Source organism: Zea mays, chromosome 1 (assembly GCF_902167145.1).
Source record: "Zea mays cultivar B73 chromosome 1, Zm-B73-REFERENCE-NAM-5.0, whole genome shotgun sequence".
Taxonomy (NCBI): domain Eukaryota; kingdom Viridiplantae; phylum Streptophyta; class Magnoliopsida; order Poales; family Poaceae; genus Zea; species Zea mays.
The window spans coordinates 267,438,976-267,510,214 of record NC_050096.1 but is presented as its reverse complement, the minus strand read 5'-3'; the positions used below and the strand labels follow the sequence as shown (position 1 = coordinate 267,510,214).

General features: G+C 47.5%; 2 protein-coding genes across 6 annotated transcripts; one reads left to right on the top strand and one right to left on the bottom strand.

Moving 5' to 3' along the window:
• Positions 1–36,245: 36,245 nt before the first annotated feature.
• On the bottom strand, positions 36,246–38,997 carry LOC100382562 (uncharacterized). Of its 4 annotated transcripts, none has more exons than XM_035959271.1 (4): positions 38,753–38,997; positions 38,549–38,678; positions 37,728–37,795; positions 36,246–36,547 (listed from the first exon to the last, which is right to left on the bottom strand). In XM_035959271.1, the coding sequence occupies exons 1-4, from the start codon at positions 38,882–38,884 to the stop codon at positions 36,419–36,421; spliced, it is 459 nt and encodes a 152-aa protein (XP_035815164.1). In that variant the 5' UTR covers positions 38,885–38,997; the 3' UTR covers positions 36,246–36,418. The 4 variants fall into 4 exon arrangements, with proteins under 4 accessions (XP_035815164.1, XP_020393712.1, XP_020393710.1 ...); XM_020538123.3 differs by having other exon boundaries at positions 36,266–36,550; positions 38,549–38,672; positions 38,753–38,981; XM_020538121.3 differs by having other exon boundaries at positions 36,266–36,550; positions 38,753–38,941.
• On the top strand, positions 38,530–46,561 carry LOC103643047 (uncharacterized). 2 transcript variants are annotated; one of them, XM_020546865.2, is made up of 11 exons: positions 38,530–39,461; positions 39,641–39,735; positions 39,803–39,944; positions 40,794–40,859; positions 40,959–41,098; positions 42,005–42,131; positions 44,165–44,313; positions 44,951–45,086; positions 45,514–45,598; positions 45,690–45,955; positions 46,130–46,561. In XM_020546865.2, the coding sequence occupies exons 1-11, from the start codon at positions 39,282–39,284 to the stop codon at positions 46,271–46,273; spliced, it is 1,530 nt and encodes a 509-aa protein (XP_020402454.1). In that variant the 5' UTR covers positions 38,530–39,281; the 3' UTR covers positions 46,274–46,561. The 2 variants fall into 2 exon arrangements, 1 of the variants encoding a protein (XP_020402454.1); XR_002266506.2 differs by having other exon boundaries at positions 39,061–39,461; positions 45,465–45,598.
• Positions 46,562–71,239: the final 24,678 nt, after the last annotated feature.

The window sequence follows — 71,239 nt, the reverse complement described above, 5'->3', positions numbered from 1 at the left end:
AGCTGTGGGTCATGGCCCCCCGCCTGAACGGGGACCACAGCTAGCTCCCGTGGGATATCAACGCGAGGCACCGGCCTAGGGAGATCACCGTCCTCCGGCATGCCGAGACGGTTGCCTTCGGAGGGACCCCCTAGATCGACGTGGAAACATTCGCGGCTTGAGCCGCAGTCCTCGTCGCCGAGGCTACGGCTACCGTCGGAACAGTCGGAAAGGCAGTAGTCACATGCGGTCATGAAATCCCGCATGGCACTGAGGTTGCCAAGTCCAGAGAAATCCCAACAGAAGATGGGCTCGTCGTCTTCCTCGGACCCAGAGGGCCCGTAGGTCGAGACGTCCGTCAGTCGGTCCCAAGGTGACCGCATACGAAACCCTAGAGGGTTTGGACTCGCCTCTACGAGAGCACCCGCCAAAGCAAAGCCGCTAGGCGGGTCGAGGCTGAATCCGAAAGACGCGGGATGGGAATCGGTCGGTACCTCTTGGTCGACGGGCGGTGATGAAGTCACGTCGGGGACTGACTGCACCGTCGTCTCAGGTACAAGGGTGACGTCCAGCAAGCCCTTCGCGAGCGCGCTGGCGTCGTCCGTTTGCTCGGGATTGGCATGTTGCGGGGAGACGGCGCTCGTCTTCGTCTCAAGCGCGAGGTCGATGCCCGGTGCGCCCCCCGTTGGGGTGCTGGTGCTATCGACTCGCTCGACAGCCGACGAGGCGCTGCCTCCTGCTTGGCCTTGGTTGCCCCGCCTCCCCCTCCGTCGGCGGGGAAGAGGGCGGGGTGAGCTCGAAGGTTGTTCTTCCACCACGCGGGGAAGACGTCGTCGATTCCGCCGCCGGCGGGCGGGCTGTCGGCCGCCATTGTCGTTGTCGCCCGACGGTGGAATGAGTATCATGTCGTAGCTGCCGTCGAGGGACACGAACTCAAGACTCCCAAAACGGAGCACCGTCCCGGGTTGGAGAGGTTGCTGGAGACTGCCCATCTGGAGCTTGACGGGAAGCTGTTCGTCAACACGCAGCAGGCCCCTACCTGGCGCGCCAACTGTCGGCGTTTCGAGACCGGGGGGTCCCTAAGCCGACGAGTGAATGTCGCCGCGTGCCCCAGCCCAGATGGGTCGACGCGAGGCCGAGCGCGAAGGGGGGAAGTGAGGTGGCCGGAGACCGGCGTGAGAGAGGTGGGAATCCCGCGGCCTTCGTGTTCGTCCCGCGCCCAGGTCGGGTGCGCTTGCAGTAGGGGGTTACAAGCGTCCACGCGGGAGAGGGAGCGAGCGGCTTCAAGCGAGCGCCTGTCTCGTCCTCATCCCCGCGCGGCCAACCCTCTCTAAGAGGGCACTGGTCCTTCCTTTTATAGGCGTAAGGAGAGGATCCAGGTGTACAATGGGGGGTGTAGCAGAGTGCTACGTGTCTAGCGGAGGAGAGCTAGCGCCCTAAGTACATGTCGTTGTGGCAGCCAGAGAGATTTTGGCACCCAGCTGGTGTGATGTCGTGGCCGTCGGAGGAGTGTCGGAGCCTGGTGGAGGGACAGCTGTCGGAGCCGTTGAGTCCTTGCTGACGTCCTCTTGCTTCCGTAAGGGGGCTGAGAGCCGCTGTCGTCACAGAGTATGCGAGGCGCCATCATTGCCTATCTGGCGGAGCGAGCCAGATGGGACGCCGGTCTTGTTCCCGTGGCCCGAGTCAGCTCGGGGTAGGGTGATGACGGCGCCTCCTGTTGACGTGGCTGGTCTGCGCCCTAGGTTGGGTGATGTGTAAGCTCCTCCGAAGCCGAGGTCGAGTCTGTCTTCTGTGGCCGAGGTCGAGTCCGAGCCCCTGGGTCGGGCGAGGCGGAGACCGACGGCTGAGGCCAGGGCGGAGTCCGAGCCCCGGGGGTCGGGCGGAGCGGAGTTCGCCGTCTTCCGGGGCTTAGCCCGAGTCCGAGCCCTGGGTCGGGCGGAGCGGAGTTCGCCGTCTTCCGAGGCTTAGCCCGAGACCGAGCCCTGGGTCGGGCGGAGCGGAGTTCGCCGTCTTCCGGGGCTTAGCCCGAGTCCGAGCCCTGGGTCGGGTGGAGCGGAGTTCGCCGTCTTCCAGGGCTTAGCCCGAGTCCGAGCCCTGGGTCGGGCGGAGCGGAGCTTCCTATGGTGCCTGCGGCCGGGCCTGACTGCCTGTCAGCCTCACTCTGTCAAGTGGCACCGCAGTCGGAGCGGCGCAGGCGGCGCTGTCTTTCTGTCAGGCCGGTCAGTGGAGCGGCGAAGTGACGGCGGTGACTTCGGCTCTGTCGACTGAGGGGCGCGCGTCAGGATAAAGGTGTCAGGCCACCTTTGCACTAAATGCTCCTGCGATTTGGTCGGTCGGTGCGGCGATTTGGTTAGGGTTGCTTCTTGGCGAAGACAGGGCCTCGGGCGAGCCAGAAATATGTTCGCCGCTGGAGGGGGGCCTCGGGCGAGACGGAGATCCTCCGGGGTCGGCTGCCCTTGTCCGAGGCTAGGCTCGGGCGAGGCGTGATCGAGTCCCTCGAATGGACTGATCCCTGACCTAATCGCACCCATCAGGCCTTTGCAGCTTTATGCTGATGGGGGTTACCAGCTGAGAATTAGGAGCCTTGAGGGTACCCCTAATTATGGTCCCCGACACCTTTATTCATCAAAGTACAACGAAACAAGGACATCCATCCACAGGAAGATGACCGGGGGTATCACTAGACTAGCATCCATGGAGTTCAGCATCATATCTTCATCTGCAACTTCTGATCAAAATTAAGCAAGGGTGAGCTCACTTATGGTCGGGGCTCAGCAAGTGGGGGAAAAACTAATGCAGGTATAACAAGGTGAGGCTAAGGCTGAGCAGTAAGTATTTTAGTTGGTCAATATTTTATTAACAACACCTGTCTTACTAATAAAGTGTGAATCCCAAGTATTCCCATTAAACAAAGGTATAAGAGTATATAAAAAACAATTAAGTGAAACCACTTAAGCAAAACCATTGGCAGATCATCGGATCTCGATTTATTTTCATCTTCAAGTTCAATTATCATGTGAGGAGTCCAGGCTGCTCATAACCGTGAGCACGGCTGATATATAAGTTTTACACTCTGCAGAGGTGGTACAACTTTACCCACAAGCCGTGTATCCCCTCTAGCCTGGGTCGGCCAAAAACCGTAAACACTTCCGAGGTGAGTGGCTAGGGATCCACTATGAGGCTTTCACAAAATACACTTAATACGAAGCAACCCGCTAAGGTTTCTAAAGACGATGATGGTGGCCCCCTGGGTGAGGTACCTTAGCCAAGAATACGTCCCCATGTTAACGTGGGCTGCCAACACATACCGCTCCCCCTCTTGCCCATATTTCAGGTAAGGTTGCCAGACACTAAGCATATAAAGCTAATTACCAAAGCCAGAGCCATGGTAGCACTCGTGGTTGCACTGTTTTCCCGGGTGGTCACTCCATGTTCCAATTAATATGCAATAATCTTGTTTAACCATCGGGTTAACAACAATATTGTAAACTTACCATTTGGAACATTGATATCATCAGCGGGAGTGACTGCATAAAGTTAAGTTGTAGCAATAGCATAGCTACTAATGTAAAGTATAATTCCCAGGTTTGATCAAGGAATAAGGTTGGAAAGGTTATCTAAATAGGTAACCCGTAAAATTATGCATATATATCCAAAAGAATAAACTTTATTAAATGTATTGTTTGGGATCAAACAGAATATGCAGAGGGAGAAGTCCACTTGCCTTGCTTATTGAAAACTTGAGGTCCTTCCACGGATAGGAATAGATCTTGATTCTTAACTACTAGGTCAACCACTGAATATCACACAAACAAACAAGAAGAACAAACACCACTCAATAACGTACAACATTCACCATACGTAAAGCTAAAAGAAAGCCTAACGAAAAGAGCGTTCGCTTTTCAAAAACGTCGTAAGTAATGGTTATAATAAGAAGGTATTCTTTTCAAAAATGTGTGATCTATACTTTATAAAACAAGACATGAGCTTAAAATATCTTAACTAAAATATACAAATATTAAGTTCACCAAATTAATCTTTTATAAAACGTCTTATGTGATATGTCTAAGATTAAGGGTTTATAAGATGATAAAACATGTTATTAAACATTACTTTTATAACAAGCTCATAAATAGCTTAAACAACTTTTTATGTGAAAAGATCATAATTATATTATTAATCACCTATTTAAGACGAGTTATGTTATGAGCATTAAGTTGATTTTCATGCAAAAGATAATAAACAAATAACTATCTTTCAATTTCATTAGAAACACATAGCCTATATTATTATATTCGAAGTCAATATATAAAGTAACCTTTTAAGTTATAAAAGAACTTAACCTCTTATTACTTTATTTTATCATTTAGGAAAAGCTAAGTGATTCGTATATAATGTGGACTCAATTCTATGAACTCATTCATCATGCCATAAATCTAGTTAAGAACAAATTGACTATAGATTTGATTAATAAATTATGATAAAGGATAATTAATCTATTAATTATCTTTAATTCTATTGTAGGAACAAATAATCTAATTCATTAGAAAGAAAATTGTATAAACTATCATTTATAAAACTCTAGGCAATGTACTTATATATATCTAACTTGAACATGAAACTATTTTATGAACAAAGATATCTAACTAAATAAATGACTATATTCTATTTTCCTGATAAAAACATATGTGCTACCTTTTAAATTTCTTGTTAACAAAAACATAACTCCAAATTGAAACTGTTAATCACATAATTATGAAATTAATCGAACTGTTTCTAAATTGTTTAGATTCCAAATAATCAAAATTACGTAATTAAATCCGGTGTAGGGCTAGCTTCTATTTATCTATAACCAGCTAGGGATAGCTGATACATTTACATTTTTGTGAATAGATAACACTATAAATAACAATCTCTTATTTTTGTTATAAGAAGTATAAAGGTATAATTCTTTTTAATTTCTTATTTAGAAAACTACACGTTACAATAAACATAATACAAATTAATTTACAAAAACAAGTAGATCGTTGCAACTATCAATTCAAACTGATCAGCACACTAACACATAGTTATATAAATACTATTTAATTTATTTGGATATTGAATACACATAAATCGATTACATCAAACGTAATTCAAATTTATTTGCGAAAATATGGAAATTATTGGAAACACTGATTTTAAATGTTTGACATAAATTTACAAAGTTAACAAATTAATATTTAATTTATTTGAGTCTCGCATGCGCATTTAAAAATGGAAAAAATTTGTCGCAGCAGTTAGCTTAAAATTAAACGTAGACGATAGGGGTAACATATAAAAATTAGACCTTTCTTTTACCTTCGGATTATGGATAGAAAACAGATCAACGCGACGCGGAACAGAGAATGATAACGATGTTCGACGCGACAAGTTGGGCGTAGAAGCTCTGGTGACATCGCGGTGCCGAACTCCGACGATGTGCAGGCGCCGGTGAATGTAACAGCAACAAGGCAACGGCAAGGCCGCGACAATGGGCGACGTAGGGGGCTCCAGCGAGGTTGCAGTAGGACAATGCCGAGTCACGGTGCGCTGGCGAGTGGCGCTTGGTGAGGGCTCTGCCGTGGCGACACGACGTTGCAGCGAGGGTGCTAGGATCTTCGACGTCGGGCATGAATGTCGACCGATATATGGAAGCAGAGAGCGAAGCGGAGTTGCTGCTCACCGACGAGCAAGGACTATGGTCCTCGGCACGGCTCAACGAGAAGACGGGGGCGTCACGGCTCCAGATGATGGCATGACACACTGGCGAGATGTCGGCAAGCAGCAGTGCGTGGCAAGGGAGCAACAGCGAGCCGAGCAGCAGAGGGGAGGAGGAGAGAGCTCGTTCGAGGGCGAGGAACGAGGATGGCGAGGTGCAGTCAGCATGTTATATAGGTCGGGGAGGTGAGTAACGGCGTCGGGGAGAGGAGTTACTGCGTCGTCGTTACTATTCCACGGAAAAACGTTGCAGCCATTAATGGCAATAGAAACTGCTGACACTTAAGGGGCATCAACGCTCGCGCGGGCATCGCTTTTATAGGCTGGGAAGAGAAAATCAAACGGTGAGAGGGAGACGAAGGGCCTTGTCACCATTAATGGCAGAGATAACAGTCAGTGATTATTGGGGAATGGAGAAGGACGGATGTCGCAGTTAGTGCGCGGGAGGAGAACAGGCGCGCCGCGCGCGATGTCCGCTCACAAAGAACACGAGCAGGCGGAGCGAGGGGAGCTAGGTCGGCATCGCTTCCGGATCAGGGATGGCGGCGGCAGACGCAATTTCCTGAGAACGAATGGTTGTAGCGTCTAGAATTTGGGCACCGTCAGAGAGCAATGGGTGAGGGAAATGGAAAAGAAGAGCTGAGTCTAGTGGACCCATTCGTCATACACATAAGCGAGAGATGGCACTTAAGTTATATGCTGGCAAATGGTTGAATAGTCTGGTGGGCTGAGCGAGCCGTACGTGAGTTTTTTAATGAATTTGTGTGTGTGGGTGCGTTGAGTTAAGTTTTCTATTTCTTTTTATTAATTTCGAAATCCATTTTCTTTTATTTTTTTAGAATAGTTATTCATTAATAAATATATTTTAGATATTCCAAAATATAATAAATCTAATAATAATATTCTATAAATAATATTTACACAACTTTTATTATTTAAATAAACTAAGTCACATAAAAGAGAATAAATTAAAATAAAGTTGTTGTAATTCACTGAGAAACAAAGAAATCATGCACCGATAATGAACGCATCAATTACTTGGTAGATTTTATCTAATAAAAAATTATTTAATTTATTTATATCACCATTTCATTATTTGAAAACATAAATATGTTCTTTTTATTGAAAATTAATAATATAAACTAAGTTATTTTTAATTGACGGATTTAGGGTGTTACAAAATCTACCCCCTTAAAAAGAATCTCGTCCTCGAGATTAGGGAAGGCTAGCAAGAAAAAATGGTGATATATGGTTACTCATAAGTTCTTGGTTCACATTGAACTCTTCTAAACTTAAGGAACTTATTGTTTCTTCGCTCCGCAATGACTACAAATCAAGCGATCTTCATCATCGTTCTTATAACTGGTTGGTCTTCCGGGTTATTGTTTGGGTCTTGCTTCACCGTCTTCTTCTTTAATTGGTCTAGACGCTTCTTGGGGCATTCATGAATAAGATGTTCTTCATTCTTGCAGTTGAAACAAGCACCTCTTGCTTTGAGTTCTTTGCGAGTCAACTTTGCTTGACCAACCGGGGGTGAGGGTTGATTGGGTGTATGTATCTCATATAGCTGAGTCTGGCTTGTTTCTTCTGTTTGGGTATCCATGTGTTTCGGGGCTTTTGCTTGTGGTTGAGGTGGACTACTCATATATCCGAATATTTTCCTATTCCTTTTGTTGTTCTTCACGATGTTGGTAGAAGTTTCTATGCATTTTGGTTCATATCCCATGTCTGGAGACTGAGATAGCTTTATCTCGGAGGTATCCGGTAGTGAACTCTTCTCAGGACAGTTACGGAAGTAATGACCTTCACGTCCACATTGATAGCAAGCTTTTCTTGAAGTTATTTCTTGACTTTTTCCATGTTTCCCTTTTTGTTTCTTGGAACTGATGCGACGACGGGGCTGAAACTGTGTGCAGGTGATAGTCCATCCATCAATGTAACACTCATGTGCTTCCTTTTGGAGCTGGGCATCCTTGTGATGTTTCTTTTTTTGGAAAACCCGACAATTCATCGTCTGACAGTGCATCTGCTACTAGTTGTTTTTGGGAAGACCATTGACTTTTTATACCAGAAAATAAAATCTGGTTCTTCTGTTTTGTAGTTTCACTTTCGTTTGTACTGATCTGGTGACAAGGAATTCCATAGTACTCACAACAACAACATGTTCCAAGATCATTTGTCTGTTGGTGTGCATCCTTTTGTGTCTGTTCATTAGTTGTTTCATTTCTAGTGACGTTTCGACTTGCCAACACTTGCTGGTATGAGGAGGTGAGTTGAGATGCTTTCTGTATTATCAGAGCTTGTGCATGTAACAGCTTTTCTAAGTCAACTATCGAGAGTGATGTTGTGGTTGAGGTCATATGGTTATTGGTAGTTTGCTCATGTGCTATAAATTCTGCTAAATCAACTTGTTGGAGTCTAGCTACCACTTGAGAAGTTGCTTGCAGAAACTGTGCATGCGCCTTCTTGAACTGTTCCATCTGATCCTTAGCTAGAGGAGTTGCCAACATAATGTATTCTTTGCACTTAGTGACCTCACTTGTAGTTGACATTCCAAGGATTGACATCTGTATGGGTATGGAAGAATGGAAGGGACGAAAGGGTTGAGCAAAGATAGATTATAGAGAGCAGAGAAAACCCATCTATCTAAGGTTTTACCTAGCTAACTGATGCCATTGTGGACAAAAGTCACACAATACACCAACAATCATTTCAAAGAAGCAAATCAAACATGAACACAAAGGACAATGAACTCAAGCATACCAGCACAACACAATCCAATTATACTCATTCAACCAAAACAAAAAGGTGAGACGAGGTTTGGAATAAGAAAGATATTATGACATCAAGGAGTTGGGTAAGAATTATCAAGGAGTTAGACAAGACATATTTGTTGGTGGCCAAGAGTGAAATAAGATAACCATGAACTATTAAAGTGAGGATAAATTGTACAACCAAGGATATGATTTTTTTAAAAGGATACCAAATACAAGGCCATTATCAAGGAGAGAAGTGGAGAGACAAAGGGTTCAATATATCAAGGTAGCTATTGTCCAAGGATGACAATACAATGACAAGAAAACAAGAGTAGAAGAAATCAAGGGTTATATAGCAATATTATGAGTTAGAAAAACAACCACAATATAACGTCGTCTTTACCGATCTAGTCGAAAACTTAACACTATAGAATTATCCTATCAACCTAACCAAGAGGTCAAATAATAGATCTAGGGGATCCATAACAAAACTTCTTGTGGAGTGGGGATAAGACAGAGAATAGGGCATCGTGGATAGCTTCGAAAAGGTTTCTTCTGGCAAACTTCGCTTCAAGTTCCGCAATCCTAGCTTGATCATCTTGCAATGCTTCTCATTAGAACCTTCTGATAGACGAAGAATTAGACAAGAAGAATTGAAGATAAAAGAGACGAGTTTTGATATAAAGTAAGTTTTTATGGAGACAATTAAGTCAAGTTTTGAACGACTGACTGGGCCTAAGGTGTTGTAGGATGATCAGGGACTCCCTGGTTTAGGGGAGGGCCTAAGGTGTTGCTCAGCTGGTTTAGGCATGAGCAGAAGGATTATCCTCTCGTATAAGGACCGGTTTGTCATCTTTCATTACCTGTACTCATAAAAAGTACAACCACTCGAGGTTGTGTGGGCAGCCACTCGATCTGAACTCGTACGATCCAACCCCAGGGTTATGAAGGCTGGGGAGCACCGGGAGGATAAGGAGGGGGAAAGTTTTGTTCGGTTTGTACATGGCGGTGGCCTGACTCCTTCCGGTATAACCATTAAGGTTAGGACGTGCAAGGAAGGAAAGAGTTTCGGATTCGGATCTCATTGGCCATGAGATCGCAGAGCCGGACTAGTGGGTAAAGTGTACCCCTCTGCGCAGAGTCTAAACCTATTCGAATAGTCCGTGTCCACTGGTATGGACGAGTCTGGTATGGTATGACAATTAGTGTTTCTACTACAACTGGGAACAGGGAAATGGGTGTGTATGTTCTGGAAAGAAAATGGTGCCACGGGAGCGGGAAGCTCAGTGGTGGTCAAGTAAGTGTTATTTCTATTGTCTTGGGAAAACCTCAAACAAAGAGTACTGCCTTTCTTTGAAAAAGTATGAGTGACTTCAACTCCACCATATAAAGCATGTACAATATAGGTCACTTTCTCTTTACGGGAGCCGGGTGGGCTTGCAGAATACCTAGTGTATTCACCCAGATTTATTTATGTTTTTCAGCAGCTGAAGACTTCTTTTCTGCTATGCTTGATTGATGGGGTTGTGTCTTCACCCAGTTCTGCCTGTGGCCTGGGCTATTTTACCTTTCACTGCACTTTATGATTTTCGGCTCACTCTCGAGCTTGTATCCCCCGGTATTGTAATAACATTATTCAGACTTTGTAACTATTTGAAGTAATGAATGTGGTTACTAGCCTCCTGGGACTAGTAATTGTATCACATTTGAGTCCCAAAGGATCGGGACGCTTCAATGTGATGGCTATCTTTCCCAATCCTTTAACCTTGCCTTGGTTCCCATCTCCAAAGATGAACGAATCCTGGGAATCCTTGTTTTTGACGTAGGAGGTTAACATTTTCTTCTCCCCCGTCATGTGGTTCGTGCATCCGCTGTCGATAATCCAGCTTGAGCCCCCGGATGCATAAACCTGCAAGGCAATTTAAGCTTGGGTTTTAGGTACCCAACTCTTGTTGGGTCCTACAAGGTTAGTCATAATAACTTTTGGAACCAAAATACAAGTCTTGTCTAACTTGCATTTGGATCCCAGTTTTCTAGCTACTACTTTTGCATTTTTACATGAAAGTACAAAAGAAGTATCGCAAGCATGATAGACAGTAGTAGGTCTATTGTAATTTCTCCTAGGCGCATGAGACACAACATGATTACGCCTAGGCCTATTTTTACCATAAGCATAAGTAGAGCTAGAAGCAACCATAGCATGAGAATTATGGTAAACAGGTAAAGCGGCATGATTATAGCACCTATCATTATAAGCATTACTAGTGAATTTCCTATCATAAATATAGGCATGGTTGTTTTGAGAGCTACTAGCCATCGGAGCCTTCCCTTTCTCCTTGTTGAGAACGGAAGTCTTTTGGCTTGTTAAGTTCTTGGTTTCCTTTCGAAAACCAAGTCCATCTTTAATTGAGGGGTGTATACCAATGGCGTAGGCATCCCTAGCAAATTTTAATTTCTCATAATCATCTTTGCAAGTCTTAAGTTGAGCATTAAGACTTGCGACCTCATTGTTTAATTTAGCAATAGAAGTAACATGTTCATCACAGGCATCAATATCAAAGTCTTTACATCTATTGCAAATAATGACATGCTCTACACATGAACTAGTTTCATTAACTTTCTCTAGCTTAGTGTTTAATTCAACATTCAAATTCTTTAAGCTAGAAATGGATTCATGACAGGAAGACAACTCAGATGACAATATTTCATTTTTCTTAATTTCTAAAGTAAGAGATTTTTGAACACTAACAAACTTGTCATGTTCCTCATATAAAATATCCTCTTGCTTTTCTAGCAGTCTATCCTTTTCATTAAGAGCATCGATTAATTCATTAATTTTCTCTACTTTAGCTCTATCTAATCCTTTAAGCAAATCAGTGTAGTCTATCTCATCATCGGAAGATTCCTCATCGCTAGAAGAAGAGTACTTTGGAGTGTCCCGAATGCGTACCTTCTTCTCCTTGGCCATAAGGCATGTATGACGTTCGTTGGGGAAGAGCGAAGATTTGTTGAAGGCCAAGGCAGCTAGTCCTTCATCCTCAGAGTCGGAGGAGGAGCAGTCGGAGTCCCATTCCTTCCCGATGTGTGCCTCGCCCTTGGCCTTCATGTAGTTCTTCTTCTTCTCACTTTTCCTGTGCTTTTCTTGTCCCTGGTCATTATCATTATCGGGACATTGAGCTATGAAGTGACCAGTCTTACCGCATTTGAAGCAGGAGAAATTACAATAGACCTTGTTTTGTTCTTGTTGGGGTACTCCTTGCGTCCTTTTAGCACGGTCTTGAAGCGCTTGATGATAAGCGCCATCTCATCCTCATTGAGCCCGGCAGCCTCTACTTGTGCTACCTTGCTCGGAGCGCCTCCCTGGTGCTTGTTGCTTTGAGAGCAATGGGCTGTGGTGTTAGTGTTTTGGGTCTGACCGCGCACCCGGGGTTGCCCCTCGAGGTGCTTTTTGGAGTAGGACGGTGTTACCGACTGTAGCTCGATGGTTCGCGCTAGATGCACGAGAGACAATGGACAATTTTGTACAGGTTCGGACCGCTTTGAGATGCGTAACACCCTACGTCCTGGCGTGAATACTTTGTGTGGTGGGTTACAAGGAGGTTCTCTAGTACCGAGGATGTTAGAGAACTGGGTGGATGGCTAAGTAGTGAGAGTTGTTTTTGAGGGGATGCCCCTTAGGCCTTATATACTCGACCGTGGGGCATTACATGCGGATATGATAACAACGTGAGCCTAAGTAATAGTGAACCGACTGAGCCTATCTTCCTATAATTCCGCCGACCTATCTCCACTCTGTTCCGATGTACGAGGCCCCTGCGCGGAAAGGTCGGATCCTTTGTTGCGGTTGTCGTTCAAATTCATCGGGTCGTCTAGGCCTGCGTCAATCCAGTCTTGTGTCAATCCACTTTAACGGGCGTGCCTCCCCAGGCCCACGAAGGGATGACCTTGCGAACTATCGGGCCCAAGGCCTGTCGCGAGATCTTTTAACCTTCTAGTGGACCCGGGGGATATCTGTCCCCCACAAGCCCCCAATCTTTGGGTTGATTTTGAAATAACCGGCCCAAAGATTCCAGGTCCAGCTTGAGGTTTTTTTATTCTGATAAGGAATGCCTTGAAAATAGGTCTGTCGAGCCGTTGCTTCTGAATTCTGAATAACTCGGCAAAAACGATCTTCTATTGTTTTCTTCTCCTATTATTCATCGACCTTCGCTTCATTCCTCAAAAATCGATGCTCTGACTCGGGTTTATGCTTTGGAGATCAGCATCCTGCTCTTTGGAATTCAAGATTCATTGGGTGCACTGGTGTAGCCCCCGAGCTTCGAGTGGATTTTTGAAAATAATCTCCTCGAAGGTCCTTCTTTCAAGTCTTCTCAGAAATCATTTTTATCTTCAACTCATGCTTTAGAAATCAGCATTCTGCCTTTTGGGGTTGATGATCTATTGGGTGCACCGGAGGTGCACCCAATGGGTGTAGCCCCCGAGCTTTGAGTGGATTACTGAAGATAATCCACTCAAAGGTCTTTATCTCATGCTGTTTTTAGAAATCATCCTTTCCACTTCGTCGAATGCCTTAGAAATCAGCATTATATCGTCAACTTTATGCTTTAGAGATCAGCACATAGTTTTGCCTTTGAGATCGGGCATGCGATTTGCCCATGTCCTGTTAGGTTTGAAATTTATTTGATCTGCGACAGATTGGACATCCGGTAGATGGCTCTTGGCTAGTCTTCTTATCACTTCGCGCTTCAATGCTTCTGTTGATTAGACTTGTACCTCATCGGCTATTTTTGGCTTTCCTCTGATCTCCGTCGATATCTTCCTTCTGTCTTGATACATTCATTGTGTATACTGTATGGATGTGACTGCTTGGAAAAATCTATTGAAAATTTCTGGACGTCCCCCCTAATGGGTGTAGGCAAGGGACGGCTTGGTGCGCTGAGCGTTTAGCAAACTGCTTCTGAGTAGTAACTTGACGTGACCGCGGGTGTAATCATATCGTCCAAGCGGTTGACTTGAGACCCAATGGGTGTCATGTTACGTGAAACGACGCCAGCCGCCTGACGTGTTTCCAGACGATTATTGCATATTGAATTTTTGCGACTGTTCGGTGGCCGTGGTAGAAGGTGAGCGGTTGTCTTCTTCTTCTATAAATAGTGTGCTTGCTTCTCCGACATCTTCACATATCTTAATGCCGCTTATTGCTTATTCTCTTCTCTTCTACTCCACCATGGGCAAGAGCAAGAAAGGTGGAAGTTCCTCGCACCATTCCGGCAATAAGCGGAAGCGCGAGCTGACTCCTCCCTCGGAGGACTTCGGTGATTCCGAGTACTCGGAGGAGGAGTTCTCCTCCGAGTCCGAGAGTTCGTCGATCCATGCCTCTCCCCCGGTGTCGTCTGACGACTTAGACGACTCCCAGGGGATCGCCGCAGAGGTGTGGACCTACATCTGGGCCATCGAGCGCGCCGGGCTCGAAGGCTCGGATGAGTCGGGGGTCTCCTCGGACTCGTCCGAGGAGGGCGGCGGTGACGGCGATGGCGAGGGCGATGACGATGATGAAGGCGACGGCGATGGCAACGACGACGGTGACGGCGGCGAAGGTGATGGCAAGGGCGGCGAAGGTGATGGCAAGGGCGGCAGCAAGGGCAACAGCAAGAGCAGCGACAAGGCCAGTGACTAGGCGCCACTGGTTTTAAATGTTAGTATAGATAGGTAGTAGTAGAAGTAGTATTAGTAGAATAATGTAGTAGTAGTTAGTAGTATAGTGTAGTGAAATGCAATGTAGTAGTGTATTGTATCGAACAATGGGAAGAAGACCAACTCATAATGAGTTGATTTTTAAGTTTGGTAATACTTCCCCTCCTTTTATAATGAAGAAGATTTCATCCAATTCTGTGTGCGTTTCTTTGCTTTCCCATTGCTCCTTTTCCAGTCGGTCGGTCGATCATGTTTATGCTTAACGTAGTTGTTGTTCTCGGAAGTAATGCTTGAGTAACGACTTGGAATCGTCGAGTCGCATTTTAGATCTGCCTGCATATTCGTAGAGAAAAAACGGCTGATTTACTGTTAGTATTTTCAGAGGTAGTAACCGAGTGGTTCTTTTTTGCGACGCCGGCGTTTTAGAGGTAACAGCCGAGTCCTTTTGAGCCACGTCGTCGTTTTAGGAATAACGGCCGAGTGATTACTGGTGACGTCGGTGTTTTAGAAATAACAGCCGAGTGATAACAGGCCACGTCGGTGTTTTAGAAATAACGACCGAGTGAAGACTGGTAACGTCAGCGTTTTAGAAATAACAGCTGAGTTATATTGGGCCACGTCGACCGTTTTGGAAATAATGGCCGAGTGATGACTTGGCACGTCAGCGTTTTAGAAATAACAACTGAGTTATATTGGGCCACGTCAGCGTTTTTGGAAATAACGGGCGAGTGATGACTAGGCACTTTTTAGAAATGGCATCTGGCCCGGGAAAACCCCATTTGTACCACACTGTCGCATGCCTCTGCATTCTGAGCCCTAGTCCTGCTTTTCTGCTTTCAGACCTTCTCTGCTTCCTTGTGATCTCGCTTCCGCTCAGTTCGCCAGCGATATTGAGATGGCGCCCAAGCGGAAGAGTCAGAATTCCTCTGCTGTGATTATTCCTCCCATCGATCCCAACAGCCAGTTGCCTTTCGCAGGTAATCACATGTCTGTTGTTTCTGAGTCTGACCTTCTTCATCTTGTCTCCGTCGGAGTTCTTCCTCCGAATGAGCTTTGTTCTTGGCAGATCTGCCGTGGGGTCACTGTCCCGACAGAGGACACCCACGAGTCCGTTATTTATATTCCTTTTCTCATCCGCGGCCTTGTTCTTCCTATTTCTCCTTTCTTTCGCGGTCTCCTTGATTTCTACCATCTGAATCTAACACATCTGAATCCCAATTCTATTCTACATGTTTCTGTTTTTGTTCATTTGTGCAAAGCCTACCATGGTATTCTGCATATTTTGGCTTGTGGAAGTACTTGTATCACTGTCGGCCTAGAATGGCCGGGGGCAGCACCAGCTCGTGGGTGGTGCGAGTTTAGAGATGCGTCGTGGGAGGAAGACAGAGTACCTCGACATCCCACTCAAGGACAACATCAAAGGATGGCGCCTGGAATGGTTTATTGTAGAGAATCACGGCCAGTCTCTCCCCCCTCGGTCAGGGAGACAGCTGGATTTTCGTGCTCCAAGTTGGACTGAGGGCATGTTTGGTTCGTTACCTCAATTGCCACAATTTGCCTAACTTTTCTGCCTAAGGTTAGTTATTCAATTTGAACGACTAACCTTAGGCAAAGTGGGGCACAGTTAGGCACAAACCAAACAAACCTTGAATCCCCCACAGACTTGGAGATAGCCGAGGCCAGGGTTCTGCTTGCCGAAGTTGGTTTGTTGAAGGAGAAAGGTCTGACTGCTAAGCTGTAGTCGCCGATTTTGTTTTTAAGAACATTCAGCCACTGAAGGACAGAGCGTACCCGGCTTATCTGTATCATGGTATCACTGACTCAACCCGGGTTACCAATAGAAGGATTCCTGCTGTGGATCTGGTAAGTCGGCTTGAGATGATTCTTAGAGGCAAGGTGTCGAATATCGGTGCTCCTGTTGCGTATTCTGCTTGGAATCTGCCTCCTTCCAAGACTTTCATCAGTTTTGTGTCAAATCCTCCTGCTGGTGACAGTGGTTTGGGTCTTAGAGTACGACCCTCTCTCGAAGAGGTTGAGGCTTTGGTTGTTTCGCTTGGTGATATCCCCAATGATGAGAGGCAGGTTCATTTTGAGATGCCTATAAACCCGAGCGATGCAGAAATAAGTGCTATGCTGGACATGTTGGCTGAGCATTCCTCTGATTCAGTCCCTGCTGAAACACTAGCTGTAGCAACTATCCCAGAGCCTGGAAAGACCTTGGACACTCAAAGACCTGATAGCACTCGCCCGAAACGTCCTCGCTAGGCCAGTCATCCAATTTCTCCTGGTGAGGAGAAGAAAAAGAAAAAGAGACGGCTTCGGCGAGTGTCATGCTTGAATCAGGATGCCAACCCTTCTGCTCCTGCTGCCGAGGAAGTGCCAATGGAGATTTTTACTGGAGCTGATCCCAATGGGTGTGACCCGGCTGATGCTGACCCCAATGGGTGTGACCTTGATGATGCTGATCCCAATGGGTGCAATCCGGTCAGAGCTGATCCCAATGGGTGTGTTGTCCGTATTATTGACGAGGATGAGGAAGAGGAGGAGGAAATCCCCTTAATTCGGAAGAACAGTCGGCGTTATATAGTCAGTGGGGAGAGTAGTGATATTCCTTCTCCAGCTTTGTCTGCTCTCGTTGGTCTACAAGAATTGTCTCTGGCAAATTTTGATCAGGCTCTCGAGGATGTGGTCCCTGAAGATCTGCTGTCCGAGCCGACAGATGGTGGTATGATGGACGTTTGCACTGATATGCCTGATGTCGGGTTAGAGTTATCCCGAGCAGCGTCTCGTGCCTCATCGACCTTGGAGCGCGGTCTTAAGAGTCAAGAGGCTGATCTACATTGCTCCGTTCCCATGGAAGTGGCTGAAAATCCTTCAGCCTTAGAGGTGGCTGCTGCAGAGAACCTGGTCCCCAAGGATGGCGCCAGCGTTTACCCAGCCCCCAAGGGTGTTGCCGGTAATGATCCGGCTCGGGTGGGCAGCGCGAGCTATGACCCAGCCCCCAAGGGTGTCCGAGCGGGTTCCCCTTCTCATACTTCCATGGATGTCCACGTCGGGTCTTCTCCTCCACATTCTGATTGCATGGCAGCAGCACGTGCTTCGGGTCAGGAAGTCGCCTTAGAGGCCGACGCACCTGATGCTAGAGTTTTGATTCCTGCTAGTGATGCTGAGTTGGTCCCCAATGATGCTCTGCAGATTGCCTCAGTTGATAATCCTTCGTCAAGTCACCAACTGACTTCCCATGATTTGGGGCTTCCTTCGTTCTTCTCCAATCTCCAGGTAATTTGGCTTTTCCTGATCTGACTATACTCCGGGTGAAATACTGTCTTTGCACTCATTTGTTTTCAATGTTAGGCTTTGGTTGACGAGATGGCTGGTCAGCTGAGATCGCAGGGTGCCTCTGTCCCGGAAAGAGCTCTGTCTCTAACACATTGGAATCCAGTGCTGCTTCAGCAGCAGGTATCTGATTTGGAGATGGCAAATGCTGGTTAGTGCCCTTTGTTTCCTCCTTGGCTACTTGATTAATCTGCTTTTTGGTTGAATATCCTTGTTTAACCGTTTCTTGCTAGATATGGCTCGGCGGTACTCTGATCTTGAGGAGAAATATTCTCAAGGTCAGACGGACTTGGCCCGGGTTTCAGCTTCTCTGAATGATGCCAACATGTTGAATTCCTCTCTCAATGCTCAGCTTGACTCTGAAAAGGTGGCCAATGAATTAAGCTTTACTTGACTTTCTCTGCTGTGTTCTTACTGCTGCTTGATGTTTGAGAGCTGATTCATGTCCGCAGGAGGAAAAACGTGCCCTTGCGACTTCTCGTGACAACCTTGACAAGTTGTATCACGACGCCAGCAATTCTTTGACTATCTTGGAGAGGAGCCATCGTTTTACCATGGAGGACTTGGATAATCACTGTTACAAGCTGCAAGAGTCTCAGGATGAAATGATTCGTCTTAGGCAATTGGTGTCGAGCAAAGATTCTATCATCAAAGATCTGCACATTTCTAAAAGATCAGTCGTCCAGGAGCTAGAAGCTGCTCGGCTGGCTGTCAAGGCTGCTGAAGACACTTCCGCTACTTTGAAGGCCCAGCGCGACAAGGCTATGGACAAAGCCATTCGCGCGGGGCGAATCTTGATGAGGAGACCCGGTGTGATTGTTCCTGATGACATAGTTGCGGATATCAATGCTGCTCCTGATTATTCGAGTCGCCCTTCTTCATCGGTCGCTCTTGAGAAAAACATTACCAAGTAGGAACACTGAATGCATTGTGTATGTGGTTAGTGTGCTCGAATATTCTGTCAGAAAGTGTTTTCAGTACTGAATGCCATTATTATTTTCCTGTTGTTAGAATCCAACAGTAGTTATAATTGCAGAAGTAAGTGCAGTGTGATGGTTTTGAAACTTCTTTTTATTTTGCGAGGCATAGAGATCGCCCTAAGATGAGTAATCGCAAGCGTGCTTGTGTTGGATCGAGTAGACGTGAGCACGCCGTGCCGATTTAAGTCACTACCGACTTAAACCGACTGCTTTGTTAGCAGGGTATAGTGGTAACCCTGAGTTAAGCGTGAGCATGTTACACCGCCTTAAGTCATCGCCGACTTAAGTCGATTGCTCCGTTAGTAGGGTATAGTGGTCACCCTGAGTTAAGTAAGCGTGAGCATGTCACACCGCCTTGAGTCATCGCCGACTTAAGTCGATTGCTCCGTTAGTAGGGTATAATGGTCACCATGAGTTAAGTAAGCGTGAGCATGTCACACCGTCTTAAGTCATCGCCAACTTAAGTCGATTGCTTCGTTAGTTGGGTATAGTGGTCACCCTGAGTTAAGTAAGCGTGAGCATGTCACACCGTCTTAAGTCATCGCCGACTTAAGTCGATTGCTCCGTTAGTAGGGTGTAGTGGTCACCCTGAGTCGAGTAAGCATGCAGGTTGACAGTAAACAGTTTGAGTGCCTTTGAGAATGAAGTCTTTTTATTGATGATCTATTTCCCAATTTACAGAATACAAGGCCGTACCAATAGCTTTTGAAATCTAGCTAGGGGTAAAACTTCCTGAGATGTTCTATATTCCATGAGTTCCCAATTTCTGTGCCGTCCATTTGAGTAAGACGATATGATCCAGGCCGAGTGACTGCTGCCACTATGAATGGTCCTTCCCATAGTGGCGACAATTTGTGCCGTCCCTCCCTCGTTAGAATTTGGCGAAAGACGAGATCTCCCACTGAGAAGGATCGATGTCGTATGGCCTTATCATGATAGCGCCTCAGAGTTTGCTGATACCGGGCTGACTGAATCACTGTATTCAATCGTTCTTCTTCTAGTATATCAACATCCTCCAGTCTAGTAGCCTCAGCTTCTGCTATGTTTTCGAAGATTAATCTCGGTGCCCCAAACTTGAGATCAGCGGGTAGCACTGCCTCCGAACCATAGACCATAAAGAAAGGAGTGTTTCCATGCAAAGCTAGGCTAGGTTGAGTTCTCAGGCTCTAGACAACATATAGCAACTCTCTGATCAACTTTCCTGCGAACTTTTCATTCTTGTCGAAGACTTTCTTTCTGAGTGCTTCCAATATCATCTCGTTGGCTCTTTCTACTTGCCCGTTGGCTCTTGGGTGCGCCACCGAGGCATATTTGATTTGAATGCTTTTTTGTTCACAGAAATCGAAGAACTCTGAGCTTGTGAAATTGGATCCCAGGTCGGTTATGATGCTATTCGGTATTCCGAACCTGAATATTATGTCTTGTATGAATTCCAGTGCCTTAGCCGAAGTTAGAGAAGCGATGGGCTTGTACTCTATCCACTTAGTGAATTTGTCAATAGCAATTAGTACATGAGTGTATCCCTCTTGAGCTTTCTTGAAGGGTCCAATCATATCCAGTCCCCAGCATGCGAATGACCATGTCACAGGTATGGTTTGCAGTTGTTGTGCTGGTAGATGCTGTTGTTTTGATAAGTATTGAAAAGCTTCACATCTCTGGACTAACTCGGTGGCGTCACTCTTTGCTGTTGGCCAGTAGAAACCAGACCTGAAGACCTTCCCAACCAGAGTCCTAGACGCTGCGTGTATCCTGCATTGCCCAGCATGGATCTCATCTAGCAGTTGTTTCCCAGTGGCCGAAAGAATGCACTTCATGAGAACTCCTGTCGCGCCCCTTCTGTATAGTGTTTCCCCAATGAGGATATAATGAGTTGACTGCTTTGCAATGCGCTCTGCTGCATTTTTGTCATCCGGTTCTTCCTCATTCTTTATATATCTGATGATTGGTCTCCTTCAGTCATCAGAATCTGACTCTGGTTAACTCAGAATATTGCACTCTTCTGCCCGATCTAATGAAATGCTCGGGCGTAGTATTTCTTGGACGAAAACTCCAGGCAGGACTTGAGCCCGACTGGATCCCATTTTTGACAACGCGTCTGCCGCTGCGTTGCGATCTCTCTCCACATGATGGAGTTCCAGTCCTTCGAATTTGTCCTCTAGTTTTCGGACAGTTGTGCAGTACTTGTCCATGGAGTCATTCGAGCAATCCCACTCTTTGTTTATCTAACTTATGACCACTAGTGAATCTTTATATACCATCAGTCTCTTGATGCCCAATGATATGACAATGTTTAGCCCATGAATCAAAGCTTCATATTCTGCTGCATTGTTGGACGCTGAGAATAGTAACACCTCCAGGTGCAATGAAGAGGATTCCTGCGCCAGCCCCCTGCAGTTTTAGCGAGCCATCGAAATACATCGCCATACTTCTGCAGTCTCTGGGTTATCTGGTACTTGTTGCTCGGTCCATTCTGATACGAAGTCAACTAGCGCTTGAGTCTTGATTGCAGTACGAGGTCGAAACTCTATGTCGTGAGCTCCCAGCTCGCAGACCCACTTTGTTATCCTTCCGATGGCTTCCTTGTTATGGATAATATCCCCTATTGGAAATCCAGTGACTACTATGACTTTGTGGTCGTCAAAGTAGTGACGGAGCTTGCGTGCAGTTAGAAGTACCACATACAATAATTTTTAAACCTGAGGATATTTCTTCTTCGAGGGTCCCAGAACTTCACTGATAAAGTAGATGGGATGCTGTACTGGATAGGCATGTCCTTCTGCTCGCTCGACTACCAACGCGGTGCTCACCACGTGAGTCGTGCAAGAGATATATAACAGCAGGTCTTCGGCCGGTTGACTCGGCGTGCCTCGGCGCGGCGGCTTTAGCACTGGTGGTGTTGTCAAAAATTTCTTCAGTGCATCTAGGGCTTCCTGAGCCTCTAAGGTCCACTATAATTTGTCCACCTTTTTGAGCAACTTGTAGAACGACAGTCCCTTTTCACCCAACCTCGATATGAACCTGTTTAGAGCTGCCATGCACCCAGTAAGTCTTTGTACTTTCTTCTGTGATCGTGGTGTTTCCATTCTCATGATAGCCTCGATCTTTTCTGGGTTAGCTTCAATTCCTCGGTGGCTGACAATGAATCCGAGCAATTTTCCCGCTGGTACTCCGAAGACACATTTTTCAGGATTGAGCTTCCATCGATATCGCCGCAGGCTGTTGAAGACCAGCTGTAAATCTTCAATGAAATTTTCTGAGTTTTCTGTCTTGATCATCACGTCATACACATAAGCTTCCACACGCTTGCTCCAGTGGTCGGCTAAGCATGTCTGAATAGCCCTCTGGTAAGTCGCTCTAGCGTTTTTTAGGCCAAATGTCATGGAGGTATAGCAGAAGGCTCCGAACGGGGTGATGAATGCTGTTTTTTCCTCGTCTTCTTTTGCTAAGCTGATCTGATGATATACAGAATAACAATCTAAGAAAGACAAAATAGAACACCCAGCAGTTGAGTCTACCACCTGGTCTATTCTAGGGAGTCCGAAGGGATCCTTCGGACAATGTTTGTTGAGATCCGTATAGTCGACGCATATGCGCCAATCCACTTTATTCTTTTTGAGTACAAGAACAGGATTTGCCAACCACTCGGGATGTAACACTTCTCTAATGAATCTGGCCGCGACCAAGCAAGCCAGCTCTGCACGGATGGCTTCTCTCTTGTCGGGCATGAAACGATGTAATTTTTGTCGGATCGACCTCGCCTGGGGGTAGACCTTCAGTTTGTGCTCGGCCAGTTCTCTCGGGACTCCCGGCATATCCGCAAGTTGCCATGCGAATATGTCTCGATTATCTTGCAGAAACTGGACGAGCGCGCCTTCCTATTTGTCATCCAGGCTGGAACTGATGATGGCAGTCTTGCGCTCATCGGTGAACCCGAGGTTGATTCTCTTGGTTTCTTCGGTCGACCGCATAGAGGTCACGGCTTGAGCTTCATTCGCGGGTACCGCGAGGTCTTCCTTAGGCTTTGAGTTTGCTTGCGCAGAAAAAGTCGCCGATGGTTTGGTGGTGAGGGCCGCCTGAATGGCCACTCGGAAACACTCTGCGGCGCCTTGGAAGTCAGCGCGTACAGTTATGATTCCTTGTGGTCTTGGCATCTTCAATATCATGTACGTATAATGTGGAATGGCCATGAACTTCGCCAATCCAGGCCTGTCGATGATGGCATTGTATCCGCAGTCGAAATTTGCTACCTCAAATCTCAGGAACTCGGTTCTGTAGTTTACCAAAGTTCCGAAGGTGACCGACATGTAGATGTGTCCCAGTGGATATTCTCCTTCAGTCGGCATGATGCCAAAGAAAGGAGTGTCCGACTCGTGGAGCTCTTTGAGGGGAACTCTCAAGCCTTGGAGCGTCCGGGGGAAGGTGACGTTGATGCTGCTTCCCCCGTCCACTAATACCTTTTTTTACCCCGCTTTCTTGAATCACCGGATCGACGAGGAGCGGGTACTTGCCCGGGTGGTCGAAGTTGAGCCACTGATCCGCCAGAGTGAAGGTGATCGGGTGCTCAGACCATCGATACAGGATGGGAGGACCAATGGTCGCCACCAATATCTGACGGTCGTTGAGCTTTTGTTGCCTCTTGCTTTCTTGCGACCCATGTTCGCCGAAGATGACGTTGACTTCTCCGTCGACGCGCGGGAAGGCTCCACCTCCTCCCCCCTCCTGCTGTTGGGGTTGTCGAGGTTCTCCAGGTCCTCATGTGGTGGGGGAGGTGGCATAGGTTAGAAGGGTCGGCTGTTCCCCACGGAGTGCTTGAAGTCTCTGCAGTTCCGAAGGGTGTGGCACATGTCCTTGTGGTACGGGCACTGGGCATCGAGGATGTCGTCCAGCGTGCGTTCGCCTCCGCGAGGTCCTCCTCGGCCGCGAGAGGCGGGTGGTCCGGCGGCGTGGACTTCTTCACGAGGCCTCTTCTCCCAACGTTTGTCGGGTTGTTGGTTCGTGTCGCGTCGCGATGCCGCCGGTGCAGGCTTTGCTCCTCCGATGAGGTCATGAGCTCGTTCGTCGGCGGTGATGTAGAGGTCGGCTTCCCGGAACAGCTGCTCGGAGGTAGTCGGCACCTTCTGCAGTATGGCTCGGACGAAGGCCGAGTCATTAGATCCCCGGTAGAAGTCCTCGATCACTGTCGCTTTTGCGACCTCTGGGATACGATTTCTCATGGTCTGAAATCTTTTGATGTATGACCGGAGAGTCTCGTCCCCTCAGCGCTTGATGGATTTGAGGTCCCATGGTTGCACCGGTTTGTCGTAGAGAGATTGGAAGTTGGCGGTGAAGCGCCGACTGAAGTCGCTCCAGTCGTCGATGCAGTGTCGGGGTAGGTGTCGCAGCCATCGCAGTGCATCTTGCCCAAGGACGATAGGCAAGTATGCGGTCATCACATCTTCGGTTGCCCCAGCGGCTCAGGCGGCGGTGGTGTAGACGGCCAACCAGCCTCCCGGATCCTGCTTAGGCTCGTACTTGTCGACGTTGGAGACTTTGAAGTTAGGGGGGCATTGAATGGCCCTGAGGCGTGGAGTGAGCGCCGATACTCCACACGTGTCCTCCTGTCGTCGATGATGATGTCTGTCCCGGGGAGGGGAGTTGTTGTCGTGGTGCCTCGACAGTCCCTGGGTCGTGCCACCAGTCGAAGCCGTTGCCGACTCAGTTCTGGTGGCCTGACTCCGCGCAGGGATGTCGTGATCCCGGTCATATTCTTCCCGGTGCCGGATCTCGTTCTCATGTCGTCGTTCGCGCGAGGCGTTGATGGAGCTCCGTGCGTCTCGCCGACTGTTGATGGCGTGTCGTAGATCACTCGGTGGATGAGCGAGAGGCAGAAGGTGATTCGCTGCCCGGGTGAACAACCACCAATAGCCCTCGGCGTCTGGAGTCCGGGGGAGGCCATCGGCTATCCGAGCCAATACTCCACCGACCTCACTCGGTGTGTTCATGGCTCGGGCGAAGTCGGGGTTTAGGTTGCGTCCGAAAAGTGGATTCTCTCGGCGTTGCCTCGCTTCCTGCTCAGCCTGCTCTTGAGCTTGCCGACGGTCACATCGTCGGGAATTCCTCCTTTCCCTGAAGATCCATTCTTTTGGAGTCTCTCCCATCTCTGAGACCTCGTCTCGTGATATGGGTTGCACCGGGTCCCGCTCTCCGGCTTCGTGATGTCGTCGAATATTTCGGCGTCGGTTCCTTCGTCGACGAGATTCCCGCTGAAGAGGTTCTTCTCCTGCACGGTTGGTTCATCGTCGGAGACAGGGTTCGATTCTACTCTTCCCCCGATGAAGAGGACGTCGGGGTAGAATGGAACCGTTGTAGTGACGAGCCTTTTTCTGTTCTCCTTTGAGGGCGGAGGTACCAGAAGAGCAGTTTGACGATTCTTGACCTTGTTTGCCTCTTTTCTCCTAGTGATTTGTGTCCATGCTTCTGTGGAAGAGGTGGACAGCGGAGTTCTTCGGGTTGACGGATCCTCTGCCCCTGGCTTGCAGGAGGGAGTCTTTGTTCGGGGCGCCAGAGGTTGCACTTTTTCCTGCTTCACTCTGGCTTTTCTGGAGTTTGTCGAGGAAGGCCCTCTCTCCGGTGGATCTGCGATGCGACGCAGAGTTCCTTCTTCATCTGCCACGAATGACATGGTTCCGAAGCAGAATGTGGACCCGAGGCGGAGGACGATCTTGTGCTGGAAAGTGATGGCCATTGAGCTAGCTTGGATCAGTGACACACCCCCTACCTGGCGCGCCAGCTGTCGGTGTTTTGGGTCCGACCACGCACCCGAGGTTGCCCCTCGAGGTGCTTTTTAGAGTAGGACGGTGTTACCGACTGTAGCTCGATGATTCGCGCTAGATGCACGAGAGACAATGGACGATTTTGTACAGGTTCGGGCCGCTTTGAGATGCGTAACACCCTACATCCTGGCGTGAAAAACTTTGTGTGGTGGGTTACAAGGAGATTATCTAGTACCGAGGATGTTAGAGAACTGGGTGGATGGCTAAGTAGTGAGAGTTGTTTTTGAGGGGATGCCCCTTAGGCCTTATATACTCGACCGTGGGGCATTACATGCGGATATGATAACAACGTGAGCCTAAGTAATAGTGAACCGACTGAGCCTATCTTCCTATAATTCCGCCAACCTATCTCCGCTCTGTTCCGATGTACGAGACCCCTGCGCGGGAAGGTCGGATCCTTGTTGCGGTTGCCGTTCAAATTCATCGGGTCGTCTGGGCCTGCGTCAATCTAGTCTTGTGTCAATCCACTTTAACGGGCGTGCCTCCCCAGGCCCACGAAGGGATGACCTTGCAAACTATCGGGCCCAAGGCCTGTCGCGAGGTCTTTTAACCTTCTAGTGGACCCGGGGGATATCAGTCCCCCACATGTGGCTCGTAGACGGGTAGTGGACCGTTTAGTGCATCGTCCATGTATCGTACCTCCTTCACCATCATGCGCCCGCTCACGAATTTTCCAAGGATTTCCTCAGGCGTCATCTTGGTGTACCTGGGGTTTTCACGAATAAAATTTACAAGATGTGGGTCAATTACTGTAAATGACCTGAGCATGAGTCGGACGACGTCATGATCCATCCATCTTGTGCTTTCATAGCTTTGGATTTTGTTGACCAGGGTCTTGAGCCTGTTGTAGGTTTGTGTTGGCTCTTCTCCCCTGATCATCGTGAACCTCCCCAGCTCGCCTTCCACCAGCTCCATCTTGGTGATCATGGTGGCGTCGTTACCCTCATGAGATATTTTGAGGGTGTCCCAAATCTGTTTGGCGTTGTCCAAGCCGCTGACCTTGTTATATTCATCCATGCATAGAGATGCTAGCAAAACAGTAGTGGCTTGAGCATTTTTATGAATTTGTTCATTTATAAGCACATGATTATCCGTACAATCGAAATGCATCCCATTCTCAACAATTTCCCAAATGATAGGATGAAGAGAGAATAAATGACTACACATTTTATGACTCTAAAAAGAATAGTCCTCTCCATCAAAGTGTGGGGTTTCCCAAGTGGAATAGATATCAAATGAGCATTTGAATTGTAAGGGATGCGAGAATAATCAAAGGAATAGTTTTGATTAACTGTCTTTCTTTTGGACGAGTCGCCGTCGTTATCCCTTGGTGAAGAAGAGGAGACATCACTGTCGTAGTATATGATCTTCTTGATGCGCCTCTTTTTCTTCCCATCCCTCTTCTTGTGAATTGAGCCTGAGTCAGTGGGCTTGTCGCCTCTTAGCTCGTTGAAGAGGGACTCCTTCTCCTTGTCGTTGACCACCATCCCCTTACCCTTAGGATCCATCTCTTCGGGTGGTTAATCCCTTAGATGAAGAGTACAACTCTGATACCAATTAAGAGCACCTAGAGGGGGTGAATAGGTGATCCTGTAAAATCAAACACTAAATAGCCACAAACTTGATTATTAAAGCGTTAGCGTGATTTAACCAAGTTGTTATGAAGCGAGCTCTTGCGAACTAAACAATCACAGAAAGACAACACAAGAGACACATGACTTTTATGTCGTGGTTCGGCCAAGTAACACTTGCCTATTTCCACGTTGTGGCGTCCTAATGGACGAGGGTTGCACTCAACCCCTTTCAAGTGATCCAATGATCGACTTGAATTCCACGGTCTTTTCCTTTTGAGATCTTTTCCCGTTTGCGAGGAATCTCCACAAGTTGGAGCCTCTCGCCCTTACAAAGTTTTGATCACAAGAAGCACAAGAGTAAGGGAGGGAAAGCAACGCACACAAGATTCAATCCGCAGCACACTCACGCACACAAGCCAAGAGTTGAGCTCAAAACACGGCGCAGGGTGTTCACTACTCAAACGGAGCTCAAATCACTAACACAATCAATCAAATGCGTGGAGGCAGAGTCTGGATGTCTTAGGATGCTTAGAGAATGCTTGGTATCCTGCTCCATGCGCCTAGGGGTCCCTTTTATAGCCCCAAGGCGGCTAGGAGTCATTGGAGATCAACTTGGAAGGCAAATCCTGCCTTCTGTCAAGTGGTGCACCGGGCAGTCTGGTGCACCACCGGACAGCCACCGTAGCAGTCCGGTGAGCGATCTCCTTCCATATCGGGCGCAGCCGACCGTTGGGCCTCGGGTCTGGTTGGCGCACCGGACAGTCTGGTGTACCCAACCGACCGTTGGCGCGGGCCACGCGTCGCCCGCTAATTGCGCTGGTGACCGTTGGCTCGGGCGGCTCTAACTCACCGGACAGTCCGGTGCACCACCAGACAGTCCGGTGATTTTTAGCCGTGACGTTTTTTCCTTTTCCCAAGAGCGACGAGTTCATCGCCGATGTACTTGGGCGCGGGCGCTGGTGACTCACCGGACAGTTCGGTGCACCACCAGACAGTCCGGTGAATTTTAGCCACGTCGCCCCATCGACTCCCGAGAGCGCCCAGTTGGCCGCCGAGCCAGCCTGGGGCACCAGACACTGTCCGGTGTGTCAGGCTGGTGCTGGCTTTAACTGTCCTGAGCCATTCTTTCTTCCATCATTTTTCTCTTTTCTTGGTCATGTCTCTAGCACTTAGATGAACATGTTAGGAACCAAAAACAATCGACTAAGTCTAGAGACATACCTTTCTCTTTGATTTGTACTTCTCACTTAGTTTATCACATCTGTGCTCAAACCAATGTGTTGGGCATCTAATCACCAAAACAATTATAGAAATGTCTCAAGGGCACATTTCCCTTTCAATATGCTTGATTGGAAGATGACGGTTGATCTTGTACTTGTGTGGGCTCTTCGGATTCCTTAGGACACACATCCCCAATGGACATGTTCCTTAGCGCGACGCATGGAGCCTCTTCATCATCTAGCTCATCAAGATCAACTTGCTCCACTTGGGAGCCATTAGTCTCATCAAACACAATGTCACAAGAAACCTTAACTAATCTAGTGGATTTGTTGAAGACTCTATATGCCCTTGTGTTTGAGTCATAACCAATTAAAAAACCTTCTACAGCCTTAGGAGCAAATTTAGATTTTCGTCCTCTTTTAACAAGAATAAAACATTTCAAAAGCTCTAAAATATAAATCATTGGGCTTTTTACCGGTGAGGAGTTAATAAGATGTCTTCTTGAGGATTCGGTGAAGGTAGAGCCGGTTGATGGAGTAGAAGGCGGTGTTAATCGCCTCAGCCCAAAACCGGTCCGGAGTCTTGTACTCATCAAGCATGGTCCTCGCCATGTCCAGTAGAGTTCTATTCTTCCTCTCCACTACACCATTTTGTTGAGGTGTGTAGGGAGAAGAGAACTCATGCTTGATGCCCTTGTCCTCAAGAAAGCCTTCGATTTGAGGGTTCTTGAACTCCGTCCCGTTGTCGCTTCTTATCTTCTTGAATCTCAATCCGAACTCGTTTTGAGCCCGTCTCAAGAATCCCTTTAAAGTCTCTTGGGTTTGTGTTTTTTCCTGCAAAAAGAATACCCAAGTGAAGTAATAATAATCATTCACGATTACTAAACAGTATTTACTCCCGTCGATGCTTATATAAGCTATCGGGCCGAATAGATCCATATGGAGTAACTCCATTGGCATGTCCGTTGTCATTATGTTCTTGTGTGGATGGTGGGTGCCAACTTGTTTTCCTACTTGACATGCGCTACAAACCCTATCTTTCTCAAAATGAACATTTGTTAGTCCTAAAATGTGCTCTCCCTTTAAAAGCTTGTGAAGATTCTTCATCCCAACATGGGCTAGTCGGCGATGCCAGAGCCAATCTATATTAGTCTTAGCAATTAAGCAGGTATTGAGTTCAGCTTTGTTAAAATCAACTAAGTATAGCTGACCCTCTAATACTCCCTTAAATGCTACTGAATCGTCACTTCTTCTAAAGACAGTAACACCTACATCTGTAAATAGACAGTTGTAGCCCATTTTGCATAATTGAGATACAGAAAGCAAGTTATAATCTAAAGAATCTACAAGAAAAACATTGGAAATAGAATGATCAGGTGATATATTAATTTTACCAAGTCCTTTGACCGAAACCTTGATTTCCATCCCCGAATGTGATAGCTCTTTGGGGATCTTCGTTTTTCTCGTAGGAGGAGAACATTCTTTTCTCCCTTGTCATGTGGTCCGTGCATCCGCTATCAATTATCCAACTTGAGCCCCCGGATGCATAAACCTGCAAAACAACTTAGGCCTTGTTCTTAGATACCCAAACAGTCTTTGGTCCTTTTACGTTAGAAACAAGCACCTTGGGTACCCAAACACAAATCTTGGAGCCCTTATGTTTGCCCCAACATATTTGACAACTACTTTGCCTGATTTGTTAGTTAAAACATAATATGCATCAAAAGTCTTAAATGAAATGTTAGGCTCATTTGATGCGGTAGGAGTTTTCCTTTTAGTCAATTTACCATGGGTTGATTGCCTAGAGCTAGAAGCCTCATTCTTATACATAAAGGCATGGTGAGAAACATAATGAGATTTCTTAGCATGAATTATCCTAATCTTTTGCTCAGGATAATTAGCAGGATATAGAATGTAATCCTCATTATTCTGAACCATGGGTGCCTTGCCCTTTACAAAATTAGATAATATTTTAGAGGCATTAAACTTGACATTGCTTCCCTATTGGAACCAATGCCATCCTTAATGCCAGGGCGTCTCCCACTATAGAGCATGCTTTTAGCAAATTTAAAATTTTCATTTTCAATTTTATGCTCATTAATTTCTGCAGTTAATTGAGCTATATGATCATTTTGTTGTTTAATTAAAGCAATGTGATCATTTATAGCATCAACATTAATATCTCTACATATAGTACAAATAGTAACATGATCAACGGTAGATGTAGAGGGTTTGTAAGATTTTAATTCTTCTATCTTAGCATTTAAAATTGCATTCTCATCTCTAAGACAGGAAATAGAATCATTGCAAACATTTAAATCCTTATCCTTAGAAATTAAACTAGCATTTTCAGTTCTAAGACTAGAAATTGGTTCATTTAATTTATCAATCTTAACATTTAAACTAGCATTTTCATTTCTAAGATTGGTAATTGAAGCATGGCAAATGTTAAGCTCCTTAGTCAAGTTTTCACATTTTTCTACTACGTGAGCATAAGCATTTTTTACTTTAACATGCTTTTTATTTTTTAATAAGGAATTCCTCTTGGCTGTCTAAGAGTCCATCCTTCTCAAGAATGGCACCTATCAATTCATTTATTTTTTTCCTTTGTTGCATGTTAAGGTTGGCAAAAAGAGTAAGCAAATCATCTTTATCTTCACTAGAACTACCCTCATCACTAGATGTAGTATACTTGGGGTGGTTCTAGATTGTACCTTCTTCTTTTTGTCGTCCTTTGCCATGAAGCACTTGTGGCCGATGTTAGGGAAGAGCAGTCCTTTGTTGACGGTGATGTTGGCGGCATCCTCGTCGGAGGAGGAGTCGATGGAGCTCTCATCGGAGTCCCATTCCCGACACACGTGGGCATCGCCGCCCTTCTTCTTGTAATATCTCTTCTTCTCCTTCTTCTTCCCCCTCTTGTCGTCGCCCCTGTCACTATCACTAGACATAGGACATTTAGCAATAAAATGATCGGGCTTACCACATTTATAGCACACCCTTTTGGAGCGAGGTTTGTAGTCCTTCCCCCTCATTTGCTTGAGGATTTGACGAAAGCTTTTGATGATAAGCGCCATTTCCTCATTGTCGAGCTTGGAGGCGTCGATGGGGAGCCTACTTGATGTAGACTCTTCTTTCTTCTCTTCCGTCGCTTTGAATGCGACGGGTTGCACCTCGGGTGTGGAGGTGGCGCTTTGCTCCAAATTGACAATATGTTTGGAGTCTTTGATCATAAGTTCAAAGCTCACAAACTTGGCAATCACCTCCTCGGGAGACATTAGCTTATATCTAGGATCACCACATATTAATTGGACGTGAGTGGGATTACGAAATACGAGGGATCTAAGAATAACCTTGACCATTTCATGGTCATCCCATTTTGTGCTCCCGAGGTTGCGCACTTGATTGACCAAGGTCTTGAGCCGGTTGTACATCGCTTGTGGCTCCTCTCCTTGGTTGAGGACGAATCGACCGAGCTCTCCCTCGATCGTCTCCCTCTTGGTGATCTTGGTCACCTCATCTTCTTCGTGCACGGCCTTTAGGACGTCCCAAATCTCCTTGGCACTTTTTAACCCTTGCACCTTATTATACACCTCTCGACATAGAGAGGCGAGGAGTATAGTAGTTGCTTGGGAGTTAAAGTGTCGTATTTGGGCGACCTCGTCCGAGTCGTAGCCGTCGTCCCCTACCGTAGGTACCTGCACTCCAAACTCAACAATATTCCATATGCTTTCGTGGAGTGAGTTTAGATGATGCCTCATTTTATCACTCCACATAGAATAATCTTCACCATCAAAACATAGTGGCTTGCCTAATGGAACGGAAAGTAATGGAGTGCGCTTAAAAATACGGGGATAACGAAGTGGCATCTTACTATACTTCTTGCACTCTTGGCGCTTAGAAGTGACAAACGCCGTGTCGGAGTCGGATGTGGAGGGCGATGAAGAGTCGGTCTCGTAGTAGACCACTTTCTTCATTTTCTTCTTCTTGTCGCCACTCTGATGCGACTTGACGCGAAGAGGGGATCCCTCATTGCCTTTGGTGCCAGACTCTCTTGATGGAGCCTTCCCGTGGCTTATGGCCTTCTCGCCGGTTTCCATCTCCCTCTTGGTGCATCCTCCCGACATCACTTCGAGTTGTTAGACTCTAATGAAGCACCGGGCTCCGATACCAATTGAAAGTCGCCTAAAGGGGGGTGAATAGGCGAAATCTAAAAATTACAAACTTAAGCAAACACTACAAGCCGGGGTTAGCGTTAGAATTAAATCCGAGTCCGAAAGAGAGGGGAAAACAAATCAACCAAGAAATAAAGCGGATGAACACGGTGATTTGTTTTACCGAGGTTCGGTTCTAAAGAACCTAGTTCCCGTTGAGGTGGTCACAAAGACCGGGTCTCTTTCAACCATTTCCCTCTCTTAAACGGTCACTTAGACCGAGTGAACCTTTTCCTTAATCTCCCAGGTCACTTAGACCCCGCAAGGACCACCACACACTTAGGTGTCTCTTGCTTCGATTACAAATCACTTGAGAAAAGAAATGAGAAAGAAAGAAGGCAATCCAAGAGGCAAGAGCTCAAAAGAACACAAAATGTCTATCTCACAAGTCACTAAGTGTTTGAGATGAATTGGGGACTTGGAGAGGCTTTGATCTTTTGAATTGTGTCTAAGAGTGAATGCTAGAGCTCTTGTAATGAATGTGACGCTCTAAAATCTTAGATGCTTGGAGTGGTGGTGGTTGGGCGGGTATTTATAGCCCTCAACCACCAAACAATCGTTGGGGGTGGCTGCTGTCGATGGGCGCACCAGACAGTCCGCTGCGCCAGCCACGTCACAGTCGTTAGGGTTCGGGAGCTTCTGACCGTTGGAGGCTTTGTCCTTTAGTGGCACCGGACAGTCCGGTGCCGCACCGGACAGTCACTGTTCACTGTCAGGTGCGCCTCTGACAACTGCTCTGACTTCTGCGCGCACTGTTCACGCACTGTAGAATTATAGGGTGCCGTTGCAGTCGACCGTTGCGCTGGATAGCCATTACTCCGCTGGTGCACCGGACAGTCCGGTGAATTATAGCGGAGCATGCTGGCGAAAACCCGAGAGTGGCTGGTTTGGAATTGTACGGTCCTGGTGCACCGGACACTGTCCGGTGCGCCAGACCAGGGCACACTCATTTTCTTGCTCCTTTGTATTTGAACCATTTCTTCAATCTTTTATTGGTTTGTGTTGAACCTTTATGCACATGTAGAGTATATAATCTAGAGCAAACTAGTTAGTCCAATATTTGTGTTGGGCATTCAACCACCAAAATTAATACTGGGAAAAAGTTAACCCTATTTCCCTTTCAGCCATCCGCATGATGAAAAATCCCGTTGAATACAGCCGCACTAAGCACATAGACATCCAGTATCACTTTCTGAGAGATCACCAACAAAAGGGGATATCAAAATTGCTTATGTTAATACCCACAACCAATTAGTTGATATCTTTACCAAGTCACTAGATGAAAATACTTTTAGCAAACTTAGGAATGAGCTAAATATACATGATTCTCGGAACTTTGATTGAAACATTGCACACATAGCTAATTTGTATACCTTTGGTCATGTCTTTTTTGCTTGGTACAAATGCATATTTCTTATTTTTCTTGTGCCAAGGCTAAGACTAATGTGCTTTCAAGTGTATTCCTATGCTTAGTCTTAGATTGAAAGGGAAATAGAGTATTCGGCAAAGACAAGGCTTCCACTCTAACTCTGATGGTATCATTTATCCTTTGTCGTTACTCAAGTAAACTTTCATTTGGTATGACCCTTCACTCATATTTCTTTTACCAATGGGGGAGAAAGTATCAAGGGCTCTCAAGTTCTCCGTTTTTTGGTGATTAATGTCAAAGAGGTAGAAAGTATTAAGCCCAAAGCAAAAGGACCGCACCACCTTTTCAAAATTTCACTAATGTTTATTTCAATTGGTATTTGAGTTAATTTTCAATTGGTATCTTATTTAGTTCCAAAATATCAAGTTAGTATGAAAGAGGGAGGTGGAGGGCATGGGCCTCCTAGCTGTCGAGGAACTAAGCCTCGATGGCAACCTAGGCCTGACGAGCGATGCCCCCGCTCACAGATAATGTCCTGAAGACATTGATCGTGTCGTTGATCCACGAGAGGACCATGCTATCCATCTGGTGCTAGGATGGAAACAACGGGGAAATGACATCGACGAGGACGTGGTCATCGAGGGCGTAATGTTGGAGCATGAGGAGCACTGGCCGTGCTAGCTGGCATAGTGGGTGGACATTGGGTCAAGGATGACAAATACAAGCAACCAGATGTTGTGGACATTAGTCATCTAAGTATGGAGGGTGGCGATGAAGGTGCCATTAAACCTGGAGGGAGGGGGTGATACTGGAGCCATCGCCGAGGAGAAGACGCTCTGCCTTAGGCCTCGTTTGGCAGAGCTCCGCTCCACAATTCTCTACCTACGAGAGTTAATTCTCCAATAGAGTGATTCCAAATGATTCTCAAGTAGAAGTGAATCTATTTGACGAAAATCGTTTGGCAAATTGTGCGTGAAGTGATTCCTGAGGGGTTGGAGTGTGGGGAGCATGTTAGGAGCAACAAGAAGCATGTTTTTTGGCTCCCACTCTCTAGTACAAAATGGAGACTAGATTCACATCACTCTCACCATGGAGCAACTCAGTTTTAGCCGTTTGGCTTCCTAGAAGTGATTCTCACTAGAAGCAGAGTTGTGGGAGCTCTGCTAAATGCCCCCTCAGCCATTTGAGAGGCCATAGCATCCGCTAGTGAACTTGTGCTCCCAAGAGAGGGCTGTGACACGTTCGCGGTCCCAAGCGACAACCACGATGAACTAGATAGTGATAAGGGCCACGTCCAAGGTAGAGTGAGCATTGGTGGCAGCGAATGAGCCACCATGGTTCGACTGGAGCGCGACGAAGGGCACGAGTGGTGGAGGGGGAGCCAGGATCGGTGGAGGAGCAGGTGGAGCCGACACAAGTGACGTGAGGTTCGTCGTGCCAGTGGACGAGGCGAGGTTGATTGTGCCGGAGCTGGATGAAGGCTACACGAGAGTGTTGAGGCTAGTCGGGGCAGCAAGGGCCCACACAAACTGTGTTGTGCCAGGGTCAGAGTTGTTGTTGGTGCGAGCAGTGCAGGCGAGGAGCGGAAGACGGCGTGCGGAGAAGTTGGGTGGTGCCCCCACGTGTGTGCGCTAGGCTACACGACGTCAACAACTGAGAGCATGGCACTGGTGTCGGGAGAGGAGGCTGGCCGACTGCGAGCGTCGAGGAGGAATAAGTAGGGCGAGACTGTGACAATCATGGTGGCAGCGACGAGGGAGGTAGGGGCACCGACGACGCTGGGTCCAAGGGAGGCAGAGCTGGTCACGCCTACTGGAGATGGGCACCGGTCACGCCAAGATGCAGGGCTCCAGCTGTGCTGACCGGAGAAGGGGCGCCAACCATGCCAAGGTGCAAGTCACCGATGGCGGTCGAGGTGGGCTAGGCCACGACAGCAATGGTGCGCACAACGCGTGGCTGAAGACGCGCGCACAACCACGCCCGTGGCGAGGATGGCCTAGGGAGAGCCATCGTCTATGGAGGAGAGGGGGGGTAGTTAGGGAGGAGAGCGATCGACGACGATGGGGAAGGGCATGTGGCTATGGGAGGTGGGAGAGAGAAACCCTAACTAGATAGATCTCCGCATATTACTTAGCGGTGTAGGTGGTCTTAACCGACAAGAAATGAACCGACTTGGTCAATCGATCCACTGCATTATAAAAGTAGATATTTACACTAAGGCCCCGTTTGTTTCCTTTCATTTTGAGAAATTGGAATCTTACTATTGGAATAGACTATTTTTTAGAATGTGACATTCCACCACTTTCCAAAGTTATCATGTAAGTTTATCTCAAATTCATGGGGTGAGAGATGAAAATTGATTATATAGATTTACATGCTATTTTTCCGATGTACAACTTATAGCACACTCTTCTACTTGCTTTGTTATAACATTAATGTAGTATATAACTATCTCTCTCATATGATTTAAGATAATATACAAATATATTACATATATAAATATATGAATTTAATTAGTTTTGTCTAAATTATAATTATTAAAATGGAATTCAATTCCAACGAAACAAACAGGGCCTAAACGTAAGCATGATTAGCTAGATCATGCTCATGATGAGCTGTTTAGCATGGTGATTTATATCTGGATTAGTGCAACGGTGGTGATACAAACCAGGATCACTAAATATTTAGGAGTTGCTTAGAGCAATTACAGCTAATAAGCAAGGTGTCAAAGCAACTGGATAGAAGGGCTCAGGATGAGGGAGGGGGACTAGCAGCGACTGAGAATGGCAAGTAAAATAAGCTGTAAGCCTCAGCTACTTCCATGTACCACATTGCTTCACGATCTGGCTGAGAAGAGAGGTCCACCATCTTATGCACCTGCTAAAATCAAGTTCATAGATCACTTTGACTGGCTAAAGAATTAGATAGCTATTTTAGTGAAAAGGGTTGATATATTTGATTCACCAACATGGATCATAAAGAAATTTCCCTTACATAATCCACCAGAGCACTCGATTGGTGGATTTAAAAAAGCATGGAAACGTTATTTGTCAAAAAACAGCGTCTTTGTTGTGTATATAGCACGCAAATAAAATGATGTAATGTGAATAAGTATTATAAATTTCTCCTTATTTTCCAGAAACGATGACAGGAAAGTCTTATAATTTTTATATAAGACCTGCTCAATCAAACATCTTAAGAAATCAAGGAACAACATGTTATTTAAAGAGTTAAAAGACTTATCGATTTATCATAGCACCCTGATTCCCTGAATGAAACTAAGTTCGACGCTAAGACTAGCTCCAACAAGGAGCTCTAAAGTGTCTTGTACCCTAAATTTAGAGGACGAGAACGTTCTCTACTCCCTCCAGCTTAGTCTTCTAAACGACCCTCTAAATTTAGAGAACGCTGCTGGATCCTCTATATGTAGAGTTTCTCTAAACGGTTCTTTATCTATTTGAATACTTTAAACAACCGGTTTAATAAAACTAAAATATGTACAATACATTTGAGAGTATAACAAATACGTATGTACAAAAATTAAAAAATTAAAAATGTCTTTAATATAGGTATTTACATATAGAGGACATGATTTAGAGGACGTTGTTGGAGAGAAAGTAGATATAGGAGATAGAATCTTTTAGAGAAGACTGTAAAGGACGGATATAGAGGATGTATATAGAGGACGTTGCTGGAGACAGTCTAAGCTGCTCCTACCAATGAAACTAATAAAATCTGTTCCTCATCACTGGAATTTATTAGTGATTTGCAATGAGCTCAGCCTAGGTGTAAATTACAAATGCTTTTTTCTTTTCTGCTTCCTCTAACTAGTCAATGAAGCATCAGGTAGAGTCGACGAAACATGAGTGCTGAATAGAATTTTTTGGATCACTCAAAATGAAGTTTGCAATAATATTAAAGAACAAAGATAACAGAAAGAGAACCTCCAATTCTCAGTAAAACGGCAACAAACAGAGGACCACCAATACTCGGTAAACAATTGAAAAAAGGCATAGAAGAAGACAGGGGCAGACATGAGAGGTGAGGAATATGGCACCTTGATAGATGGATAATTGTCCCTGGACTCTGCTGCAATGTATGCACCAATAACCATTACATACATCCCTACAGGACAAGGGAAGTCATCAGCAAGTGTAAACATAAAAAAAAAGGTAACTCAGAAAACAACCTATCATTCATAGAACACACACAAGCCAAAACTTTTTCCTTCTACTTAATTTAATGATGCGCAGTTCTCCTGCGCGTTTGAGAAACCAAAATACTATCTGTACCAAATTATAGTCACTTTAGCTTTGTCTTAATTAAACTTCTCTAACTATGACGAAATTTATAGAAAAATGCACCAAGCCACCAACATCTACAACATCAAAATAGTTTTATTAAATTCTCCATAAAATATGTATTGATAGTGCCTTTATTTGAACCTGTAGATGTTAATACATTTTTCCTAATAATTTGGTAAGTTTTAGAAGATTGATGTAGGACAAACATAAACTGGCATGTAATTTCTTGCAAAAAAGTGTCATGCATCTAGAACGGAGGAATAACATCTATGCAAATAGTCACACTTCAAGATAATCAAGAATAATAGAATCATATAATAATATTGTGTGTTGTTAAAAAATCCTTTGTTTTTTCCACGCCAGCGCAGGTCTAAGGACCAGCCTAACACGTGGTCAACTATGTCGCTATGTACTGAGAAATTTCTCCACCTGCGTTTCTTCTATAGTTCTATATGCCCAGATGCTGTCTTACACCTGCGGGTCTTGAGTTTTTCTTAGATTGAATACTATTTCGACAATGTGAGAGCGATGCAAACATAAGGTACGATCAAAGAACCATTAAGAGCCGGCGTACCTGGCCGCCAGAACCGGCCCTCTGCTTCTCTTGGCAAGACGAAAAGGTTGGCGACGCAGGACCCATCATCCAGCAACAAGCGCCCTCCACCGGATTCGTTGTAGTCCGTTGACAGGATCATACCCTGCCGCTGCAAATCCTCAGGCTACGATAAACAAAATGAAGGTGGGAGAGGAAGGAGAGAGACGAGGTTAATTTGGGGACCTGGACCCAGGCGCGCTGGAAGCGGATGCCGGAGAGCATCTGCGCGGCAGAGCAACCCTCAGAGCACGGCGCCTCGGTGCAACTGGCGAGCTGGGAGCCGAAGATCTTCAGCGCCGCGAGGGTATAGTCCATGGCCACCGGTCACCGGACAGCCGGTCGCCGCCGCAGGGTTTCGGGTGACACTGGGTCACCAATCTTGCGAATGTTCCGATGTTCGTGTGTCCAGAACTGTGTTTGGGCTGGACCGCTCTCGGGCCGTAAATTCGCCATTTCCTTTTCTTTCTTTTACTAGACTGGATCACGTAAGCCCATCAAGAGGAACTCGCTCTGAGTCTGAGTAGGATGGGCTGCCTGAACACGGAATGCCGGAATCCCCAATGCGCATCCGCACGAAACCTGCCCTCAGTTCAGGCCTTCAGGGTTCCCCTTCTGCAGCGCCCTCGAAACTCGAAAGCGTCCTGTAGTTCAAGCTCCGCGCCTCCGCCGGCCAATACTCAGGTACTCGCTAATCTCCGCCGGTCACGTCGCAATGGCGCCAGGCGCTCCGCGAGAGTATGCCCTCGAGGGGGGCGAAGCGGCGCAGGACGAAGCGCCCGAGTCACCGCAGGAACGGGAAGAAGCGAGTCAGAGAGAAGAGGATGGCGGCGTCGAGGAGGCCGACGACGACGAGGAAGCTCCCACTCACCTCCCGTTCGCGCCATCTTCCGAGGTGCGTGGCCCTCTTCCTTATGTCTACTGCTCACATCCCAGTCCCACCACTTCTGATGTCGCCTTGGAGTCTCCGCCTCACTGCCATTCCTTCGAGCAGTTGGCGTCTTGGAAGGAAGTGTTTGGCTGGCTGTCTGCTGCCCTGCTGATGCTAGATCTCATGCTTGTGATTTTCTGTAGCTGCTTGATGACACGACAACAGTTGATCCCAGCTACACTATCTCCCTTATACGGCAGCTACTACCCCAGGGTTCCAATGTGGAGAAAGAGTTCAGGTAAGCGACGTGTTTAGAGGTTGAAATTGTATGTTAGCAAACGAGATGACTCCATGATACTAAACAGTGTGAAGCAATGTGCCCCGGACGAGAAGGATGCAAATTCTGGTAATGGGGAATCAGCGCAACCTGATTATAAGGATCCATGGGAAGAGTGTGGTTGCATTCTGTGGGACCTTGCAGCTAGTAAACCACAAGCAGAACTGATGGTGTGTTATCAGTATCTTCTTACTCTATTTTACAATGTAGATTGCTATGCTATAGTGCTATACCCAGCTTTCTAGCTCATATATGCTTTCTTTGCAAAAGAAAAGGTGTAGAAAAAAACAAAGACCTTGCACTAAGATTTCAATATAAGTATCGTATGGCTGTTTGGGATTTTAATATATAATGTTGTATTGTTGTTAGATCGTTGCACAAAACTTGAGAAATCAAATGCCCTTTTAAGTAACGTAGCTACTTCAGACTCCTTTTCTTTGCCCCAAGGGAATGATGAGGTGAGTTCATATTACCTCTTAATACTCATTAGTGGAGGTAGATGAAGTCCTTGGGTGTGAGCTAAGTCCATGTGTTCTACAAATTTAGCAGATGCTCTTGCGAGCTATATAAATTATAAATACCAGGAGAATATGCTTTAAAGTTGGAACTATTTTGTCCAAAAGAAAAGTTGAAACTCTACAAAATGAAAATACTTATATTTTCAGAAAATGCTGGTATTGACCAACATTTGAATAACAAGAGTTGCACCTTGTCCAATAGATAGCTGGTACTGTTGAAAGTTATCCACCATACATTATTCTTCCACATCAATCTAGTTGAATGGTTTTAATAAATATTCTACTCATGCATACATCTAGCCATTTTTATAGTAATAATATTCAATTTTTAAAACTGCAGAAGAAGTTTATTAGATGTCGGTTGGCATATTGAAGTCAATTCTAATGATTTCTAAAATTTCTTTCACTTTTATTTTTGTTATTGAGGACACATGTAGGCTTGTAGTGTAAGTGGATCCAGTGTTGCTGAGTGCTGACAATGCATATCCTTAATTCTTGTAGATGAACAATCTTGTGCTTGAAGTGCTTTTGGCAAATCTCCATGTGACTCAATCCTCTAGAGTAAAGGTGAAGTAACACTTGCCTTTTTCTAATTCTTGCCCCTCACTGCTCCACATTTTCGACAACCATTATCTCAGCTGTACATCGGATATCTTATCCCTACAGGAAATCTGTCTTGGAATCCTGGGAAACCTAGCCTGTCATGAATCTCTAGTAAATGTTATCAGCCTGCACAATGGTTTGACTGCTACGGTTATGGATCAGCTATTTCTAGACGACTCTGCTTGCCTTTCTGAAGTATTCAGGTTGTGTTTTCAATACTATGATGTAGATTTTATCTAGTTATGATTACCATGAGTTGTCTTCTTGATATCTAATTTGCTATAACAAAACTTGTACACTGTTAATTCTTTCCCTTTTCCTATATTGACTCACTGTATATCACTAGATTATTTGATGCACCACCATTATTTTAGCGCTCTAAGGTCTGTGGTCTTGGAAAAATCATGTGAAAGAGATCTAGAATCTCAATGCAGCCATTGTTATCAGAATTTCAGACTCATAAGTACTATTCACATTGTTTCATGTTTCCTTTACAATCAGTTTGTGCAATGTTTATGAACTAGTCGACTGAGAATTTCCAGTCGTTGACAAGTCGCCTGACTTGCCAGAAAAGTCGAGCCGGCTCCCCAAGTCGTGCTCCCAAGACCGACTGGACGACTAGTCGACGACTTGAAAACAGGGGTCCAGTTTGGTTGTATCATAGCAGTATGCAAATGGCCTCACTCAAAACTAGTCATGTTTGTGGCATTTGCTCTGTGGCGACATACAGTTACATTCAACTGTCATTTGCTGAATTGAAGATACAAAATTGTTTGAGCCGACTGTCCTTTTGGTAAACATGTAGCTATATTTACTTTGTTAGTGTAAGAAAATTTGGATTATGTTTTATGTTCTATACTGGACAACCATATATCTAATTGATCATGTCAATCTGGAAAGAGAAGAATAGGAAAAAACAGTGAATTCATAATTTATGCAAAATGTTATTGGTCTTTTGTGCCCTTTTTATCCTTGTGCTTGTGCTTTTCATTGTCGCTTGATATTGTATTGCTGTACTTTTGTAGTATGCCAAGTGAATGTGAGATGGAACAAGTATTTTCACTGAAAGTTGCTGTAGCCATAGTCAATGTAGTATTTTTCTATGACAGGTTTTTGGCTGCTGTTTTACGTACCAGTGTGTCTGTTTCTTGGGCTGAAGCTCTTTTACCTGATGAAATTCTTTCACGTGTTCTGTGGATAGTTGGAAACACTCTGAACTCTACATTGCTTGAGAAGGTACAATACTGAATTCATATAGGCAGTATGCCCTGGGTAATCAGTTTATATGATTCTAAAAAGTTAAGTATTATATTAGTTCTATTACTTAAATCTGGATATATGATATGCCAATATGGTTCCTTTTAGCATTTTGTACAATGAAACTAGTAGCTACAATGGTTGGGCCGATATGGTTCCTTTTAGCATTTTGTACAATGATATGCCGATAAGTCGATATGAAATTTTGTACAATGGTTACTTTAGTCTGTTGCTTGGGCCGAACTGGGGACAAGTCGGACGACTTGCTAGACCAAGTCGACGACTAGTCGATTGAGAAATTCCAGTCGTTGACAAGTCGCCCGACTTGCCAAAAAAGTCGAGCCGGTCCCCCAAGTCGAGCTCCTAGGACCGACCGGACGACTAGTCGACGACTTGAAAACAGGGATCCCTTCTACCAAAAAAATGGTGACCGTTAGGGATGACCCTGCCTCCAAATCAGAGATGACTCTGCCTCATTCTACTTTGACCTCAAACCAAACACATCCTAAGAGCCACCCTCCGAAGACCAACGAAACATCAACTAATCACCCGAACAAGTTAACATGCTCCTAGCCTAATTCTAGGTGCTTCCTTGCTCCCGCCAGACCCCAAAGACGTCTTTCTTCTTTTGTAAATTGCTGAGCAACCCTAATAGAGGGTATGTCGCCATTGAACACAGTTGTTTTTATGGATCCAAAGTGTCCAGGCCCTTAAGATTACCAAGGAGTTGAACCCTTTCCTCTTGCTCTTCTCGACTCTACTAACTACTGATTTCTACTATTCCGCAAAGTTTACTTCTAGGGCTGTAGGTGCCACCCTCTCCAAGCCATATTGAGCCAGCAAAAGGAACCAGAATTACCGCACAAATATACAATTTGTCAAGATGTGCTGTACATATTCATCTTCATGATTGCATAGCACACATGCTGGTGGGTGAGGAAGCCCCCTCTTGGCTAGTATGTCAGCAGTCCAGCACCTGTTACGTAAGCCCAACCATAGGAAGGCTTTACACTTTGGAGGTGCCCAAGATTTCCAAAGCCGTTTCCAAGACTTGAATGTTATTGATCCATAGAAGAAGGCCTTGTAAGCTGACTTAGAGGAAAAAATTCCATTAGCTTCATGCTTCTTCCGAAGCAGTTGGTCATCAACTGGAGAAAGGTTAAAATTTTCTAGAAAATCCGAGACTTGAAGATATTGCAGCAAACCAGCGAGAGAGGGAGGGAGCCCAGCTACGATCTGCCAATGCCTCAGCCACCGACCTGGATTTGATCACTCTGTTGGGGATGCAAGTAACCAGGTCAGGTGCCAAGACCAGTAATGGCTGCCCATGTAACCAGCAACCAGACCCAAAAAAAATTGGATCCCGACCCAACTTGGCTCATCACTGAACAAGGCTAGTGCCTGAGGTTGAACAGGGATGTCTAGACCAGCCCAACTCCTCTCGGGATCAGCCTTTTTGAACCACAGCCATCTCATTTGGTGACATCTTGACTTAAGAGGCCATTGTAGTGACTTCTATTGATTATTGCATACCAGCCAACTGCAATGATAGTCTTTTTTTATCACTGTTATAGTGTGTTTATTAAAGCATCCAAACAAAATATAGTTGCCTTTTATTTAGAACCACTCTTGGTTTTATTGCTGGCCTGGTAGCTGCTAATGGTGTCGCTCTAATATGTTAACACTTTTAATGTGTTTCCCAAATTTCATTTGCACTATATATTACTATCCTAGAGTGTCTAAAGATTTAACAATGTGATTAACTTTGTAACTATAGTGTGGGAATGCAGTGCTGTTTGCATTCTATGAAGTATGAACTAGTATGTAACTATGTAGTTGCTTACTTGATTTTATATAACTTTTAGCCATTGGGCAAAATTGTTGCCTTACTGCTATAGGGTTCTGCTGAAACTATCTCAGGGCATCTGATTTTTTATGTTCTCTGTGGTGCTTGCTCACTAAAAGGTCAAATTGTGGTTTCTCTTCTTTTTTGGCTAAATTGTTGGTTCCAGGTTATAGACTTTCTGTCAACTATCATCGATAATCAAGATGTGACCGCCATTCTTCTTCAGCCATTGATAAAAGTGGGTTTGATCAACCATACTATCAGTTTGTTAGCAAGTGAGATTGAGAAGCTATCAAATGAGGGTAAATTAGACAGGTATGGCGAGTAATATCCCTTTGCAATGGACCAACTTCAACATATCCTCATTTCATACATAATGGTTGCACATATTGAATTTTGTTCTTTGTAACCTGAACCTTTCACACCAAGTTTTTTTGGGTGGGGGTGTATTTATTAATTAATAAGAACAACCTGTATGATTATCCGAGTTAATGAATCTATATATGAGGACTTCATGCTTCAACAAAATCCAAAACTTAAAGCATTTACGACCTACTTACCGTGTTGTAAATAAAAAAAATCCCTAACTGCTGGTTTTTTTTCTTAAACACACATGAGAGCTATGTATCTTTGTATTAAATAGAAAGAAGATCCTATACAAGTGCCCTCCCAAAAGAAGGCGCACACACACATATCTTTATCTGATTAGAGGAGAGGGCACAAGCCTTTAAGGTCCCTTGTCTGGGTTGAAGGCATTTCTTATTTTCTTATAGATTGATCTGAGAATTGTACACTTGTATTGTAGTTTTTATTTTAATCTTGATGAATAATTCTGACAGTTGTAGCCATTTGTCGTTGTTATTAGCTTTGCTAGTTTAATTTTGAGCTAACAACCTGGGACAGCAATACAGTATTACAAATATACACTTTATGAAGTATGAACAAATTTCAGGTCAGATTCCCTTGATTTGATCCTTAATTTCGTTGAAGAATTATCTGCCATAGACAGTTGTTCAGGAGTTATGTCAGAAAGTGATCAGCTGATTCAAGTGCTTGAAAGCATAGTTAAGTTACCTGATAAATTTGAGGTGAGCTCCCATTTCATTTCTTTCACCATTTATTGTTCATCCTGTACAGTCTGGTTTGATGCTCTTGCGTCTTGCATCTTTGGTAATTGCATTATTTCAATGTAAGAACCTAACTTGTATACGATAACAGCAAAGTCTTTTAGTCCCAAGCAAGTTTAGGTAGACTAGAGATGAAACGCAACATGACTGCATGACCCACCAAGATGCCAACATGTATTGTTCATAAATACGAAGTTCTCTTTTTTCCACTATCACTAGTTTTCTTGCTTCTTGGATATTTTATACTCTGTGAGATACCTAAAGTTCTATATATTTAATAAGCGACAAAATATGTTAATTGCGTGAAATTTACAAACTCTGATTCAGTTTTTTTAAAAGGAAAAGGAGGTCCCAGGCTCCCACTGATTATATACTAATTCTGCTTCAGGTTACAACCTATTGTGCTTCTGTGGTTATCGTATTAGCAAATATTTTGGCAGATGGAAAGCATATTGTGCCTAGGCTCTCTCATGGTGGGTCACATTTATGAACAATGCATCTTACAATTTAAAACAATGTTTATATTAGCTCTATTATCACACTCTGCTCTCGTTATGCATTCAGATTTACCCTTCATGGAGGGCCTCTTTGACATTCTTGCACTGGTCTCTGATGATAACCAAGCCCGGAACGCTCTCTGGTGTATCTTACCATGTTTGCTGGCACAAGCACAACAGATGGATATGAACTCTTCATCTCTCGAGCAGTTTGTATCTCTATTGCTTGGCAGGTTCACACACATTAAAGATGACCTTGAAAGCCACAGAGTTGACAAAAAAGAGGAGTTGACAGCTGAGGACGCTTACTTGAAGCATGGGGTATCCGCATCTGTATCCTTCCTTTCCCATTGAAATAACTTGCTTTGTTTTTTCGTGAAAAAACCATAACGGCTTCATGGAGATGTGGAAGTATTTATTCACTTTCTCAAATTTAACACGTCAAACATGGCGAACCATTTTGGAGCAGCACCACATTGCATTTCCTATCCTAAAAATAATCAACAGCTCAGGGCGATCTGCTGTGTCATGGAGAGGTGGATCGTGGAGAAGTCCTCCCTGGGCGAAGACGAAGACGACGCCCCACCGACTGAAAGCACCGTTGAAGATGCTAGACATCTTCTGAACTACTGCCAGAATTATGACCTGTAGCTTGCTTACTGCAACTTTAGTGGACATAGCTGACCTGTGAGTGTGCGGTTGCAACCCGCGGCTGCCTAACCGTAGAAAGTCGTTTAAATACTAATGTTGCTGTAGAGGACAACACTGCTACGGAGTACTCAGTTGCCATAGAGGACAACAGGCTCTATATGTCAATTTGCATTTCTGTTGCCTCCAGCGTGGGATATAGGGGTTATATTTTGCAGCTCCCATAGTCCCATATGGTCATATGGATGCTGATAAATGGATGAACGTGGTAAAGATAAATTTTCTCGTTAACGGCTTGTTCGTTTCACCGTTAATCTATGTGGATTGAGTGATATTGAGTCGATTTAAATCTATAGCAAGTCAAAATATATTTTAATCCATTCTAATACACTCTAATTCACATGGAATTAGAAAACCGAACGAGGCCTAAAGATGATGTCATCCACGACAAAAAATCAACCGCCAGCGTGAATGGATTTCTACTAGGGCTCCTTTTGCAATCGCCAGCAGAAATCAAGAAAAATAGGGGAAACATTGTACCCGGGTTAGGGGTGGTAACGGGCTATTTAATTTAGCTTAGCAAATTTAAGGATCGAGTCAAGTTAGAGCCGGATCATAAAATAATACAATTTTGAACTAACAAAATTAAGGGCCTTATTAGTTTATGAAGCAAGTATTAGGGCCATGATCCATTACCACCCCTAACCCGGGTCCACACCACCAAGGACCCTATGATCACGGCGTCATGCGCCCATGCCCCTCGCGTCAACCAAATCTCACGATTTTTTGTGTAAAAAATAACAATCGACGTTTCGGATTTCATACTGGTTAAAATTTTCGATTTAACTAGATTTATAAAAATATTAACTATATTGATATGTTTAAATAAGTATAGTATAAAAACATTCAATAGTTAATTTAATAATAGTTATTATATATCATAATTAGGGATGTATCCGTGCGTTGCGACGGTAGAAAATCTCTACTCCTACGAAACCGAAATCAACAACACAATCAGATCTTAAGATGTGACTTATTCCCTCCATCAACGAAATAAGACCGAAAAAATATATTTGAGGCCTAAATGACCTTGCAACAGATGCTTGCAATGTGACAAATCTTTTTTAGGTACCAGAACACATTTGGTCTTTAAAAAAGACAATTTAGATTGACACATAAATGCAATGACATGATCAGAAAAAGAAAAGAGGGAGATATGACCAGCCAAAAACACAAGCCCCATATAGTATCAGATGCCCGTGAGTTGCGACCGGCCATAAATTATTCGATAAAATATTAGTATATAATGATTAAACAAAAACAAAACACATGTTATCATCGATTCCCCAGTTGTCTGGTTAGCTGCCAGCACGTATCCAATGAGTACAAATAATCTGGTAGAAAACATGATCACATGTTCATCACAATAGTATTCCACAATTCGGCCTGCTTCACTGATTCCTTACACTGCACTATAGGAAGCTCCTACATCCTTAATATCAGTCTGGAATCAAACCTGATTACGACCTAGAAGACGTTTAACCATCTCATCCTCAGACAGTCAAAGAAAATCACAATGTCTTGTTCTGTTCCAACATGAAATATCTAGGTAAAATAGTAGATTGATATTTCAGAACAGGTATGGAGTGTTCAATTAGATTACTACTACATGTGGAGGAAAACAGTAAGAACAATTCAGTTGGCATAGTAGTGTTCATAATAACTGACTTCAACAACACAAATTGATGCAAAACAGTAAAGGTACATCTTCTTAAATGATATCGATGTCAAATGTGCATGTGCTTATAAATGTGTCGGGGACCATAATTAGGGTACCCCCAAGACTCCTAATCTCAGCTGGTAACCCCCATCAGCACAAAGCTGCAAAGGCCTAATGGGCGCGATTAAGGTCAAGGCTCAGTCCACTCAAGGGACACGATCTCGCCTCGCCCGAGCCCAGCCTCGGGCAAAGGCAGCCGACCCCGGAGGATTCACGTCTCGCCCGAGGGCCCCCTCAAGCAACGGACACACCTTCGGCTCGCCCGAGACCCAGTCTTCGCAGAGAAGCAACCTTGGCCAGATCGTCACGCCAACCGACTGTATCGCAGGAGCATTTAATGCAAGGATCGCCTGACACCTTATCCTGACGCGCGCTCTTCAGTCGACAGAGCCGAAGTGACCGCAGTCACTTCGCCGCTCCACTGACCGACCTGACAAGAAAACAGCGCCGCCTGCGTCGCTCCGACTGCTGTGCCACTCGACAGAGTGAGGCTGACAGCAACTAAGTCTAGCCTCGGGCGCCATAGGAATCTCCGCCTCGCCCAACCCCAGGGCTCGGGCTCAACCTCGACGCTGGACGATGGACTCCGCCTCGCCCGACCCCAGGGCTCGGGCTCAACCTCGACGCTGGACGACGGACTCCGCCTCGCCCGACCCCAGGGCTCGGACACAGCCTCGGCCTCGGAAGACGGTCTCCGCCTCGCCTGACCCAGGGCTCGGACTCAACCTCGACCTCGGAGGAGCCTCCGCCTCGCCCGACCTAGGGCTCGGACCGACCACGTCACAGGGGGGCCATCATTACCCTACCCCTAGCTAGCTCAGGCTACGGGGAACAAGACCGGCGTCCCATCTGGCTCACCCCGGTAAACAAATAATGATGGCGCCCCGCGTGCTCCATGACGACGGTGGCTCTCAGCCCCTTACGGAAGCAAGGAGACGTCAGCAAGGATTCGACAGCCCCGACAGCTGTCCTTCCGCAGGGCTCCAGCTCTCCTCCGATGGCCACAACATCACATGAACAGGGTGCCAAAACCTCTCCGACTGCCACGACGGCATGTACTTAGGGCTCTAGCTCCTCTCTGCTAGACACGTTAGCACACTGCTACACCCCCATTGTACACCTGGACCCTCTCCTTACGCCTATAAAAGGAAGGTCCAGGGCTCTCGTACGAGAAGGTTGGCCGCGCGGGAGAACAGGCCGACGCATAAGGCTCTCGCTCTCTCTCTCTCTCCCACGTGGACGCTTGTAACCCCCTACTGCAAGCGCATCCATCCGCCCTGGGCGCAAGACAACACGAAGGCCACGGTTTCCCCTTACTGTTCTCCCCCCTTTGTGTCCCGTCTCGCGCTGACCCATCTGGGCTAGGACACGCAGCGACAATTTACTCGTCGGTCCAGGGACCCCCCGGGGTCGAAACGCCGACAGTTGGCGTGCCAGGTAGGGGCCTGCTGCATGTTGACGAATAGCTTCCCGTCAAGCTCCAGATGGGTAGTCTCCAGCAACCTTTCCAGCCCGGAACGATGCTCCGTTTCGGGAGTCTTGAGTTCATGTCCCTCGACGACAACTACGACATGGTACTCCTTCCTCCGCCGCGCGACAGCGACAATGGCGGCCGTCAGCCCGCCCACCGGCGGCGGAATCAACGACGTCTTCCCCACATGGCGGAAGAACAACATCCGGGTTTGTCCCGTCACCTCCCCCACCGACGGAGGAGGCGGGGCACATGGCCAAGCAGGAGGCGGCACCTCGTCGGCTGTCGAGCAAGTCGACGACGCCGGCGCCCCAGCGGGGGACACGTCGGGCTTCGACCTTGCGTCTGAGACGAAGACGAGTGTCGTTTCCCCGCAACACGCCAACCCCAAGCAGACGAACGACGCCAGCACGCTCGTGAAGGACTTGCTGGGCGTCACCCTCGTACCTGAGACAACGGTGCAATCCACCCCTGACGCGACTTCGTCACCGCCCGTCGACCAAGAGGTACCGATCGATTCCCATCTCGTGCCTTTTGGATTCAGCTTCGACCCACCAAGCGACCTCGCTTCGGTGGAAGCCTTCATAGAGGCATGTACCAACCCTCCGGGGTACCATATGCGGTCGCCCTGGGACAGACTGACGGTCGTCTCGACCTACGGAACCTCGGGTTCCGAGGAAGATGACGAGCCCGACTTCTGTTGGGATTTCTCCGGGCTCGGTAACCCCAGTGCCATGCAGGACTTCATGACCACATGCGACTACTGCCTCTCCGATTGTTCCGATGTTAGCCGCAGCTTCGGCGACGAGGACTGTGGCCCAAGTCGTGAATGTTTCCACGTCGATCTAGGGGGTCCCGATGAAGGCAACCATCTTGGTATGCCGGAAAACGGCGATCCCCTAGGCCTGCGCCTCGCGTTGACATCCTTCGGGAGCTAGCTGTGGTCCCAGTCCCTGCGGGGGGTCAGGACGCACAGCTCGAGCAAATCCGCGAGATGCAGGCCAGGCTCGACGAGGGAGCAGGAACACTTGAGCAGTTCCGGCGGAACATCGGGCAGGAATGGGCAGACCAAGCTCCGGCCGGAGAAGCGCGTCATCTACCCCAGGGCATCCAGCACCGCATTGCCGACGACGTCAGGGCAAGGCCGCCACCGGTTTCCAGTGGGGTCGGCCAGGACCTGGCTGCAACAGCAATACTACTCCGCGCGATGCCGGAACCATCGACCACTGAAGGGCGGCGTATCCAGGGAGAGCTCAAGAATCTCCTGGAGGATGCCGCGGTCCGACGGGCCGAAAGCTCTGCCTCCCGAAGGCAGGGGTACCCCTCGGAACATCGCGCCGCGACTTCCCGATTCGTGCGGGAAGCCTCGGTCCACACCGGGCGCACGTGCAACACGGCGCCTGCGGCCCCGGGTCGCCTCGGCAACGAGCGCCACCACCGCAACCGTCGAGCCCACCTCGACGAGAGGGTGCGCCGAGGCTACCACCCCAGGCGTGGGGGACGCTACGACAGCGGGGAGGATCGGATTCCCTCGCTCGAACCACCCGGTCCGCAGGCTTTCAGCCGGGCCATACGATGAGCGCCATTCCCGACCCGGTTTCGAACCTCGACTACCATCACAAAGTACTCGGGGGAGACGAGGCCGGAACTGTGGCTCGCGGACTACCGACTGGCCTGCCAGCTAGGTGGAACGGACGATGACAACCTCATCATCCGCAACCTCCCCCTGTTCCTCTCCGACACCGCTCGAGCCTGGCTAGAGCATCTGCCTCCGGGGCAGATCTCCAACTGGGACGACCTGGTCCAAGCCTTCGCCGGTAACTTCCAGGGCACGTACGTGCGCCCTGGGAACTCCTGGGATCTCTGAAGCTGCCGCCAGCAGCCAGGAGATTCTCTCCGAGACTACATCCGGCGATTCTCGAAGCAGCGCACCGAGCTGCCCAACGCCACCGACGCGGACCTTGTCGCCGCCGCTGAGTACAAGAACCCTCGAAAACCTCCTGGAGGTGCCAATCTCTTCGATAAGATGCTCAAGGAGCTGTGCCCCTATCATCAGGGGCCCATCAAGCACACCCTTGAGGAGTGTGTCATGCTCCGGCGCCACTTTCACAAGGCCGGGCCACCGGCGGAAGGTGGCAGGGCCCACAACAACGACAAGAAGGAGGATCACAAGGCAGAGGAGTTCCCCGAGGTCCGCGACTGCTTCATGATCTACGGTGGGCAAGTGGCGAACACCTCGGCTCGGCACCGCAAGCAAGAGCATCGGGAGGTCTGCTCGGTAAAGGTGGCGACGCCAGTCTACCTAGACTGGTCCGACAAGCCCATCACCTTCGACCAGGGCGACCACCCCGACCGTGTGCCGAGTCCGGGGAAATATCTGCTCGTTGTCGACCCCGTCATCGGCAACGTCAGGCTCACCAAGGTCCTCATGGACGGAGGCAGCAACCTCAACATCATCTACGCCGAGACCCTCGAGCTCCTGCAGATCGATCTGTCCTCGATCCGGACAGGCGCGACGCCTTTTCACGGGATCATCCCCGGGAAACGCATCCAACCCCTCGGACAACTCGATCTGCCCATCTGCTTCGGGACTCCCTCCAACTTCCGAAGGGAAACCCTCACGTTCGAGGTGGTCGGGTTCCGAGGAACCTACCACACAGTACTGGGGAGGCCATGCTATGCCAAGTTCATGGTCGTCCCCAACTACACCTACCTCAAGCTCAAAATGCCGGGCCCCAACGGGGTCATCACCGTCGGCCCCACGTACCGACACGCGTACGAATGCGACGTGGAGTGCGTGGAGTACGCTGAGGCCCTCGCCGAATCCGAGGCCCTCATCGCCGACCTGGAGAGCCTCTCCAAGGAGGCGCCAGATGCGAAGCGCCACACCGGCAACTTCGAGCCAGCTGAGACGGTCAAATCTGTCCCTCTCGACCCCAGCAACGACGCCTCCAAGCAGATACGGATCGGCTCCGAGCTTGACCCCAAATAGGAAGCAGTGCTCGTCGACTTTCTCCGCACGAATGCCGAAGTCTTTGCTTGGAGTCCCTCGGACATGCCTGGCATACCGAGGGATGTCGCCGAGCACTCGCTGGATATGCGAGCTGGAGCCTGACCCGTGAAGCAGCCTCTGCGCCGATTCGACGAAGAAAAGCGCAGAGCCATAGGCGAGGAGATCCACAAGCTGATGGCCACAGGGTTCATCAAAGAGGTATTCCATCCCGAATGGCTTGCCAACCCTGTGCTTGTGAGAAAGAAAGGAGGGAAATGGCGGATGTGTGTATACTACACTGGTCTAAACAAAGCATGTCCGAAGGTTCCCTACCCTCTGCCTCGCATCGATCAAATCGTGGATTCCACTGCTGGGTGCGAAACCCTGTCTTTCCTTGATGCCTACTCAGGGTATCACCAAATCAAGATGAAAGAGTCCGACTAGCTCGCGACTTCTTTCATCACACCTTTTGGCATGTACTGCTACATTACTATGCCATTTGGTTTGAGGAATGCGGGTGCAACGTACCAAAGGTGCATGAACCACGTGTTCGGGGAGCACATTGGTCGAACGGTCGAGGCTTACGTCGATGACATCGTAGTCAAGACGAGGAAAGCCTTCGACCTCCTCTCCGACCTTGAAACGACATTCCGGTGTCTCAAGGCGAAAGGTGTGAAACTCAATCCCGAGAACTGTGTCTTCGGAGTCCCCCGAGGCATGCTCCTGGGGTTCATCGTCTCCGAGCGGGGCATCGAGGCCAACCCGGAGAAAATCGCGGCCATCACCAGCATGGGCCCCATCAAGGACTTGAAAGGAGTACAGAGGGTTATGGGATGTCTTGCGGCTCTGAGCCGTTTCATCTCGCGCCTCGGCGAAAGAGGCCTACCTCTGTACCGCCTCTTAAGAAAGACCGAGTGCTTCACTTGGACCCCCGAGGCCGAGGAAGCCCTCGGGAACCTAAAAGAGCTCCTTACCAGCGCGCCCATCTTGGTGCCCCTTGCTGCCGGAGAAGCCCTCTTGATCTACGTCGCCGCTACCACTCAGGTGGTCAGCGCTGCGATCGTGGTTGAGAGACGAGAAGAGGGGCACGCATTGCCCGTCCAGAGGCCAGTCTACTTCATCAGTGAAGTACTGTCCGAGACCAAAATCCGCTACCCGCAAATTCAGAAGCTGCTGTACGCGGTGATTCTGACGCGGCGGAAGTTGCGACACTACTTCGAGTCTCATCCGATGACTGCGGTGTCATCCTTCCCCCTGGGGGAGATCATCCAGTGTCGAGAGGCCTCGGGTAGGATTGCAAAATGGGCAGTGGAGATCATGGGCGAGACAATCTTGTTCGCCCCTCGGAAGGCCATCAAGTCCCAAGTCTTGGCGAACTTTGTGGCTGAATGGGTCGACACCTAGCTTCCAGCGGCTCCGATCCATCCAGAACTCTGGACCATGTTTTTTGACGGGTCACTGATGAAAACTGGGGCAGGCGCAGGCCTGCTCTTCATCTCGCCCCTCGGGAAGCACCTCCGCTACGTGCTGCGCCTCCATTTCCCGGCGTCCAACAACGTGGCTGAGTACGAGGCTCTGGTCAACGGGTTGCGCGTCGCCATCGAGCTAGGGGTCCGACGCCTCGACGCTCGCGATGACTCGCATCTTGTCACCGACCAAGTCATGAAGAACTCCCACTGCCGCGACCCGAAGATGGAAGCCTACTGCGACGAGGTTCGGCGCCTGGAGGACAAGTTCTACGGGCTCGAGGTCAACCACGTCGCCCGGCGGTATAACAAGACTGCGAACGAGCTAGCGAAGATAGCTTCGGCGCGAACAACGGTTCCCCCGGACGTCTTCTCCCGAGACCTACATCAACCCTCAGTCAAGACCGACGACACGCCCGAGCCCGAGAAGGTCTCGGCCCTGCCCGAGGTGCCATCGGCTCAGCCCGAGGCACCCTCGGCCCCCGAGGGTGAGGCACTGCGCATCGAGGAAGAGCGGAATGGGGTCATGCCTAATCGAAACTGGCAGACCTCGTACCTGCAATATCTCCACCGAGGAGAGCTACCCCTCGACAGAGCCAAAGCTCGGCGACTGGCGCGGCACGCCAAGTCATTCGTCTTGCTGGGTGACGGGAAGTAGCTCTACCACCGCAGCCCCTCCGGCATCCTCCAGCGATGCATACCCATCGTCGAAGGTCAGGAGTTATTACAAGAAATACACTCGGGGGCTTGCGGTCATCATGCAGCGCCTCGAGCCCTTGTTGGAAACGCTTTCCGACAAGGTTTCTACTGGCCGACCGTGGTGGCCGACGCTACTAGAATTGTCCGCACCTGCCAAGGTTGTCAATTCTACGCAAGGCAGACGCACCTACCCGCTCAGGCTCTGCAAACAATACCCATCACCTGGCCGTTTGTTGTGTGGGGTCTGGACCTCGTCGGTCCCTTGCAGAAGGCACCCGGGGGCTACACGCACCTGCTAGTCGCCATCGACAAATTCTCCAAGTGGATCGAGGTCCGACCCCTAAACAGCATCAGGTCCGAACAGGCGGTGGCGTTCTTCACCAACATCATCCATCGCTTTGGGGTCCCGAACTCCATCATCACCCACAACGGCACCCAGTTCACCGGCAGAAAGTTCCTGGACTTCTGCGAGGATCACCACATCCGGGTGGACTGGGCCGCCGTGGCTCACCCCATGACGAATGGGCAGGTAGAACGTGCCAACGACATGATTCTGCAAGGACTCAAGCCGAGGATCTACAACGACCTCCACAAGTTCGGCAGGCGATGGATGAAGGAACTCCCCTCGGTGGTCTGGAGTCTGAGGACAACGCCGAGCCGAGCCACGGGCTTTACACCGTTCTTTCTAGTCTATGGGGCCGAGGCCATATTGCCCATAGACTTAGAGTACGGTTCCCTAAAGACGAGGGCCTACGACGACCGACACAACCAGACCAACCGAGAAGACTCACTGGACTAGCTGGAAGAGGCTCGGGACATGGCCTTACTACACTCGGCGCGGTATCAGCAGTCCCTGCGACGCTACCACGCCCGAGGGGTTCAGTCTCGGGACCTCCAGGTGGGCGACTTGGTGCTTCGGCTGCGACAAGACGCCCGAGGGCGGCACAAGCCCACGCCTGCCTGGGAAGGGTCGTTCGTCATCGCCAAGGTTTTGAAGCCCGGGACGTACAAGCTAGCCAACAGTCAAGGCGAGGTCTACAGCAACGCTTGGAACATCTGACAGCTACGTCGCTTCTACCCTTAAGATGTTTTCAAGTCGTTCATATACCTCGCTTACATACAAAGTCTAACCATCAAGGAAGGGTCAGCCTTGCCTCGACAAAGCCCGACCCTCCCTCGGGGGCTAGAAGGGGGGAACCCCCTCCGCGTCAAAATTTTCCTCGGAAAAAGTCTTTCTGCCAGAACGTCTTTCGTGCTTTTGGACTACTTCGAAAGTGGGATCCTGAAAACGACGGAGTACACGTAAGCAGCCAAGGCCGACCGAGCCGAGGGACTCCTACGCCTCCGGGATACAGATACCTCACTCATCACCTTCTGCGATAAGTAACTCACGCTCGGATAAGCGATTCCGCTGACCGAACAAGTCTTAATGCTCGGAAACTTTTCTGCCGAAACGATTTTTCGTGCCTTCTCGACTATATCGATAGCAGAATCCTACGGACGGGTAAGAGTACACGTAAGCGGCAAGGCCGACCGAGCCGAGGGACTCCTACGCCTCCGGGATACGGATACCTCACTCATCACCTTCCGTGAAAAGTAACTCTCGCTCGGACAAACAATTCTGTTACCGACAAATAAGTCTAGATACTCGAAACAAGGGGAAAAGAAACGCAGCTTTACAACGCGACGACAGTATGTTTGGGCCTCGGCGGCCGCAAAAAACATATGCATACTACAGGCGAACCGATCCTGCAGGCTTAGACGTCGATGGAGGGGGAGCAGCAGCACCCTCGGCGTCAACTCCACCTTCGGCAAAGTCCGACCAAGCCTCGGACGGCAACACGGTCGAAGGATCTCCGCTCCGAAGGACGACGTCAGCACCACGCCCGGGCCATCGCCGCCACGGTCTCCTCCAGGAACCCGGCTCGAGCAGACGGCTCGGCCGGCCACCCCGAAGCCTCAGCCAGCTGTCCCCTGAGGACACCAGCCCGGCTCATGGCCTTGGCAACTCGACTCCGGCGTTGGTCCCGCCAGTGGACGACCCGGCCAAGCCCCGGCCGACAAAGCTTCCTTTTTCGAGCCAACTCCGCCTCTGTCCATGCTGACACCGCTGCCTCCGGCTCCGGCTCATCGCAGAGCGGCCGAGGGTTCCTTTAACTAAGCAAGAGAAGCCTCGGGCGGCAAGGCCGACCGAGCCAAGGGACTCCTACGCCTCCGGGATACGGATACCTCACTCGTCACCTTCGCACGAGGCAACTCATACTTGGTTAAGCGGTTCAGTTAGCCGACAGGCGAGTCCTAGTGCTCGAAATGAGGAAAAAACACGGCTTCATGCCAAAAATACATACATGTTCAGGCCCCGACAGCCACGATGAACAGACACCGGCACTCAAGGTGCCATTACAAACGGACTCCGGTTCCACTCCCGTGGGTATGAACAACCTCCACATCGGAGAGCCTGCGGGACGACGAACTCCAGGCGACCCGCCAGCGACCTCTGCAGCAGCAGCGATGGTCCCAGGACGGACGCTGCCACCGGAAGGCTCTCGTTCGCGTCCCCACTCAAGGGACGAGAACGAGACATTAAAGCCAAAGAGCCGAAGGTCGGTCCGCAGGTGGCACTGACGGTCTCAACGGCGGAGAAGCTTTCTCCAGCCGCCACCACCTCAGCACCGACGGCGGCGTCCACCTGTCCACCAACGCCGCACCAGCGAGCGTCGGCCGCCCCAAAGCGCACCGGCAGGTCCTCACTCCCGTCCTCGCCACGAAAGCGAGGACAGAGGATGGAATGTTGCATCCTAGCTGGGCAGCAACAGTCCGCCTTCCCCAGCATGGCTGGGGGCGCCTCCTCCGCAGAGCTGGAGGATGGTTTCCACCCCCAGAAGCTGGAAGAGGCGGGACGCCAGCCCACGCGAAGGTAGGCCCCGTGAAAGGGAAATAGGGTCAAACCTTTTCCTAAATGATTTTGGTGGTTGAATTGCCCAACACAAATAATTGGACTAACTAGTTTGCTCTAGATTATATGCTCTACAGGTGCCAAAGGTTCATCTACAACTATACTAAATCGACTGTCCGGAATACCGTAGATTATTCCGGACAGGAGAAGCTTTTTGGAAAATCAGACCAAGCGCGGACCGTCCGGGCCCTTGCGGCGGACCGTCCGCAACACCGAGTTGACTTCGACCAGGAACGACAAATCAGGGACAGTCCGACTAAACCGCGGACCGTCCAGCTACAACGCGCGGACCGTCCGGCTATAATTCACGGACAGTCCGCATGTGAAGACCTGGTTCAGCCCGAAGGTGACAAGTTGAGCAAAAGGAATTATATAGCTGGCGCGGACCGTCCGGGACCAAGGGCGGACCGTCCGCGTGGTGTCACCGAGGCAGATAGCCATTGATCTAACCGTTGATCTGTCAGAAGTATCCGTTGAAGATGTCAGAATCGACCGTTGGAGGGTCGCGGATCGTCCGGGCCCTAGCCGCGGACCGTCCGCCAGTGCAATTTCTGGCAGATACGCCCCAACGGCTATATGGGTGGTTGAGGGCTATAAATACCACCCCAACCGGCCACTTCAAGGTGTGGGAGCCCAAGCAACATTCCAAGTCATCTAGTTGACATACTCAAGCCCTCCTAACCACATATATTCATTGATCCATCCTATACACAAGATTTAGACCACTACAACCAACACAAGTGCCACAAAAGAGAGAGCAAGCAAAAGAGAGCTACTCATTTGAGTTTAGCACTAGTGCCTTGTGAGATTCATCGAGAGATAGTGTGTGCTTCATCTTTGTGTTCATTTGCGCGTGGAGTTTTGACTCCCATTGAACTTCCTCCAAAGTTTTGGAGGCTTGTAAAAGCTAGCAAGAGACACCAAAGATTGTGGTGGTCCTTGTGGGATCGAGAGTGATCCTTGAGAAGAAGAAGAGCTCCCGATCCTTGTGTGATCGGGGGAGAGAGGGAAAGGGTTGAAAAAGACCCGTCCTTAAGTGGACTCCTCAACGGGGACTAGGCCTTCGAGGGCCGAACCTCGGTAAAACAAATCACCCGTGTCCATTGTGTTTATTGCTTGTGATTTGTTTGCTTTCCCTTGCTCTAAGTTTTCTTGCACCATTATTTGCTAATTTCATTTGGTATTGCTTCAAGTTAAATTTCCATTTAGTGAAGCAACACGTTGCAAGAAAGAACTTGTTCTAGTGCTCTTCTCATCTAAGGGTTCTTGCTTTGTTACTCTATAACTTATTAGTTGTATTGATTTATCTCTCCCGCATTATTTAGCAATACTCCTTTCAAGCAAGAACTTAGTTTCTATTCTCCGATATTTGTATATCTTGTTCTAACCACTAATCAAGGGATCTAGTTGGGGGATAAAGTTTTAATTTTCAGGTTCCGCCTATTCACCCCCCCTCTAGGCGACTTTCAATTGGTATCAGAGCTAGGCACTTCATCTTGAGTCTAACAACTCGAAGTGATGGCTCGTAGAAGATCCCAAAAGAACAAGAAGACCCAGGAGACCAAGGAGGTAACTCTTGAGATATTACTTTCCGATTGTTCTAATTATGATTCATGGTCTGCTAGAGTGATAAATGCTTTTAGAGCGGTAGATCCTCAATTAGAACAAATTTTAGACAAGAGTATTATTCCTCCTAACTATGCTAGGGAAAATGCCTCCGAAGAAGATTTAAGATGTATACGCTTAAACTATCTAGCTTATGACATCTTAAGTAAATCCCTTAGCAAAGAAGATTATCATGCCTTCATAATAAAATATGACAAACCCATTTGTGATGTGTATGATATTTGGACTAGAATTAAAGGCAAATTTAATAAGTCCAAACATGATAGTTCATTTTGTGCTTCTACTTCCTTTGTTATTTGTGATACTAACCCTTGCAAGGAAGAAGAAGAAAATGAACGGTGGAGACCAAACGATGAATCCACCTCTCCAAGAGGTTTGTCTTCCCATTTCGATTCCCACATATGTTGTGTGGCTAATGAAAATGATAGAGGAAGCACAAATGAGGATGAGGAGGAAGAAAGAAGCCTTGTGCAACTCTACGCTCGCCTAAGCCAAGAAGATAAGGCGGTCATGCTCAAACTTCTAGAAAGAGCAAGAGAGCAAGGCGAAGCTCGTCAAAGGCTAGAAAGTATTCTCTCCATGAAGATGCAATGCTTTGACGAGTTGACTAAAGAACATGAGGAGCTAAAGTGCTCTCATGTTGATTTGGTCCAAAGGTATGAAACTATTTCAATTGAGCAAGATAACGCTTTACATTGTATCGCTCAATTAGTAAATAGGAATACCGTGCTTAAGGACCAAGTAGAAAAGCTAAAAGTTGAAAATCTAGCTTTTCAAGAAAAATATGATATGCTCATATGCTCTCATGAAAATCTTATGGATGATCATATCATGTTAAACATTGCTCATGAGGTTATGATAGAAAACTTAAAATTCCAACAACCTCACTCTTGCACATGTGTTCATATTGATACTATATTACCATGTGCTAATGCTTGTTGTCCGTCGACAAGCAAATCTTGTTTTGAGCTAGAATTTGCAGGAACAAATAATGATACATATCAAAAGCTCAAAGAAGAAAATGAGAGGCTAAAGATGAGCTTGACACTTCTTAAAGGGAAATGCATCGCTCAACCTTCTCAAGATAACCGAGATCACATGGTAAAGGAGCTTGAGACGGGAACAACCGTAGCATGCACTACATCCCTTAAAGAAAATGTCAAGGACTTAAGGATTGCCAAGAGGAAGAAACAAAAGATGAAATTCAACACCTCCTCCAAAAGCCTCAACCACGCCTCCACAAAAGGTAACATCCAAGGTAATGATCAAGCCACACTTCACATTAAAAAGTGTAGTGAATGCTTTGAAGAAGGGCACTTGATTAGGTCATGTCCCTATATTAATGGCTTGATTATTACCAAGGATGATAAACTTTGTTTTAAATGCTCCAAGAAGGGACACTTACTTAGATCTTGTTCCCATTTAAAACAAAGAGGCATAGGGTTAGAAAAGAAAGTTTTTACTAACCATATAGCAAGCAACAAACAAGGAAAGAAGAAATCTTCAAAACTTGGAAAACGCTTATGCTACACATGCCGGAAGAAGGGACATCAATGCAAGGATTGTCCCATTGGTAACAAATCCACTCCTAACTTGTCAATTGATTTCTATGAAACTAGGCAACCCAAAATTGCAACTTGTGCTAGAAAGGTAATGAGTTTACCCAGCGCTAGCACAAAGGACACTTGGGTTCCTAAATCTTTGTTCACTAACCTTAATGGACCCATCAAGCGATGGGTACCAAAATGTGCTTGACAAGCTTTGTAGGAGAAGGAGATGATATGAACCTTTGGGGTGCTTGAGGGAGTTAATTCAATCAACTCAAGCTATCAATCTTCAAATGACTACGTATTCAAGATTGACCCAAGGTTACTTCAATTTATTGTATTCAAAACTCATATCATCTCGGAAAGATATTAATGTTGTAGGAAATAAAGAATCATCATGTGCGGAATATCAAAGCCTACAACATGGAGGAAAGTCAAAGGATGGTAACATTTATATTCTTAAGTACAATTATCTTAAATTGTCGTGTGTCTTGTGTAGTCACATAGAAATAGAAAGCACTTAAGGATGTTTTAAAATTTATGTCATCATTCTTTGAAGAAATTCCTCTCATATGGTAGATTGTGTATTTATCAAATTCTATATTATGACAATCTACATGCTTTAAATTATTGCAAGTTCTCATGGCATGTTTTTACATTAATTATTCTATTATTGCCATGTTCTAGATATAGAGAGATACTTCATGTTCCTAAAAGAATAAGGTGTCATGTAAGGAATTCAAATACTTAGGACACTTATAAAAGGAAAATTCTCTCTATAGCTAGAAAAGTGAGACTGATGTTTTTATCTAAGCAATTTAAGCAGTCTCACTTGTAGAGATAAAATTCTCTATGGAAATGCGTAATCCATCCTGGCAAGGAAAATCAATCCAATAATTTATGTTTTATTGCTTAAATTGGATGTGATTCTTCTACATTTATCGCTCTCCATGTTATGAATTAGATTTATTCACTTAAGTCTCAAGAAATTAACCATGCCTGTTTTATGAGTTAAAACTAGGCATACTTCATGGAATAATCTAGTTCATATTATAAAGTTTCCATGCTTTAGTAATTCACTTTTCATTCCTTATAAAAAATGATTACAAAAAGGGAAACTAGTGCTTGTGTTGCTATTAACATTTCTCTTGAGCCTACTTATGAAAATCTACAAGAGAGTAAGTGCAAGGTTAAAGCCACAAGCCGCAAAGGGTACTCTTCACCCAAAAGGAAGAAAAGTCAAAGCAAAGGTATGGGAACTCATCTCTTAAATTTAGTTCCCATCAATGATTGTTCACTCTAATTATATCTTTGTGAAGAAATAGATTCTTTGTTAAACTTAAATTGCCTAAGATATGCATTCAATCTCATTCTCATTAATGCACTTATCCATTAGAATCTATTTCATACCTTTGCTATAAATGTTCTCATATTGACTTGTTTTTAAAGTAATGATTAATAAACTCAATATGAAGAAGTAAATTCCTATGATTGATCAAATGGTTAAATAGTGCATATTCCTCTTTTCCTATGATATGCACTAATGCTAAAGATTTTACTTCATGTCTGTGTGACTTATGGATGATGAATTGTTCATATTTATTTTCTAAAAGAAATCATCATTCATCATGTACTCCCTTGCGCTATTGACATCTCTCTTGAGTATTTTCAATAAGTTTGGAAGGAAAAAGAGACAACTACAAAGGGAGGACACTCAAATGAAAAAGGAAGAACATCAAGAACAATAACACCTACTTGGACAATAAGGTCTTCACAACAATCAATGGTGTGGTTGTAAGCATTCTAGATCTTTTTTCATTGTGAGAATACAAGGCTTAAGTTGTTTATTGCAAATTTTATAAGCCTTGATCAAGATGTACAATGAAGAGAGCGTCCCTTTATGTCTTTAAAAGTGAATGCATCAAAATCAATTCTTTCAATTCCTTGATGCATATCTTTAGGGGGAGTCCATTCCTATATTTTGATTATGTTGAGACTATTGTTTTCATATAGTCTCTTACATGAGAATAATGTTTCTCATAAAGTATGCTACTTCACATCAATCCAACTTGTTAAAATAATGTCGCTTTTATCAATGATTGTTGCTTTCATTGCTAAAGTAGCTTGCTTATTGGATTCTCCTATTTTTGAGCTTAGTTAAAAATCTAATGCCTATGTTGTTCTTTTGATCGCATCTGTTGTTTGATCATTGAATAACTTCAATTATCACTTATGCTACTTAGTGCCTCATGCAATTTCAATTTGATTTCAATTGGTAATTTCAATCGACATCTATCTTGATATGCACTAAGTTAAAAGGAGAATTCATGATACATTTATGCAACTTGTGATCCATTTGATATATGCTAACAAGAACTTGAAAAGATTACTAGTTGTAGAACTCTCTCTTGTGCAAAATATTTCCATATATTGTCATTAAGAATTGGTCTTAAGCATCTAAGACTAAGGACAAGCACAATGAAGAGAGCGTCCCTATGTAAAGGTACATAAAGGTAAAACTATCTCCTTTCATTTAAACTTGTACCTAAATCTTCCTTTTCTATACATTCTTTGCATATCATGTATAAAAGGAAGAGAAAGCATGTCCATGTATTATCCCTGCTTCATATCTAGTTTAACTTCTCAAAAATTCATTCATGCTTTAATGCATCTTTGTTGAAACTAGATGAAGTGATTTAATTGTCAAAGAGCTTAAAGCTTAACCTTGTAACGAGGATAAGCTGCCTTTATTCCAAAGGTGGATGGTCCTTAAGCCTCTTTGAAATCCTTAAGGGAAAATGCTTGAAATGTTTACAACATGCTTTCATAAGTGCATCAACTGACATGAGCATCACACTCATAATATTACACAATGCACTTCACATTCCGTATAATATAGATATGTTCTCATTAACCTAATTATGTGCAATTGGCATTTAAGGCCAAAATATATGTTTCTCTCCATGCACATATTTAGGGGGAGCAATCTATATTGTATAGAATTGTTTAATCTTAATTGACATATCCTTTTTAATCATGTCTCTTTCCTTTGGTACATTTGCATATTTCTTATCTTTATTGTGTGCCAAGGCTAAGACTAATATGCTTTCATGAGCATCTCATGTATTAAGTCTTAGATTGAAAGGGAAATGGAGTATTCGGCAAAGACATCGCTTCCACTCAACTCCATTGGTATTATCCACTCTTTGTCGGTATCTCGCTGTCTCTCTGTCTTTGGTATAATCTTCACTCATGTTTTATTTGCCAAAGGGGAGAAAGTAGTTATTTAAGGGCTTATGTTTCACTCAAAATATCCGTTTTTGGCGATTCATGCCAAAGGGGGAGAAAGTATTAGCCCAAAGCAAAAGGACCGCACCGCACCGCCCACCACCTAGTTTTAGAATAGTCTAGTTTTAGAATAGTTTTAGAAAACTAATAATTTTCAATTGGTAAATTTCCAATTGGTATCTTATTGTGTTCAAAAGGGGGTGAAAGTAGTATTTTCAAAATCAATATCTTAAAACCCTCTTGAACACTAAGAGGAGGATTTTATTGAGGGGGAGTTTTGTTTAGTCAAAGGAAAAGCATTTTGAAACAGGGGGAGAAAATTTCAAATCTTGAAAATGCTTCTCAAAATTTTATTCATTTACCTTTGACTATTTGCAAAAGAACTTTGAAAAGAATTTACAAAAGAGTTTGCAAAAACAAAACAAATGGTGCATGCATTGTCCAAAACATTAAATATGAAGAAAGCATCCATGCATATCTTATGAAATGTAACATTGGTTTAATTCCAAGTAACCTTTGCACTTACCTGTTGCAAACTAGTTCAATTACTGCACATATATATTTGCTTTGGTTTGTGTTGGCATCAATCACCAAAAAGGGGGAGATTGAAAGGGAAATAGGGTCAAACCTTTTCCTAAATGATTTTGGTGGTTGAATTGCCCAACACAAATAATTGGACTAACTAGTTTGCTCTAGATTATATGCTCTACAGGTGCCAAAGGTTCATCTACAACTATACTAAATCGACTGTCCGGAATACCGTAGATTATTCCGGACAGGAGAAGCTTTTTGGAAAATCAGACCAAGCGCGGACCGTCCGGGCCCTTGCGGCGGACCGTCCGCAACACCGAGTTGACTTCGACCAGGAACGACAAATCAGGGATAGTCCGACTAAACCGCGGACCGTCCAGCTACAACGCGCGGACCGTCCGGCTATAATTCACGGACAGTCCGCATGTGAAGACCTGGTTCAGCCCGAAGGTGACAAGTTGAGCAAAAGGAATTATATAGCTGGCGCGGACCGTCCGGGACCAAGGGCGGACCGTCCGCGTGGTGTCACCGAGGCAGATAGCCATTGATCTAACCGTTGATCTGTCAGAAGTATCCGTTGAAGATGTCAGAATCGACCGTTGGAGGGTCGCGGACCGTCCGGGCCCTAGCCGCGGACCGTCCGCCAGTGCAATTTCTGGCAGATACGCCCCAACGGCTATATGGGTGGTTGAGGGCTATAAATACCACCCCAACCGGCCACTTCAAGGTGTGGGAGCCCAAGCAACATTCCAAGTCATCTAGTTGACATACTCAAGCCCTCCTAACCACATATATTCATTGATCCATCCTATACACAAGATTTAGACCACTACAACCAACACAAGTGCCACAAAAGAGAGAGCAAGCAAAAGAGAGCTACTCATTTGAGTTTAGCACTAGTGCCTTGTGAGATTCATCGAGAGATAGTGTGTGCTTCATCTTTGTGTTCATTTGCGCGTGGAGTTTTGACTCCCATTGAACTTCCTCCAAAGTTTTGGAGGCTTGTAAAAGCTAGCAAGAGACACCAAAGATTGTGGTGGTCCTTGTGGGATCGAGAGTGATCCTTGAGAAGAAGAAGAGCTCCCGATCCTTGTGTGATCGGGGGAGAGAGGGAAAGGGTTGAAAAAGACCCGTCCTTAAGTGGACTCCTCAACGGGGACTAGGCCTTCGAGGGCCGAACCTCGGTAAAACAAATCACCCGTGTCCATTGTGTTTATTGCTTGTGATTTGTTTGCTTTCCCTTGCTCTAAGTTTTCTTGCACCATTATTTGCTAATTTCATTTGGTATTGCTTCAAGTTAAATTTCCATTTAGTGAAGCAACACGTTGCAAGAAAGAACTTGTTCTAGTGCTCTTCTCATCTAAGGGTTCTTGCTTTGTTACTCTATAACTTATTAGTTGTATTGATTTATCTCTCCCGCATTATTTAGCAATACTCCTTTCAAGCAAGAACTTAGTTTCTATTCTCCGATATTTGTATATCTTGTTCTAACCACTAATCAAGGGATCTAGTTGGGGGATAAAGTTTTAATTTTCAGGTTCCGCCTATTCACCCCCCCTCTAGGCGACTTTCACCCCGGCTCGCCTCGCTCTCCACCCCAGCAAGGATGATGAAGATCCTTGAAGCTGAGGGCGGGACTGAGGTCGCAACCCGGCTCGCTTCTCCCCACCATCGAACTGGTGGTCACCGTCTTGGGTGACCACCGACGAGGGGATGCAGCCGGGCTGCCTGATGAAAATCCTTGAAGCCGAACGATGGCTGAAAGGTACCAACTTCCGCGAAGTTGCGTTCCTCCAACGACAGCAAGACGAAAGTGACGCGAGCGCTCCCCATCCGGGGGCTTGGAAGGTGGAAGGACACGGTACATGGAGTGCGAAGACATGGTTGCCATCCAAGGGGGGCACCCTCCTTTAAAAGGCGACTCTCCCCACTTGCGTCCTCAGCCGGCGCGGACTGAGTCTTCTCCAGCACGCTCCAAGGTCCTCCCCCTACGACACGGGGGCTGGGTCCCACGCGTCATGCAAGCTGGCCCAGGACAGAAGAAGCCAAACCGCCACGCGCGGAGCGCACAACAGCCCAGCGGTTACAAGCATTCCTCCACTATCGCCCGGACCAGCGGGTGAAAGGGCGGACCGCCATGTAGGCGGCATGCAACCGCACCAAGGGGGCGCACCCCTTCGACTTCGACGCGTCCAGCATGGAGGCCCAGGCCCACACATCAAGTAACCAGCGCGCCGGTTACTACGTGCGAGAAACTGCACCGCCACTCGCGCAAGTACCGCGCCTCCTCGACTGCGGAACCGGTGCCGCGACTCGAGGCGACCCTGCGCATGACCCGACAGTGCCAACCGAGCACATCGGTCACGGGTCAGTCAGCCACGGGAGAAGGCGCGACGGTCGATACGGCCAGAAATGGGCCGGCAGTAATGGCGGTGGCAGGCGGGCGGAAGCAGCAGTCAAGTCGTCAGCAAGCTCACGTCCCCTCCTGGGACAGCGAGAGAACCCTCTCCCACGGCGTGAAGACGACACACTCGTGTTCCGTTCCTCGAACGGCTCGCGCACGCACAACGGCGGCCCCGCGAACCACTCGTCCCGTCGCATTAACTCTGCGGCAGGACAGGCGGCACCTTTGGCAGGCGAAGCAGGCGACGCTTCACCTCCGCCTTAATGACCGCGTCAAAAAAGGTGCGCCGCGTCATTCGATTTCGCATCCTTTTCCACTTCCTCTTTCTCTCTCTTGCTACAGGGACCGGGAAAGGGGATACTCTGAAAGGGATCCTTCTCCGCGAAGGAAGCGGGCCCCGAGCCCCCTACTGATCAGAGGTTCGAAGGCTAGCCCCTCGGAAGGGTTCAACAGCCGCCTCAGAGCACTCGGGCTCCGCGCCCACTACTGGTCAGAGGTTCGAAGGCTAGCCCCTCGGAAGGGTTCAACAGCCGCCTCAGGCCACTCGGGCTCCGCGCCCACTATTGATCAGGGGTTCGTAGGCTGGCCCCCGAAGGGTTCGACAGCTGCCTCAGAGCACGCAGAGCAAGGGATGACCCTGGGTACGTTCGATACATAACCAAGGCTCGGGCTACGCTCCCGAGGTACCCTAGGACGTTTCCGAGACCGACGGGAACGATTTCGTAACGGAATCCCACCAAAGGGAGGTATCGAGCCCTCGGACCCCGTCAAAAGGGGACCGGGTCCGGCGAATCACCCGCAGGTACTTTTGGAGCGCGCCTCCGGGCCACTAGCCGACCCCTAACGAATGGGGCACGGGCGTTTACTCGGATTACCCGTTAGCAACTCACTGGAGACACCATGTTCGACGCCCTCCGAGGGCAACATGGCGCTTCCCCCCCTCCTTGCGGAGAGGCGACGCAGGGGCGTATGAAAAAAGCCGAGTCTGCCCTTGACCGTCCTCTCGCTCTGTGCGGAGGCTTGGGGGCTGCTCTCGCAAATCCGGCTCCGGCCAAACCGTTGACAGCGTCAACATACCAGCCCGAGAACTTGGGACTCGACTATGCACCCGGGCTATGGCTAGTTCGCATGAGGGAACAACCAGACCGGCCGAAGCATCGCGAAACGCGCTAAGACCTCGAAGGAGTCAAACCACTCCTCCAAGGCCTCAGGGGCTACACCCGGCGGGTGCGCTCGCGCGCACCCACCGGAACGAAACGCAACCGAGAAAGGCCGGCCCCCTTGCAAAAAAGTGCGACAAAAGCCTCCAAGCGAGTATCAACACTCCCTTCGAGGCTCGGGGGCTACTGTCGGGGACCATAATTAGGGGTACCCCCAAGACTCCTAATCTCAGCTGGTAACCCCCATCAGCACAAAGCTGCAAAGGCCTGATGGGTGCGATTAAGGTCAAGGCTCAGTCCACTCAAGGGACACGATCTCGCCTCGCCCGAGCCCAGCCTCGGGCAAAGGCAGCCGACCCCGGAGGATTCACGTCTCGCCCGAGGGCCCCCTCAAGCAACGGACACACCTTCGGCTCGCCCGAGGCCCAGTCTTCGCAGAGAAGCAACCTTGGCCAGATCGCCACGCCAACCGACCGTATCGCAGGAGCATTTAATGCAAGGATCGCCTGACACCTTATCCTGACGCGCGCTCTTCAGTCGACAGAACCGAAGTGACCGCAGTCACTTCGCCGCTCCACTGACCGACCTGACAAGAAAACAGCGCCGCCTGCGTCGCTCCAACTGCTGTGCCACTCGACAGAGTGAGGCTGACAGCAGCTAAGTCCAGCCTCGGGCGCCATAGGAATCTCCGCCTCGCCCGACCCCAGGTCTCGGGCTCAACCTCGACGCTGGACGACGGACTCTGCCTCGCCCGACCCCAGGGCTCGGGCTCAACCTCGACGCTAGGCGACGAACTCCGCCTCGCCCGACCCCAGGGCTCGGACACAGCCTCGGCCTCGGAAGACGGTCTCCGCCTCGCCCGACCCAGGGCTTGGACTCAACCTCGACCTCGGAGGAGCCTCCGCCTCGCCCGACCTAGGGCTCGGACCGACCACGTCACAGGGGGGCCATCATTACCCTACCCCTAGCTAGCTCAGGCTACGGGGAACAAGACCGGCGTCCCATCTGGCTCGCCCCGGTAAACAAATAATGATGGCGCCCCGTGTGCTCCATGACGACGGCGGCTCTCAGCCCCTTACGGAAGCAAGGAGACGTCAGCAAGGATTCGATAGCCCCGACAGCTGTCCTTCCGCAGGGCTCCAGCTCTCCTCCGACGGCCACGACATCACATGAACAGGGTGCCAAAACCTCTCCGACTGCCACGACGACATGTACTTAGGGCTCTAGCTCCTCTCTGCTAGACACGTTAGCACACTGCTACACCCCCATTGTACACCTGGACCCTCTCCTTACGCCTATAAAAGGAAGGTCCAGGGCTCTCGTACGAGAAGGTTGGCCGCGCGGGAGAACGGGCCGACGCATAAGGCTCTCGCTCTCTCTCTCTCCCACGCGGACGCTTGTAACCCCCTACTGCAAGCGCATCCATCCGCCCTGGGCGCAAGACAACACGAAGGCCACAATTTCCCCTTACTATTCTCCCCCTTTTGTGTCCCGTCTCGCGCCGACCCATCTGGGCTGGGACACGCAGCGACAATTTACTCGTCGGTCCAGGGACCCCCCGGGGTCGAAACGCCGACAAAATGATTAATAAAAACATGACTATAAAGTAGAACAATAGAGAATGGCATGCCATAAAGATCATATTTAATCATCAATGAGCACAAAAATGCCAACAAAGTTAAAATGACTGCATGTACATCATATATAGAGAGGTGTTATTTAGAGTTAGCATGCAAGAAGAAAACCCATAACATGTAAACAACTTTAACAGTACCTAGCAAACCAGAAATTCTGAGGGAGCTTAATGAAACTCCTTCAGAATATGGGTCCCTACATGGCAAAAATAAGGACCAGTTGGCAAAAAAATGTGTCGAGCAAATGCTTATGCTAAATATCTAGAAATTGGAAAACAAAACATCAGACCAATCACTACCAATTTGATGGGCCACCAATGAATGTGGATGTTTGTTTGTGTTTATCAATTCGGTCCCTAGTCAAGGGTGAGTGTTGGAACTTGCTCTCTGCTGCAAGTGGGCCAACGGGGGTGAACAATGGCGACAACAGGGTTGCGTGCACGGGGGCAATAGCTCTGTTGATCTAGCCTCTCACGGGCACTGTGCGGGGGTATTTATAGGTGTCTGAGTGCCCAGCGTCTTGTGTTAAGGACGCATGTGCCCTCAGACGCCTAGTTTATCCCCGGAATATTCCCATAAAGCAGGGTTACAAGCTGTAATTACAAGTTTGCCTTTACAAGTCAGGCCCGTAATACAGAGGCGGCCACGCGGGGCCCGTTACAATGGGCCGGATCACACGTGGGCCTTGGGGCTGAACGAGGCCGCGCCGTGTGAGGTCGTCGCCGCAGGCCTTCGTCAAAGCGCCGAGTCCTGCGAAGGGTGTCCCTGCCCGCTTTGCCTCCGGTGAACCAGCGGCTGCAGCGAAGGCCTCGAGCGAAGGGTGGCGTCTTTGCCTTCGCTCCAACATTTGCCCTCCGAGGGACCAGTTCGACAAAGTCACCTGGTGCCGAAGACGTCGCTAGATGGCGGAGACGCTGCCCTCGCTCGAAGTGGTTCCGCGGGGGTTTTTGATGTGACCGTTGATGGACGGCGTACTGTTGGATTGCGGGTTTCCCGAAGCGTCGCGGCCTGTCGGGTTGTGGGTTTCCCGAGGAGCCGCGCCCTGCCTATAAAAGGGGGCGGGGGCGGCGCTGTTTGAATTCTACTTTCCGCGCTCCGTAAAACCCTAGCCGCCCGCCGTCTTGCTGCTCCTTTTCCTCCGCTGCTCCCTTTGCTCGCCGTCGTTCTGGCTCGAGTGAAGCAAACCGCCCGCCGCCGCCGACGGTACGTAGCCATGCCATCCTCTTCTTCTTCCGCCACCGCCACGCCGCCGGCCGCCGCCTCGTCTGAGGAGACGCTGAGTAACGCGATGGTGGAAGAGTTGCGCGCCGGCGACTCTGTTGAATTCGGTGTGTCACGGATGACGTCAGGCCGTATTGAAGATATGCAGCGGTTGGGCTACTTTGGCGGCGGAGTCGCTCGTGCTCCGGGGACGG

What these genes read in the sequence shown, in the direction of transcription:
- LOC103643047 (XM_020546865.2), top strand. Translation starts at nt 39,282, where the DNA reads ATGGCGCCAGGCGCTCCGCGAGAGTATGCCCTCGAGGGGGGCGAAGCG. An exon ending in CGTTCGCGCCATCTTCCGAG is followed by an intron (nt 39,462 to 39,640) that starts GTGCGTGGCCCT and finishes GATTTTCTGTAG; the next exon opens with CTGCTTGATGACACGACAAC. An exon ending in ACTCTACATTGCTTGAGAAG is followed by an intron (nt 42,132 to 44,164) that starts GTACAATACTGA and finishes TGTTGGTTCCAG; the next exon opens with GTTATAGACTTTCTGTCAAC.
- LOC100382562 (XM_020538121.3), bottom strand. Translation starts at nt 38,884, where the DNA reads ATGGACTATACCCTCGCGGCGCTGAAGATCTTCGGCTCCCAGCTCGCC. An exon ending in TCCAGCGCGCCTGGGTCCAG is followed by an intron (nt 38,679 to 38,752) that starts GTCCCCAAATTA and finishes GAGGATTTGCAG; the next exon opens with CGGCAGGGTATGATCCTGTC. An exon ending in GGGCCGGTTCTGGCGGCCAG is followed by an intron (nt 37,796 to 38,548) that starts GTACGCCGGCTC and finishes CTTGTCCTGTAG; the next exon opens with GGATGTATGTAATGGTTATT.